At 35.4% G+C, this 72,089-nt stretch overlaps 1 pseudogene; it reads right to left on the reverse strand.

Moving 5' to 3' along the window:
* Window positions 1-27,183: 27,183 nt before the first annotated feature.
* LOC141409760 (small ribosomal subunit protein uS2B-like) lies at window positions 27,184-42,060 on the reverse strand (annotated as a pseudogene).
* Window positions 42,061-72,089: the final 30,029 nt, after the last annotated feature.

Genomic DNA, 72,089 nt, shown 5'->3' on the forward strand with positions numbered 1-72,089 from the left:
AATCCAATATTTTACATGTGAATCCTTTGGGATTTCAAACTGCTTGTATACATTCGCTCAAGTGATACTAATTGCAATATGGTGAAATACTAATCGTTTCATTTTTGGAGAAGAGAAAATAGAATGTTACAGATGCTGACATCCTTGCCACTATCCTACAGCTAGCTATTCAATGATATTACCAGGGCTTGGTTTCTGGTGTTTTTCTTTTTCCCTGGCTTCCAAGAGACTGGCAAATTATTTCTTAATTATGATTGCCTTATCCCAGGAGTCTCCGTAATCAACAGAAGCAGCGACCAAGGTTCTCTACTTGTTAGTATGCATAGCTTTGTATTTTTTTTAATAAAATAAATATATTTTACTGAGTCTTTCCAAAATCTTTGTAATTTTCCTTAATAAATCAGGAAAGAAAACATTGTGCCTTTTTTCCCCCAATATAATCCTGTATTTCCATGAAGTTGGCTTCTCTCAGTTTTTATTTTGTTAAGCACATAGTCTATTCATCTTTTTTAAATAAATGAATATAGGGCTTCTCTCTTTCATAAATAATTTTGTGCATGGTCCCAAACTGACCTGTCAGCATATTTTTATCACCTCGAGCCCCAATATTTTGATAGTGTTTATTGAGTATCCATTTGATTATAGCATCATATTTCCTGCATACATATTTTTATTCAATATTTGATACATTGGGAGAAAAAAGTGAATACATTAAAAGTACCAACTGTTTTATTTCTTCCAATATATCTTTTTCCATACTGATGTAGTTCATAGCCTTATAAATTCTAATAGCTATATTCTATTTCATTCTCTTGATAAACTCTTTTAATTAAACAGTTTGCAATTGTTGAACTTCATAGCTGAATTTTTTTTTTTTTTTTTTTTTTTTTGGAGGTGGAGTCTTACTCTGTCACACAGGCTGGAGTGTAGTGGCATGTGGCATGATCTCGGCTCACTGCAACCTCCGCCTCCCGGGTTCAAGCGATTCTCCTGCCTCAGCCTCCCGAGTAGCTGAGACTACAGGCCCCTGCCACCACGCCTGGCTAATTTTTGTATTTTTAGTAGAGATGCGGTTTCCACATATTGGCCAGGCTGGTCTCAAACTGCTGACCTCAAGTGATCTGCCTTCCTCGGCCTCCCAAAGTGCTGGGATTATAGGTGTGAGCCACCGCGCCCAGCCTCATAGTTGATTTTTTAAAGCTGGGACTCTAAGTTTGCATGTCAACTATGGTAAATGCATGTTACATACCCTTTTTCCATTTTTTTTTCTGATTTTTAGTTTGTTATATGAAACCTGTTATTGATATAACCTCAAAAAAGTTGCATGTGTCTAAAGTATGCTTACATATATTTACAGCAGTGGTACTGTCATTGAAGATTTTAGGACAGCGGACAGTTTGTATCCTTAATATCTCGGTTCTTCCTTTTGTAATTACAAAATGCCTTCTGAAAGTAAAAACATGGGCAATAGGTCTAAAGGCACTTTGATTATTTTTTGGAATATCATTCCTGAATTGAGCTGTGTGCAATATCCAAGAATTGGGCTTTTCATTAGTCAGGGTGTTTGTTCATAATTGTTTCCTTAATGATGTTTCTTGCATTGCTGGAATTCCGTGTTTCTCCTGATATATTTATTAACCAGGAGTTGACTAATTCTATTTTTGGGTATGTTTCTTCTGCAGGAATAAGCTACATAGGTAATTAGGCCATTTTTTTCTAATTTGCCTTTTAAATATACACAATGTGTAACAACCCTTTTTTAATCCTGCCACTTCAATTTTGCCTTTTGAAAATACCAATAATATTTTTCTCAACAATTCCTTAGTTTACTACAGGCTTTCTTTATTGTTTTATATTCTATTTTAGTAGTCATTTATTCTTTTATTTATTTAATCTACTTTTTTCATGATTATTAAAAAAGTAGTTTCTCTAGTATGGATATTTTTGGCAAATTTTGTTTATTTTTGATTATTTTTTGTGTTTGTTTTATTTGGATCTGACATCCCATCTTTGTTCCTCTTTTATTTGTTAATAATTTTGAAGTCTCTCACTGACACTTATTACTTTTTCTTTATTATATAACTATTTTTTTCTTTTTTAACTTTTGTTTTAAGTTTGGGGTGCATGTGCAGGTTCATTGCAGAGGTAAGCTTGTGTAGTGGGCGTTTGTTGTACAGATTATGGCACTACCCAGGTATTAAGCCTACTACCTTGTATAGTCATTTTTCATGTTATTTTCTTGAGTATTAAAAGTGGTGAAATATACTCCATTTATATGAATATTCCATGTCTTTCAACTTTAGTAGAATTTATGCTTATTAATAGCTTTCTTTTCCTATATCACTGGCAATTGAATAAAACCAAACATCTGTTTCTTTGTTGGTATAGCATATTTAGGAATTGACAGAATCATTTGATTGAAAATTCTCTAAATATGATCACAGTACTTTATGGATTTTCATCTTTTTTTAAGAACGTAAATATGGATTACATTTACCTTATACTCATGTGTTTGTGATTCAAGCAGATATACCAGGACTTAAATGGTTCTCAGGAGAGACTCCATTTCTCAGTCTAATACTCTTATAGAGGAAAGGAATTTAAACTATTTTCAGAAAAAAAAGATCATCCATACCGCATGTCATGTTCTTTGCATTTATTCTAGTTTGAAGTTTCTTTAATATTTAACATGGAGATGTTGCTACTTTTCTCACCAGGTTATAATAGAGGATGTTTAGGGTTGGATAAAATAATGTATGTTAAACATTTTACTTTATGGTTTATATACTATTATTAATATACTTATTACATATATTGCCATTATCTTATCATGAAATAACAAAAATGCAGGGAAGTGGGTATCATCTTTGAGTTATGATTTGCTAACTGCATTGTCCTGAATGATTTCTCTAATCATGAAGAGGTACACAGTGGGTGGAATTGCAAACATCAGTTCTTCTGGTAGTGTACACAGGCTTCTGTAAGTTAGGAAAATCTTTCGATAGTTATGGCCTTTAAATTCCCCTTCAAGACAGCTGTGCGATAGGCTATTGCCATATTTCAATTTTCTCCCCATGAACTATTCACATGAGTTTCTCAACCAAAAATGTCTTTTGGTGTGGTCTTATTTTTAATGTGAACTGGCTTACAGGTCAGAGATTAATTGCCAATAATATTCCTGAAAGGGCTAGGAAACTAATTTTAAGTAAAACTTTCCACTTAATTCAGTAGGTCTTTGTTCTTCATGAAACCAAATGTCCTTTTTGAATAATATTTTTCCTACTCAATCAGATATTTTGGTATGTTCTTTAGATACCTCAATTTTAATATGGCCAAAAATACCTCTCTATCATTTCCTCTCTCCAAACCATTTTCCTCTATTATTCTTAATTTTGATTGCTATAGTCATATCTACATACTTTTTTGAAGCTTAAAACCTAAGAATTGCCATTGACAACTTCCTTTTTCCATTCCAACAATAAACTCTTCATTAAATCCTATTGAATCGACTTCCAAATTCTTCTCAAATCCAACCTCTCCTCTCGTCTCCTTGCCTTTTGTCTATACTTTACTTCAGGCAAACTTTATCTATTCTCTGGCCTATAGCTGAACATCCTGACTTGTGTCCCTACTCTCAGTTGTTCCTTAATCTTTCATTCCTGGGCATCTCATTAAATTCTCTACATAGTTCCCAAAGTTACCTACCCATTATATCATCATATCATTTTTATAGGTTTAAAAGGTTTGTGATGCAATATCATTAGCCATTAGAGAAAAGCAAAATAAAGCTACAATAACATGCCACTATATACTTACTAGAATGGGAAAAGTAAAACCATGCCGACAATATCAAGTGCTGGTAAATATGTGGAACAACTGGATCTCTCTTGCTTTGGTGGTGGGAATGTAAATCAATACATTTATTCTAAAAAACAGTTTGGCAGTCTTTTATAAAGTTAACCATATCTTTATCACATGACACAGAAATCACAATCTTGAGTGTTGATCTCAGAGAAATGGAAACTTACATTCACGAAAAACCAGAACACAGAAATGCATAGAAACTTTATTTGTGATAGCCTTAATCTGGAAAAATCCAACTGTCCTTCAGTGAATGAATGAATAAACAAACTGTTTCATCATTACAACAGAATACTACTCAGAAATGAAAAAGAACAAGCTATTAATAGACACAATAACTTGAATATATATTGAGGCCAAGTGGGAAAAAAGCCTATCTCTAAAGGTTACTTACTGTATGATTCTATTTATATAAAAGCCTAAATATGATGAAGTATAGTGATGGAGAACAGATCAGTGGTTATTAAGGATTATGGTATGAGGAAGTGGAAGGTTGTGACTATTAAAAGATAACAAAGAAATTTCTTTATGGTGATATCACGGTACTCTATCCTTATTGTAGTGATACACTAATCTATATTTGTCATGGAATTTATAGAACTATATACTAAGGGAGGAAAAGTTGACTGAAAAGTAGATGGAATCACAATATGATCTGTAGTCTAGTTAATAGTATACCTATATCAATTTTTTTGGTTTGCATGAACTTCTTTGCTTACAGAGGTTCTTTGGGAATCTCTGTACTATTTTAAAAACTTGTTTATCTTAAACTATTTCAAAATAAAATCTTATTCAAGGGAAAAAATAAAGGCTTCTACTGATTCCTCAAGGCCAAGAGAGACAAAAATCAAATTTTTACCAATATATATAATATAAATCCAAATTGTTTTTAAACTCTCTAATCATCACTCTTCTTCATTCTTTCAAGTAGTTCATATCTTAGCCATTGGGAAATCACGAATATGGACAGAATGCCTCCTTTCACCTCTCAATGACAAATTCCCACTTATCTTTCAATACATGGGCTAAACTCTTCTTCTTTGAGGATCTTCTCAAATCTCAAGTGCTGCTCCTACTCTGCTCCTATAACACTTCACCATACTTTTTTTGAGAAATTATCACAATCCATTGTAATTTTTTTTCTGTCTATGCATCAGTTTCTTTCTTTAGACAATGAACTGGACAGATGGTATAGCACTGTTCCAGGTTCCTCTCAGAGGAGACAATATTAGCCTAATAATTTTATAAGCTCAATCTACAACTAATTTTACAACCCAGCCCAAAATATATTAATGTTTTGTATTAATCGAGCTGTTGCACTTAGACTTGGTTAACATAAATATTTTTATTTTCTTCCACCCACAAAGAATGTCTACTTTGCATTGTTGTTTCTGGTCTCCATATTCTGGCCATATTAGCAGAACATCAGTGTTTCAAATATATATTTTAAAGCAAGCTTCATGGATCTAATAAACACTAATACCATCTGTGCTTTTCTATAGCCCAGGGAAATTCTATCTAGAGTTACAGGACATTTTTGAATAGAGTTAGAAATATATACAGTTCCCTTGGAGTCCATAACATTTTATTTCCCAAATATTATGTTTGTGGCATCTAATACTTGCTGTTGTATGCTATTATAGGCACAATTTTAAAAACGTTTGTTTTATATACAAGCTCTTAGGTCATGATCCCAGAAAGTCATTTTAGATTATGTTGGTTTTGTATGATAGAATCACTTTCTAAAAGTGATAATAGTACAGCATGACAGACTGTGGTAACTGGCTATAGAAAACAAAAGCAGAAAAATATATTTTGTATGAAGCAAAGCAAATTATGTATTAAGTTGGATGCCAAAATTGTAATAATATGTTGGCATGCCTACTAATTCTAACCTCTTATTCAACCTAGTTTTTAAGGATTTTTTCATATTCTTTTTATCATCAGTAAGCCAAGGTCTGTTCCTCCTCCTGTAATAGCTTTTTGCTTTACTATGGAAAGCATAGAGTAAATACAATGAGTTTTAATAAATACAATTAACATGATTCACAAAACTTCCAGTGACATCCTTGCCAAATTTCATACCCTATATTACAAAGTTCTGCATGAAAATCTTTGACTGTTTTTCTAATCCCATTGTATATCCTCCTTTTATGTAGTACACCCCAGACTTATTGGCCTTCTTCCTATTCCTCTAACAATCCGGGCTTGCACTGGTTTGGGAACTTTAGCTGTTTTCCCTCTTCAGGGTGTAATTCCTCAAGATTTCACACATGATTTTTTCTGGTTATTCAGATCTTAGTTTAAGTGTCACTTTCCCAGAGAGGCTTTTTCTGAGTATCCAACTTAAAGTAATCTTGTCATAGTGTGTGTGCCAATGCTGTCTTACAACAACTCACTAGGGCTTATGGTATACCTCTTTCCAACTATGTATTGAGTGATGCCATATTAGTAGACTTAAATCAGTCATGTTGGGAATGTTTTCATCACAGAAAATGGCAAACACTGCAACCCAGGGCTGGCTTTGTTCCTTTTAGACAGCTGGTTATCAAACATTTGTCAGCATACCATTGCCTATATTGCCTATTAATATGTGACTCTTTATATTCTCTTTATACTACTTATTACAACATTTAATTTCTCTTCTGAAAACTCTATTCATATGCATCTATTTCTGGCGGAATATAGGTTTTATAAAACCAATTCCCGACTGTCTTCCCAATGCCTAGAATACTACTTTCCACATCACAAATGTACAGTAAATATTTTTTGAATGAGTAAATTACTAGGCTAACCTATCTGTTATTCAGTTATGATGATTTTATTAGTATTTAGCATACATTAGTTGATTTTTAAAATAAAACATCTATTCTTCTATGAATGATTCCCTTAAGTAACGTTGGATATATATGTATGCTATATTATTAGTCTCTTTCAATTAGTCCAATGCCCATTTCAAGACAGCTCGTTAGATTTGCTTTATCCTAACATATAAACTTCACTCAGAAGAGAGAACTTACAAATCCTCAAATCATCTAAGAAATCTCTCCAATTCTTCCATGTCAAGGTTAATAATTAAATGTTTAATACCTCTTTAAGCTATTAAGCTAGCAATAAAAATGCAATATTTTAACCCAATTTACTCGATTAAGGAACAATCTCAGATGTGATTTAACATGAAGAATTGCAGTGATCTGAATTTCATTAAAATCTGAATCCTGGAAAGAGAATTTTAAACATATTATGTAAAGAAGTTCGTTTACCTCTTTTCCATAAAGAAATATTATCTTCATTTTCCTTAAAGCATGTTGATTATCATTAGGTGCTGGGTACACCTAACATGAATTATTGCCTTTTTTCCCTGCAGAGCTGTGTACTGATAGTTATTAAATAGCCCATTATCAACTGAAATTCAGACGCAGATTTTTATTCTCCTTTTTTTCTGACCATATTTTTCTGCTAATGCTTATTTATTTACTTATTTTCATCAAAATGACCATGACCTTAGAGTTAAAATCAGTAATGCATACAGAAAATTCATTTGGAATGCAATAGTTACAATTCAGTTCTGAAAATGTATGTTTGTTAAACTATAAAATTTTTTTGTTATAACTCCTTTAACCTTTCCTAAAGAGATGTGTGAGCATGGTATGCAATGTAGCAGAAGTCCAAATTTCCTTTAAGAATATTACTTAGACCTCACATCATCTTCTAGCCTCACTGTAAACGAATTGAGAACTGCAATCATTTGATGGTTTTAGAACTTAACAAGAAAAGAAAATATTAAAAATCAGATGCCTTACCTTGGGAGTTTTATCTTCTAAAGAACTATTTCATCTTTTATGTTAAGTACCTCCAAAGTATGATGTTGTTACAGTGAACACATATGTGCACAAGTCAGAGCTGCGCTACAGCGCTGAGAAACTGCATGTGGATCCCGAGACCTAGTTTAGCTGAAAAAGTGTATCTGTGAGCAAAAGGCATTGAATTTTATTGTTAAGCATCTGATGAAGTGGTTCACCTTTTGTTTTTAGGCCCACATTTGCTGAAACGTTAACTCTTATCTCATGCACTGGGAGTGATGAACTTCACTAGGAAATCGTTGTTCTTTCTGGTAAGTCACCACAGCACAAAACTGCAACAATTGTTTAGTACTAGACTCTGATAGATGCTGTGGGGAATTTGACTAGATGTAGGAAGATCTTTTACTACATGGCAAAAAAACAAATCAGTCTGTCTTAGAAAGGTTAAAATTTACACGGATAATAAAGAAAGGAAGAAGAAGGTGAGTGATAAATTAGTGAGAAAATAACAGTAAGTGTAATTATAGCAATACGCTGCAAACAGGAATTCCTAAAATGGAAGAGAGAAAAATATGGCAGAAGCATTTATTGATTTGAGATTGTAATTTTTTAAATAAAAAAGCTTAGTCTGGATTCCAACTTGTATATAAAATTAGGAGCGAAGGTATGATTAATATGTTCATAGAATATAATTATCAAGAAACCACAGACATCTGTGTATGGAGGACACAGAAAGGAGAGAACTTGCTAACAGGAATCCCATTAAAGAAGCTTCAGAATTTGAAGATCAGCAAAGAGAAGGAAGAGATGAAAATGAAAGGCTTTACAAAGGAATGAAATGACAATCATCGCATTTAGCGATGTATCTGTATTTAAACATTAAGTATATTTATTTATATTTGAACATAACTGAGTTTTCTAGCAAAATTATTTAATAAGGATTGTGTTACAGGCATACTCAGTTACAGTCTTAGAGGGATTCTGAGAACTCTTTGACAGGTTATTTACTTATAGTTTGGAAGTAGTTTCTAAACATTTTGGATGCACATCTCTATAAGTAATAACATTTGAACAAGTAAACTTCAGTACTATATTTGTTTATTTATAGGTACACAATTTTTCTAATATATAATTTAAAAATACCTACTAAAATTGATGAGATAAGATAAATGTAAACAGATTTTTTTTTATAAATTATTTCTACCACAGCAGATCATTTTTGTATGCATCCCAATTTGGAGACTACACAGTTTGATTTGGCACTACTGAAATCGAGTTTTGTTTATTTATTTCATTGTTACAAAGAATAGGAAATACAACACAGAGGCTCCCCTCCTAGAATCATAACTAAGTTTAGGATATTATCAACAAATGCTTACCTCTGAAAAATACTAATCACTTCTTGTATTAATGAGACTTTATCCAATTTAATTTCGTATATTGAATGAGGTTAGGCATTCATTAGAACAAGTTATGACAGGCTAAAATTTGTATTTATTAATAGTATAGTAGATATTGATCTTTTTTTCTCCTGAACAACAGGCATTCTATTTTCTAACTATTTTTTCCTCATTTCATGTGATTTTGATGAGGCTATAAATCATAGGACACTGCTCTTTCAGCTTAGTATAATATTGGCACAAAGTATGCATTTAATAACTGATAACTATTGTTACTATTATTGTAGTTATTACTATTATTTTAGTTATAGATACTAATTGGGATTTGTTGAGAGTCCCATATTTGCTCTATGGAATAAACCAAAAGTTGATCAACTCTTTCTGTGAAGGATCAGATAGTCTGTTTTAGGCCTTGAGGACATTATGTTCACTGTGATAACTACTTAACTCTGCCATTGTAACACAAAAGCAACCAGACAGTACATCAATGAATGAATGTGGTTTTGTTCCAACAAAACTTTAGCTGTGAAAGTGGAGGTTGGTTTGGTTTAATTTGAGGTTTAATAGTTTGCCAAACTATTAAAAAAGTTCTGGGGTTTGCCAAACCCCAGAAAAAAACGTTTAAAATTTACCGAAGGCCAATCTGTACAAATGCATAGCTAGTGTGCTAATACATAAATATGCATAGTCATTCATTATATAATAATTCAGTTCAATAATGGTCTGCATATACCATGGTGGTCCCATAAGAATGAAATATCATATTATTACTGTACATTTTTATTTTGACATGTTTATATACATAAATACTTACCATTGTGTTACAATTGGCTGCCGTATTTGGAACAATCACAAGCTATACAGGCTTAAAGCCAAGAGCAATAGGCTCTATACCATATAACCTAGGTGTGTGGTAGGCTGTTATCATGCAGGTATACATAGAGCATAAGTACATTCTATGATGTCCACACAACAAATCACCTAAGACTCATTTCTCAGAACATTTTCCTGTCGTTAAGGGATGCGTGACTACAGACATACCTGCAGCTATAAATAAATGTGAAGTATAAATAGAGTGGTTGCTTTCTGGTATTTAAAGTCAATCCTACCTCTTTAGCCTACGCGATAGAAGAAAAAGAAAATGCTGATTTCTTTCAATGTTTCTTCTGCTTTCTTTATGAACTGAATGCTTGAATCCCCCCAACATTTATATGTTAAAGCCTAATTCCCAATGTGATGGTATTTGGAGGTAGGTCCTTTGGAGGTAATTAGGTCATGAGAGTGCAGCACTCATTAATGGTATTAGTGCCCTTATAAGAAGACACAGGATAGAGTTTGCTTCCTCTTTCTCTTTTTCCACCATGTGAGGGAGCCGTGGAAGAAGTTGATCATCAAAACCTAACCATGCTGACACCCTGCTTTCAGAATTTCAGCCTCCAGAACTGTAAGAAATACGTTTCTGTTGTTTAAGCCACCCAGTAATTTGTTATAGCAGCCTGAACCAACTAAGTCAGCTTTCATTAGTTGTTTCTTTATGATTTGCTGATCTTGTTTTGTGCTTCACAAAGATCTACGTAAAACATCTATCCCCCCAGTAGTTCACTTGCAGTTGGTCAGTTTCCTGCAGCAGAGCTAATCAACTCATTGCAGACTCTCCTTGCCTTTCTGTTCTAGTTGGTCTAAGTTTGATCTGTAAAGTACAGTTTCTATGTCAACTTTAATTTTGCTATGCACTTTTTCCATGACTTTAAAACTACATAAACACATGTAATATTTAAACACTGTGGTTTAGTTTCATCTAAGAAAAACCTATTATTCTGATGCATTTTTCAAAATACATTTCTCAATTACAATGATGCTGTAAGTTTTATAAACTTCCTTTTATTAAGCAAGGAAAAAACACCTCTCTTCTAGATAAAGGGCCTCCAAGTTAATTCAACCATTCCTGTGGTTAAATTGATGTACTCACTGCTCCCTCCTTTCTTACTTCTCAGCAGTAAGCCTCCAACAACCTGGATTTTCCTGTGGTCTCTGAAGGATTTTCTGCTAAATAATGTATCCATCACCACTTTTGACTTATAATTTCTACTTTAATAAAAAAAATTGAAAGATTGATTTTTAAAAAATTTTATTTTAATAAAAAATTAAGATTGTTATATGAAAATTTAACAATATATTTTACTATTAAAAATATATTGATTCTATATGATTTTTCTCTATCCTTCCTTTGAATGACACTCAAGGCGTTTATTCCATTATGCATACAGACCTGTGTTATAACACATTCTTTGCCAATCCTTGAAATAAATGCTTAGCAAGGTAATCTTTTAGTTGTATCAGGAGGAAAAGCTATTTGCTTTCTGTCATCACAGACCAATCACAGGTCTTATGTCAACTTCATTTATTAATATTGAGTCAGGTATCTGCTCAGATTCCTTTGTTTACAAAACTGTCTCCACAAATTGATGTTTAATGTCTACAGGAAAAAAAAAAGAGTGGCTATATTTGTAGCTAAAGGTAAACTCATTGATTTTCATCTCTGGAAACAATACAAGGATGATTTATTTCCTTGACAGATAATTTCTTATATGTATAGTAATCAAGGATAGCAACACAAATGAAAATGTAATTATGACTACTGCATGCCATATTGTTTTTTTCCTTCTATTTTTTCTATTTTTGTTAATTGTCAAAGCCAAGAGTATATCAAGCTAAACAAATGTCATTAATGAGGATACCGATTAGTCTGTGGGTAATTAATGACGACAACGATGTCTTTCTCACTTTCTGCATAGAAAGATGGGATTTATTGCTTCTCTCTTTGAACCTGGGTTAGCTCTGTGACTGCTTCACCAGTAAAATGTGGTAGAAATGACATGGTGCCAGCTTAAAGTTTACATTTTTAGAAGAGCCTGCTCCCATTTCCTATGGCTTGAAATGCTTGCTCTGGGGCAAACTAGCTGCCCTGTAAGATGTGTGAATATTTGGAAGTCGACACGTTATAAGGACTCCAAGCTGGACATGTTGCAACATCATTTAAACACTATGCATATTGAATTGAGTAGGTTCTTCACACAGATGCTATCTTTAAAGAAGTAACAAATGTAGTTTAACTATTTATTTATTTATTTTTGTTAATTCTTACAGCAAACATTTGCAGGGTATAGTTAAGGATACAGAGATAAAAGACAGTATTTTTACCCACAAGGAATGCTTATTGTATTCTGGGAAGCAGAAAAGTAAACACACAAAATTTAAAAAGTATTATAGGTAATAAGGCACAAAAAGGTACCATGTACAAGTTGGGATGCTAAGAAAGAAATACTACTTCTATCCGAAGGCATGGTATCTAGTGTACTCTTTGTGTATAATAACAATATATTAGTATATATTTTATATGCATTTTTATTAATAATAGTAATGACAACTCTCCATAATTGAGCACAAATTATGTGCCAAACATTATGCGAGGGATCTACTATTCTGCTTCTACCTGAGAAAGGAGCAAGAAATTGGAAATAACATGTTTCTAAAAATTTCCAATCCAAATTGATCATCTCAAAATAGTATGGCACTTAGGTCAATCAATTTCTTGGGTAAAAAAGCTAACTAGATTATAAAGTGGGATCCCTCCTCAAAAGGCAGCTCGTTCATGACAACTCGCTAACTGGTTGTATGCAAAGATAAAAATAATTAAGTTTTATCCTGGAGCTTTTGATGCTAACATTAAAAGGACGGCATTGTCTTCTCACAAAAATCCCTATTTTTCTTCTTACTGATAGAAATCCACGATGTGTGAGCTTGTCTCATTATGGCAATTCCTATAATAAGAGATAACAACTAGTAACAAATGTCTCTGAGTCAAACCTCTCTTCTGATGAGCCATACTGAATGAGATCATTTGTCATTTCAATTTAAGTGTTTGTTGGATGATGAGGATACTGAAAATGTGACTTTTAAAGCACTTGATGATAATTTGAATCCTTTGGTTTTTGTAGTTTCGGTCCAAATTTGCTTGCTTTATTTCCTCATAGGTAGTGAAAATATAAATCCCTAGTCTAACACTTTTGCAAATTATTTCAAAATGAGAATAAATGAAGTCTAAATTCATTGTGTTTTACTCAAATTGTTTTTACTCATATGGTTGAGTCTCAAATTCACCAGCTGCACAACCTCATGCCAGTCATTTATTTCCCTCACATATGCCTGTGAAGATCAAAGGTGATAGTTGTTGCTTGTGGTTTTCAAAGTCAGTTTTGTTGAGAAAACTGATTCTAAATCAATGCTTAGTCAGAAGCCAAATATATAAAGCAAATAACCTCAGGGTTACTTGAAGGATCTCTAATCAGTGGAGATAGGATACAATGAAATTGGACATGAATGTGTTAGATAGCATATTAGTTGTGGATGTTACACAAAGAAGCAGTCTCCTCAAATAAGTTTGAGACACTGAGTGATAAGGAAGTTACACAGTTCCTTTATTGCAGTACTTCTCCGAGACATAGTTACACTGATGTGAATTGTGATTCTGTGGTGAAGGGTAGTATTTCTCAAAGTTAGGCAACAAATCATTGAACTTTAAAAAAGACAGAAGTGTGTTTCATATATTATTTTATCCTCAATGCCGCCCATAATATCTGACACATAACTGATATCAATTAAATAACATTCGATTGAATTTAAATAACCCATGAGATTTGGTGCCACTCACTACCGACTAGCTTTTTGTTCTGAAGAACATAGTATTTTCTCTCTGTAATTCTTTTTGTAATGTGAGAGATGTCTACAAACACAAGAACAAACTGAGCACAAAACAAATAAACAAAAGCTCTGAATCTATAACTATTGAACCACTGAAAATGTTCATCTAAACTTTCCTTACATACTGACATCCAGAAAATAATTTCTTGCTCAAATAGGCAAGTCATAAAGACAAATATTTTAACTGTCTTGGTGTTTCACCCCATTTGTTTTGTTATCTCTTACTGCCTTTTATGTCAGTTATACTTAGTAGACATTTGTCCACTATTAATGTACTTCTTTCTAGAGGTGGCATTATGTTGAATTTCGTTTTTTAAGGTCATACCAAGTAAGTGAAAAACTTCTGTCTGTTGTGGTCATTACTATTGAAAATAGATGTGGGAAATATTCTGCTATCATTACTGAGAAGATATGTACCAGGTTCTATTCTAAATATAGTACAGTTTTCAAAATCTAACTTCATTTAGTTTTCCTAAAATTGCATGACATGGATATTACTGTCTTCATTTTCTCAGAGAGAAAGAACTTGAGGATCTAAAACACTGAGGAATTTTTCTAAGAACAAATAGCTGTGAAATTACAGAGTTGAGGTGTGGACTCAATTTTACCCTGACTCCAAATCATATACTCTTAAATAATAAATAATAGAAATTTGAAATACAAAAATCAAAGTTTCTCTCTTGTTCTAGTTTCATCATTTTATTCTGAGACATCAAGGGAAAGAAGAAAATATCTTCTATATTAAAACCCCTCACCTCATCATGAATTTGCACACTATTCCAGTTTTATTCCCAAAGTGATTGATGAGTCCAAACAGACAGAGGTGAGGGATTGGAATATTAACATCAAAGATCTCAAACGATTTTCTCTCTCCTATGACAGTATTGAATGAGTTTAAACTAATGTTAGCATCGAGATCTTCAAAACATCATTCATCGTGGGGAAAAGGGAATCAATACTAACATCAGGATCTTCCCTCTTACTTAAAGCTTTAATTCACTTCTATGTTCTACTTATATAACTCAAAACAGCTAATAAATTTTATTTTATAATATTGCCTATGAATTTCACTTATTCGTTTTGTGTTATTTCATTAGTCACTGCATGCATGCCTCTGTTCATTCAACAAAATATTTATTGAGGACCTACTGCATGCCAGCACTGTTGTAGGCTCTGGGATGCATCAGAGAACAAAATAGACAACAATCCATGATTTAATGGAGCTTGCATTTTAATGAGGAAAATAGACTATAAGTAATATGAATAAGTTAAATCTATAGCACATGAGAATATTGTAAGTGGGGGGAAATCACTCAGAGAAGGCAGATAAGGAGTTTTTGGGAAATAGGGGTGAATTTTAAATTGAGCATTCAGAAAAAGACTCACTGAAAAGGTGAAATTTGAGCAAATACATGAAAGAGATGCAGAAGCGAGCTAGCTGGATATCTGAAGGAAGAGCATGCTAGGCAGAGGGAACAGCAAGGTGGCATATATGCTAAACTATACAGTGAGGAACAGAGTATTAGAGAGATGAATTTCAGAGAGCAAATAGGGGAGCAGGATGTGTGTGTGCAAGACTGCAGACCAGGGGTTAGTAAACTTGTCTCCTAAAGAGCCAGATTATAAACAGGTTCAGCTTTGCAGGCCACACTGTCTCTGTCACAAGGACTCACCTTTGGCGTTATAATACAAAGCACATTATTGTATGTAAACCAACAAATGTGACTGTTGTAATCCAACTTGATTTTTAAAAGCAAGCAGTGGTCAGATTTGCTACAATTTCCCATTGCAGACCATTGATAAAATTTTGGCTTTTGCTTTAACTGAGATGAAGAGTAGGGTAGTTTTAAAAAACTGCCATGTATTCTTTAGCATTCTTCCCATTGAGAGGTGTCTCTACATCTTGCCTTCATTTTGGCTGGACTTATGACTTCTTTTACACATGTACTATGGTAGAAATGATGCTACGCGACCTCTAAGGCTAGTTAATAAAAAACATACAACTTCCACTGTTTTCTTTGTTTCCTCCCTCTAGAGAAAACCAACTACCATATAAGTAATATGGCTACCTTGAGGCTGCTGAATTGGAGAAAGCACATTGAAAAATCTCACAAGTAAGACAGGAGATGCCAGATAAATCCCAGCTGTTCCAACTTTCACGTAGTTGTGTCATGCCAGCTCAGGCACCAAACCTGTGATTGTGGAAGACATCAAGATGACTTCAGCCTCGACCTCCATCTGACTACAGTCACATGACAGATCCTGAACCAAAACAATCCAGCTGAGCCTAGTTGATTCCCAGGACCTTGAGAGGGAGTAATACATATTTTTTTAATCCAGTCTGTTTTGGAATTGTGTCTTACACATATCCAGGGAACTGAAATCAGCAGTCTTTTAAGTATTTTGAGAAAAGGAATTATACAACATTAATCTTGTGTTTTAACAGGATTTCTCTGGCTTTGTAGGCAGCAAAAAGGAATCAGGGAGAGTATTTTAATAATCCAGGCAAAAGAGTTTAGTGGGTTGGACTAGAATCATAGCAGGGAGGACCAAGAAAAAAGGGTAGGATTTTGTTTAACTGTACTCTGAAGGTACAGGTAACTGCTTTACCTGATAAATTAGATGTAGAATACAAGACAAAAGGTTGAATGAAGATGTCTCCAAGATTTTTTAGCATGAGGCAGAGTGTAGCTGTCATTTACTGGGTTGGAAAAATATAAGAGATGCTGATTTGAAGGTGAAAAATCAGGACCTGGGTTTTGGTCTTGTTATTTTCTACACGGTTATTCAACATCCAAATAGAGAAGCAAAGAGGCAAATAGGTATGAGTCTAGCTTTTCTAGCAGAGGTCTTATCTGGAGATATATGTGGATGCTGCCAGCCTCTAGAAAATACTGAGTTACTAAAGCACAAAAGGAGAAGAGAAATACCAAGAGCTTGGGGCACTTACATTTTAAGATGACAGGGATATAAAGTAGGATTATCAAGAGTGTTCAAGAGAAAAGGACTAGGGAGGTAGGAGAAAAATTAAGCGAAAGTGATGTCCAAGGAAGCCAAGTGGAAATAGTACTGATGCATGAACCAAGGCAGGCATTTATCATGAAACTGGGCATCCAGAAAACAGGGTGAAGATTCAATACCTGTTTTGTCTTCATTTATAAAATTGTGACGAACAGTGCTCATATCTTGAGTCCATTCTATATGCAAGTATAAGTAAAACTTTAGCAAGTATTCTCAGTTACAACTGCAATTTTAGACATTGATGGGGGATGGGCAAGAATTTGGAACAATTTGCTAGGGATGATACAAAATTGTAATAAATAAAAGGTGATACTGTTTGTCTGTGTCCCCACCCAAACCTCCTCTTGGATTGTGGTACTGGTAATCCCCACGTTTTAATGGAGGAATCTGGTGGGAGATGATTGGATTGTAGAGGGTTTCCCCTATGCTGTTCTCATGGATAGTGAGTGAATTATCATGAGATCTGATGGTTTTAAAAGGCAGTTTTCCCTGCTCTTGCTCATGTTCTCGCACCTGCTACCTTGTAAGATGTGCTTGCTTCTCCTTCTGCCATGATTGTAAGTTTCCTGAGGCCTCCTAGCCATGTGGAACTGTGAGTCAATTAAACCTCTTTTCTTTATAAATTACCCAGTCTTGGGTAGTGCTGTTTAGCAGTGTAAGAATGAACTAAAACAAGAAGAAAGACTGAGACAAGATGCTTTGGCCTCTTCTCTGTTTGTTGAACATCCTGGGGAATTCACCACCATAATCTCTCTTCTGTTTTAAATGAAGACTTTTGTGCAGGACACTGAATTTGCACCAATCCTTAAGTTCATATTTACAACTCAGATGATTAATAGGGATATCATATTTGTTTCATATGTTACAGGTGGTCACAAATTTAGATATGTAAGCTGCAGAAATGAATTGGTTCAACCTGTTTGTAAACTGGGGCTTTATACAAGAACAATTAAAATTTCTTTAGTTGGCTTTTCTCTGCACTATTTCCCCATTTGTTTATCTAAATCAAAACACAGATGCCATAGTCTTGTTATTTTACCCTTAACTGTGGTGATACGAAATATAATGCAAAAGTTCAAAAATGATACACAATAATGGACATGTACAACTGGCTTTGTAAATAAAAGTTTGCAATGAGGTCCCTAAAGACTGGAAACTAAATGTTTCCTTTTCAAATGAACAGCTAATATATCTCACTGTTAGAATGTAAAACCTGGTCATTTAACGACCTAGGGAATTAAACCATCCTTTTCCAATGTTTAAAAGATAAATTTAAATTTTAAATTTCATGTTTTTCTCATTATTAAGGATTGATAATGGACCCAATGCATGGGAAAACTAATCTGACAAAAAATACATTGGAGGTGTCAAGGCAGTGTCTATTAATGGATGACACCTAAAAGAGCGCTAACGGGGCTTAGAAAGAACCTGACAGGCACCATGATTGATCTATTATTGGCCTAGGTGACATTATTGGATTTCAGAAATTTGAATCAAAAATTTCACCTAAAGAAAAAGAATAAGTTTGCGTTCAGGCAGATAATTTAGTATAGTCATTATAAAAAAAACTTGCTGAAGTGAGGCAGTGTCTACACAGTCAAGCAGGTTTTGGTAAATCTTTTAAATATTGTGATTTTTACCTGCAATATATTTGTATACTGCAATGCCTTTGTACACTGCAATTATATTTTAAATATACCACTTTAAGTTATTTTCGTTTGTGTGAATAATGTTGAATACCTGATTTCTTAGTTAACCTGGCTAGATGCTTATCAATTTTATTTGACCTTTCAAAGAATCATCTTCTGGTTTTGTTGAGGTCTCTATTGATTTCCTATTTTTATTTCATTTATTTCTACTCTAATTTTAATTTATTTTCCTCTGCTTATTTTGGATTTGATTTGCTTTTGTTCTAGTTTTCTAAGGTGACTTTTTTCTATTTTAATAAGTTTTTGGGAAACAGGTGGTGTTTGGCTACATGAATTAATTCTTTAATTGTGATTTCTGAGATTTTGGTGCACTCATCACCCAAGAAGTGTACACTGTACCCAATGTCTATGTAGTGTTTTCGTCCTCACCCTCCTTCCACTCTTTCCCCCAAATCCCCAAAGTTTATTATATCATTCTTATGTCTTTGCATCCTCATAGCTTAGCTCCCACTTATGAGTGAGAATATATGATGTTTGGTTTTCCATTCCTGAGTGGCTTCACTTAGAATAATGGTCTCCAATTCCATCCAGGTTGCTCAAAATGTCATTATTTTGTTCCTTTCTATGGCTGAGTAGTATTTCATTTCATATATATATATATATATATACACACACACACACACACACACACATATATACACACACACACACACACACACATATCTATATCACATTTTCTTTATCCACTGTTGATTGATGACATTTGGGCTGGTTCCATATGTTTGCAATTGTGAATTGTGCTGCTATAAACATGTGTGTACAAGTATCTTTTATGAATAATGACTTATTTACCTCTGGGTAGATACCTAGGTGTAGGATTGCTGAATCAAATTATAGATCTACTTTTAATTCTTTAAGGAATCTCCACACAGTTTCCCATAGTGGTTGTACTAGTTTACATTCCCACCAACAGCGTAAAAGCATTCCTTTTTCGTCAGATCCATGCCAATGTATATTTTTTATTTTTTTGATTATGACAATTCTTGCAGAGGTGAGATGGTATCACATTGTGATTTTGATTCGCATTTACCTGATAATCAGTGATGTTGAGCATTTTTCATATGTTTATTGGCCATTTGTATATCATCTTTTGAGAATTATCTATTAATGTCCTTATCCCACTTTTTGATGAAATTGTTTTGGTTTTTTACTTGCTGATTTGCTTGAGTTCCTTGTAGATTCTGAATATTAGTCCTATGACTGATGTACAGGTTGTGAATATTTTCTCTGATCCTATGAGTTGTTTACTCTGCTAATCATTTATTTGGCTGTGCAGAAGCTTTTTAGTTTAATCAAGTCCCATCTATTCATCTTTGTTTTTGTTGTGTTTCCTTTTGGATTCTTGTTCATGAAGTCTTTGCTTAAGCCAATATCTATAAGAGTTTTTCCAATGTTATCTTCTAGAATTTTTATGGTTTCAAGTCTTAGATTTAAGTCTTTGATCCATCTTAATTTTATTTTTGGATAAGGTGAGAGGTGAGGATTCAGTTTCATTCTTCTACATGTGGCTTGTCAACTACCCCAGAACCATTTGTTGAATAGTGTTCCCTTCCCCATTTTATGTTTCTGTTTGCTTTGTCAAAGATCAGTTGACTGTAAGTATTTGGTTTCATTTCTGGGTTCTCTATTCTGTTCCATTGGTCTATATGCCTGTTTTTATACCAGTACCATGCCTTTTTTTTTTTTTTGACTATGGCCTGATAGTATCATCTGAACTTCTGAACTTCTGAACTTAGGTAATGTACTGCCTCCAGATTTTTTCTTTTTCTTTGCTTTGGCCATGTGGGCTTTTTTTTTTTTTTTGGTTCCATATGAATTTTAGGATTGTTTTTTCTAATTCTGTGAAGAATGATGGTGGTATTTTGATGAAAATTGCATTAAATTTGTGGATTGCTTTGGCAGTATGGTCATTTTCACAATATTGATTCTACCCATCCATGAGCATGGTATATGTTTCCATTTGTTTGTGTTGTCAATAATTTCTGTCAGCAGTGTTTTGTAGTTTTCCTTATAGAGGTCTTTCACCTTCTTGGTTAAGTATATTAGTAAGTTTTTTGTTGTTATATTTTTGTGGGGTTTTGCAGTTATTGTTAAAGGGGTTGAGTTCTTGATTTGATTCTCAGCTTGGTTGCTGTTGGTGTATATCAGTGCTACTTATTTGTGTACATTAATTTTGTATCCTGAAACTTTACTGAATTCATTTACCAGTTTTAGAAGCATTTTGGATGAGTCTTTAAGGTTTTCTAAGTATGAGATCATATCATCAGCAAACAGGAATACTTTGACTTCCTTTTTACTAATTTGGATTCCCTTTATTTCTTACTTTTGTCTGACTGCTCTGGCTAGGACTTCCAGTACTATGTTAAATACAAGTTGTGAAAGTGGGCGTCCTTGTCTTATCCCAGTTCTCACAGGGAATGCTTTCAACTTTTCCTCATTAAGTATAATGTTGGCTGTGAGTTTGTTATAGATAAGGTAATCAATTTTAAATTTTTCTTTTCTAATAAATGTATTCAATGCTATGAATTTCTCTCTAAGCACTGTTTTCAACACATCCCACAAACTTTGTAAGTTGTATTTAATTTTCATTTAGTTCAAAATACTTATTTTGTTGTTTTTGGGATTTCTTCTTTAATTCACGTCTACTTTAATAGTGTGTTGTTTAATCATAAAACAGTCAATATATGTCAATTATATCCAGTTAATTGATGGTGTTGTGTTTATTCTTTTTTCTGCCTGCTTGATATGTCCATTTTTGATAGAGGGATGTTGAAGTCAACAACTATGAGAGTGGACTCATGTTTTACTTCTTGCAGTTCTATTAGATGTTGCCTCACGTTTTTTGATGCTCCATTATCAGACATATATACATTAAGGATTGTCATGTCTTTTTAAGGAATTGACCCCTTAATCATTATGAAATGCCCATCTTTAGCCCTGATAACTTTCTTTGCTCTGAAGTCTAGTCTGTTTAAAATTAATATAGCTATTCCCATTTTAAAAATTAGCATCAGCATAGTATATCTTTCTGTATGTGCTTTGGTAGTTAATGCATGTTTCTTGTAAGGCAACATACATTTGGGAAGGTTTTTTTTTTAATCCATTTTGACAATCTTTGTCTTTTAACTGATATATTTAGACTATTGATGTTTGAAGTAACTAATGATTTAGTTGAATTAATGCCTACCACATTTGTTAGTTTCATATTTGTTTCACTTTTTCTTTGTTTTTAGTTTGTCTTCCACTATTTTACTGCCTTTTGTGGCTTTAATTGAGCATTTTGTATGATTCCATCTTTGCTCCTTTATTATTAGCATATCAAGTATGCTTCCTTTTTTACATTTCTCAGTGGTTGCACCAGAGTTTCCAATATACATTTATAACTAATTAAAATCCATAGTCAAACAACATTATACCACTCCACAGGTAGTGTGTGAGTACCTTATAATAATAAAATAATCATAATTCTTCCCTCCTTGTCACTTTTATCATTGCTATCATTCACTAATATGTAAGCATATATAAGTGCTTATATATAAGCACTCATAAAATAACATAATAGTAGCATCAATATACTTTGTTACATAATCATATATGTAATAAAAATTTTATATATCTAATATTATATATGAAATTATATATATTATATATAAAAGCATATGTAATGAAATATATTGTTGCTACTATTTTGAGCACACTTCTATTTGTAGATCGATTAAGAATAAGACAAATATTTTTTCTCTGTGACCCCAAGTGTCCTGGATAAAAGATCTAGGAATATAATTTTCAAGTCAGTGCAAGGGTGTTTTTTCTAACACTGAAATGATATTAGAGTGGACTGAATTCTCTTGGGAAGTATTTAACTCCTACTTCTGGAGCTATTCTAGTGCTTGATAAACCACTCAGTGAAGATACTCTCAAATGAGTTCTTAATATTTTTGTGTTAAACAGAAAATTTTCCAATATTAGGATAATTGGCAGGGATGAAAGGACTCAAAATTGCACTAATTGTATTATTCATAAAGAATAGTGGAGTCACCACCAAAGAATAACAGAGTGTCTGAAAAGCATCCACGGATATCATTGTCTTCATTTGTTGAGTCTTCATCATCAGGTTACTGTTTTTAATAGAGCTATTTACTTCCTTGAGTGCACTCTCTCAGTTATTCTCTAAGATTTGTTATCATAAGTCCAGATAAATAAAATATTTTCAGAATCATCTTGAAATTTCACTATACCTCTTATTTGCAACAAATGTTATTCCAATTTCCATTGGACTCTTTTAGCTTAATGTTCTGTGTAACAGCCATAGCTGTTAATATACATATTTGGAGTAAAAATACAATATCCTTTGTGATATCCCTTGGATTGTAATATCTGACCTTTGACCCCACATGTTTTAATTATACAACTAATTATCATGTAATAATGGAAATACAACTTCAAAATGGCAGCTTTGTATTTTATATTTAAAATCTTAGAAAGTTTTATTATTGATAAATAAAAAGATTCAAAATAATTCTGAAGTAGAATGATGTTAAACACATAATTTAGAACTAGATTAACACAATGTAATACCATTTGCATAGGTAGGGTGTCTGATATGTTTCTAAATTAATTTCATTTGTATATTCTTGAAAACTCCCACAAGTTATTTGCTTGTACTAAATAGATGTTGCTTTTTATTCTGAAAGAATGAGAATGAAGATAAAAAATAGGTCCATACATTGGTCAACATGCAGAAAAAACAATATTGATCACTTTTTACAGTTCATTACATCGTTAACATATTGGGATTTCCCTTTTATTACAGACAATAATATATTTCACTATACATGTTTATCAAAATATGTTTTAAATAGATATGCATAACAAAGTATATATTAGTTCAAGTAGATATTTTAGGGTTATAACTGTCAAGAAATTTGAGCTGCCCAGGCATTAGTAAAATCAGAGTTACTAATTATTGTTTTAATGTTTCTGCATTTCAGTCCTATGTCTGGCAGATTGCAAGTGTACTATTGTTCTGTAGGAGGTAGAAAATGTTCATGATGTTATCTTGGACAAGGCCTCCAGCCTGGAAGATCAGCATAACCCTGAGCTGCTAATTTGGCCAGTTCAGTCTTTGTTTTTATAGAGAAAATCAAAGATATGTCAATTGATGCCAGCTGCAAATCACAGAAATGTTGGGATTAGTATTTTTGAAAGTCTTATACTAACAACACTTCATTAGTTGAAAATTCTTCTCCTAGGCTCTAGTTACTATCTTCCCAGCTTAAATTCAGAAAACAACAGCAACATATTTGCCAGCTACTTCACATTTGGAGAATTGAACGCTGTAGCTCAGCTTGAGGGAAGAAAATAGCATTGGCACTGATTTCACTTTCTGAGTCTTTTGTTGAGGGTATTTACTAGCAATTGGACTACTTCTGACTATAAAATCTATGGGTGAGCATCCTCCTCTGATGCAAGAAAACTGGAGTTTACTGGCTAGCTAGCAAATGCAAAATGGGATAATTTTGCTGGGAGTTAAATATACACGGTTAAGTGTGTTTGACTACTATACGGCTGAAGAAAGTTCCACATGCCAATTTATTTGCTTATGGTGTTTTGGAAAATGGAATCCTTCAGAGAAAGAGAAAGAGAACACACCAACTTTCGACTCCATTGATTTTAATTAAGCTAACTGTAGATTGGCAAGCACTGCAAAATTCACAAACCTGATGAGGCAAAAGAGATTACACAATAGGTACAGGGACTAATGGCTAGTCCTTAATTATCCGAAGCTGACAAGACAATGATCTGTCAAATTAATGGAAATTATCTTCCATAAAGCCTTGATGTAACGGCAGCATAATATTGAACTTTAGAAGAAAAAGAAGCCTGGACTAAAAAGAAGTTCCTTGCCATTAAAAATGACCATACCATGATAGACACAGACATGGGAAGATGCTCATGATGTATTAAGTAGAAAAAAGCATAGAAAATAATATAGTCAGCCTGTTCCCATTTTGGTAAAATTGAAAAACACCAAACCACTTTGACCTGTTCTACCAACGTCGGATGGGTAGCTGGTCAGTCCTCTTTTTTAAAAAAAATATATATTTTTATACATATAACATATATATAATATATTATATATAGATTACATATATATGTAATTATATATATTACATATATAATATAATATTATTATATATATTATTATATATAGATATTATATAGATATATAATATATTATATATCTATAATATATAATATATTACATATATGTAATATATTATATATAGATATAGATTTTTTCCAATTATTCATTGGAACACCCCATTTTCTCTTCTGGGAAACAAATCTAATACTGTCTCTAGGTCCTTCTGCCAAACCCAGTGAGACAGATTTCGGATGCCAGTGCCATTGCTTATTGATATCACATGGTATCACTGTCAGATGTGCATAATGAAAAACTTCATGCCTGTTTGCTGCTACTAGGATACCCTTGCTGGTGGAAGCCTGTGCCAGAGTGGTGCTCATGAGATATCGAGGATATAGCCCATTTTACATCATACTCCCATGTTCCATCCTTATTCCACTAAACAATCATGGAGCTAGTGAGGCTGTGTTTGGATGAGTTACTGCAAGCTAATTTTAGTAGGCCAAATAATGCATACAGTAAACTAGAGAATATTTGCTTAAAAATATTATGGTGACTTATCCTTATTTTAGACTCACTTCCTAAGTAATAACTAAAAAAATAAATGAATGAATGAACGAATAAATGAATGAATGCAAACTGTCTGGACCAGCTTGGTAATAAATATCCTGAAGTTCATTTTACATTTTTAAAAAGTCACCTAACTCATGCTTGATAAATATAAACAAACTTTTTTATGTCATCATTTTAAATGCTTTAGGAAATGCTTTCATTTCCTTTCATTTTGTCCGATGTTCCTATCTTTCATGCTTTGCTTATCTCTTGGAAGTGTCTGTCCAACTAGAGCTCTGCCAAGAAGATATTTGGCAAGGACATCTTCGGCTCCCAGGTATGAAAGTGAGTCAAACACCATTATTATTTTTACCCTTCAGGAAAAACCTTCTGTGAAAATCCTGATTGCATTTCCTTTTATAAGATTCTGTCTCATATTTATTAACTGAAAGGTTTGGGTCAAATCAGCCACATGTACTCTCTGTAGTTTATCAGCAGAAGGATTCTTTGAAAGATTAAATTGCACAGGGCTGACTTCTAAAGTGCAGTAAAAAAATAAAAAAGCCACCTAGTAAAAATGCTAAAACTGTTATTTTCTTGGGAAATGTTGTAGAATTTTAGCAAATTAACATGTTACATTGAAGCCCATTTGTACTTGAGACTGGATTGTTTATAGATGCTTGAAAGAACCATATTTTTTATTTGTGTGTACAGATAAGCAAATTGAAAAACATAATTACTCATAACAGTGTTTTATGTTTTCCAGAATCTTAAAGTAGTCAAAAATATCAGTGAAATCAAGCATGGAGAAATATTGCATTATTAATAGTATACTGAAAAGTAAATAAGATTTTTGAATTTCTTTATAAATCATGTTTAGTTATCACAATCCTTCAAGGATCAATTCACTATGTTTTAAAATGCACATTTATTATCTCTGTATGTGATTTTTCACATCTTTCATTTTTTTCTCTATATTTATGTTTTGAGAAAAACATGGAATATAGAATGCAGACAGGATGTCTCTGAAATAATATAGAATGTAGACATTATGTCTCTGAAATACATGTTTCCTCTCCCAGAGACATAGTCACATTTTATAGTTAAGGTTTGATTTGAAAGTTCTAATTTCTCTTCCATTAGACTTTCTGATTCCAAATGCAGTCTCTGTGGTCAAGAGAGTAATACACCATCTTCCTCCCTCCCCAACAACAGAAAGCTCAGTTTCATCTTCCATTTTCCCCACCTTTTCCACCTCATACCACTCAGAAAGTCCTTGATTTTATTTTCTTTTGAGTTTCTTGAATAGGTTTACCTTTTCTCTATTTCTAATTCCTGAGTCCTTTCATTTGTCTCTTAACACTCGTACCCTCTACCTTACCTCCCCTACTCCAAGCATGGATACTATTATCCAACTTTTAAGTATGAAAAAACTGACGGCTGCTTAGGGCTGAAAGGTTTAAATTAAGGCTATGATTTGGTTCCAGATCTGCCTGTTTCTAGAGCATGAGTTTTTCAACATTACAATAGGCTGTCTCCCTCTTCATTGATATCAGAGTAACCTTTTATAAACCATGATGCTGAACATATTCCATTCCCCTGCATAAGTAGATTGCAACTAGTGTAGGCTTAAGTAGAAATTTCTTAGCATGGTATCAACATTTTTAATTACCTGACCCTCACCTGCATTGCTGGCCTGTTCTATTTTCAATCACTTTCTCACTGACTTCTCATATTGCAGGTTAATCTGAAATATATAATCAGCCTGCCTAGAACATGACTCCGTGTCTTGCCTAAGTTCGACTCTCAGGCTGGAAAACCTTCTACGTAAAACTTGTCTTCTTATCCCACACCCTTAGCTATGAAAAGTTTTCTTACCTCTAGGTAGAACTGGTTCCTCTCTCTTCCAGGCATCTTCACACCTTGTACTAGGCAATGAACTCTTCAACAGGAGGGCCCACTTGTTTTCCACTTTGATATTCTCCAGAATCTATTGTAGAGTCTTGCTCATACTGGGACTAAAAATACAATTTAAAAAATAAAATTAAGCACACTTATTTTCCACAGAAATTCTTAGGTCATTGGCTCCCTGAATAGCCCTACTCCCTTTTTCCATTTTGAAGAAGTATAGTTTTCCAAAATGTTCTTGCTTGACCAATCCAATCAGTTCATTTAGTCAAAGCATTTGCACTGTTTCTAACTTTTCTACCTTAAGAAACATACTTTTGCTCAAGCAGAAAGTTTAGTGCATGTCTCCTTTAATGGATTCCTGCTAAGAGCTAACAACTGGATTATTGAATCTTCTCCTTCAAAACCACTCTTTGACTTATTACAAGATTATTTCTCTCAGTTACATTTGATTCTTTATAGTACTATTTTCTGCCCCTGGCCTTGTTTAAAATTGAATTGTGATGTCTCTTCCCCTGACTTCTCTTTTAAGGCTATTATCATTTACTTCATTTTTCCTTAGGCCTTTACTGGAAAATTTCTGGCTGTAGCACTTTCTTACAATTTCTATTTCTATCCCAGGTTTCTGCTTAAACACAGTGTTGCATTAATAAGGGTCAGGCAAAGTTTCAACAGCATTTAATCTTACACTTTAAATTTTTGTTCACATTTTATGGTCTTGACACATTTACTGTAATAAAGGGAAATCATTAATTCCCTAAGAAACATATGTGTGGAAACTATAGTTTTGCTTTTGATTAACTTCCACATTCATCATTACTTTGCTACTAATTTACCATGTGTTCAAGAGAATGAGGGTGCAAAACATGATTTTTTTTTCTTTGTTTAAAAAGAACTGTCTTAGAAACCAAATGAGGCTAAAAATTTATCTGTGTTTGACTGTCAATGGGGAGATTACTTCTTTTTGAAGTAATCTGTCTCATCCTCATGTTTCCTTTCTACTTAAATACACCATACCATTCTCTACTTTTTTTTGAAGTAAAAGAAAGCTATAACCATACCACTGTCATATTAACTCTGAAAACAGGTTTTTTGTCCGTTATGAAGAGGAAAGAAATTTTAATTTACCTTTGGATTATGGAAGAAAATCGTCTAAAATTTTATAATACCAGCTTCATCTTGAACACTTTGAATACTAGTGTTATGAAACAAAATCATACTTGAACCTAGAGGTCAAATATCTCACCAATATTGGCAGCAAGCAATGGAATCAAGTAAAGATTTTTTGGCTTTGTTTTGCACTTAGATAATTGACACTAAAGTGGTAGTGACTACCAAAGTTAATGGGAAGGTATCGAAATTATAGTTATAAAATGAGACTCCATGTTCAAAACAGATCACCTCCTATGACGCACAAAATTGCAAACCTTTTTTCATAGATCAGTCAATGAAGTCTTCACAAAAACCCAAAGAGGGTTATTTTGGATTTTAGGGGAGGAAAAAACTGAGACTCATAAAGTTAAATAAACTCTCCGCCTTTATTGTATTGTTTTGTTAAATATAGATTTTTATTCTTATTTTTAACAATATAAATATTTGTAGAAAAATTTAGAGAATGCAGAATAAGCTAGAGAAAAATAAACACAATGTATTGCTATCCCCCCAGTTTTCTTAACTATGTATTACATATTTTTGTGTAACCTGCTTTTTTGCTTTAAAATGTCATGACCTTTTCCAGCCATAAGTATTTTTATATGTCAGTTTTAATGGTTATAATATTCTCCTCAGTGTTTTTGAGGGTCTTTGAGAGTGCTCAATAAGTAGCACCTGTCTTTTCTACCCAATTCAATTGAAAAATAGACAGCAAGTGGAGAAACAGATTATTACCCTATTCCTAATTAATGCACAATTGTCAGGCACAGCTTACAATGAGAGAAAAAATGGGCTTGCTCACTGCCTCCCTTGGAAGTTTGTTGAGCTGTGAGAAAAAACCACTTCGGGGAAAGCTTAAAGCCAGGGAGCAGGCAATCCCTGCCCTGCACTGACCCTGGATAGAAGAAGGAAGGAAAGAAGCAACTTCTCCAAGCAGAGGAACTTTGATCATGTCTACGCAATACCTGTAACCCACCGACCACTGTAAACCTGGCTGTCCTCTGCTCTAAGGATGAGGAAGTGGTGGAAAAGGAAGCCAGGCAGACTGTGGAAAATGCTACAAAACAAAGGTGAGGAAGGAGGCATTCCCCTGTGATATGTGAATTTCCTATTACTCATTTAATCAATCCCCTATTGTTGTGCGCTTAGGTTCTTTCAAAGCAACAATGAAATTAAATGCCTTTGTAATTAATTATTGTGTACATTAAATAAATTTTCTTTAAATGAAACTCTATAAGTAAAATTCCTGGGACAATGGTTTTAACATGTTTAAAGCTTTTGATGCATGTTGCCACATTTTATTCAGGAAAGTTTTGTCAATTTACATTACCACTAGCTGTATAGCATACCCTCATTTATTTTTAATAAGTGTATTTGAACCCAGGCAAGTTGACTCTGGAGCCCAAATTATTAATCTCAAAATCCTGCTAGTTACTAAATAAAATAAAAACTGTAAAATTCATGAAATTTATCTGGCTCCATAAACTTTCAGTGGATAATTTCTATATCTGTCCATACTGCCTGGGAGTGGAGAATTATAATGGTCATGAAGGTGGCCTTTGGCCTTGGACTCCTCCTGGCTTTGAATTCCGAATTTGCCCTTAACTAGAGCTGTGGCAAGTTATCATAGATGTTCAAGCAACTCTGCTTCTCTCTAAATGAGGATAACAACATTGAACTGGAAGGATTTGGGGAGAGGATTAATAAGCAGTCATGTATACATAAATAGCTTAGCGCAACACCAGGGAATAATAGGCCCTCAATAAATAACTCAAGGTATCCTTTGCAAATACTCTTAATGGAAAAAGAGAATAAACATATACATTAGAGTTCCAGAAAGCATAAACCCAAACCCAGATCCCAAACAAAACTTTCTGTTTCATTTTACAAATTCATGCAAACTTTGCATACTACTCTATGATATACATTTTTTATGTTGTATCTTTTTATAATTTCCCTTAATGTAAGATTATCTTATAAAACAGGTCACCTAGAAATTTAGGAATCAAGTATGTAGTCTCAGTTCATTATTTTAAAAACTTTTAAAGTACTACATTTGAGTATCTCCAGATCAGTGAGTAATGACTTATGTTAGAACATAAAGATAGTACTTTAAAAATTTTTAGTGTTTTGTCTTTTAAATGGACTCTTTTTAAAAGAGCAGTTTTAGGTTCACTTCAAAATAAAGCAGAGCATATAGAATTTCCATTGTCCCATACGCCACTTTCCTCCACACATGCACAGCCTCCCCGACTATCAACCTCCTGCATCAGAGGAGGTGCAGGTGCATGAACATTTGTTAGTCAGTGAATTTACATTGACACATCATTATCACATAGTTTATATTAGGGTTCACTCTTGGTGTTGTACATCCTATGAGTTTTGGCAAATGTGTATAATGACATGTCTCTCCCATTGCAGTACTATACAGAGTAATTTCACTGCCCAAAAAATCCTCTGTGCTCTGCCTATTCATCTCTCCTTCCCTTTAATCCCTGACCACCACTGATCTTCTACTGTCTCCATAGTTTTGCCTTTTTCAGAATGTCGTATGGTTAGAATCATATAATAATGTAGCCTTTTTCGGATTGGTTACTCTCAGTAATAGGCACTTAAATTTTCTCCATGTGTTTGTAATGGCTTGGTAACTCAGTTCTTTTTGGCACTAAATAATATTCCATTGTCTAGATGTACCACAGTTTAGCCAGTCACCTACTGAAGGACATCTTGTTTACTTACTAGTTTTGGCAATTTTGAGTAAAGCTGTTATAAACATCCACGTGCAGGGTTCTTTTTTTTTGTGGACATAAGTTTGCAATTCATTTGGTTATACGTGAAGGAGTACAATTGCTGGGTTGTATTTTAAGAGTATGTTCAGTTTTGTAGGAAACTGCCAAACAGTCCTCTAAAGTGGCTGAACCAATTCTGCACTCCCATAAACAATGAATGAGAATTCCTATTGCACCACATCCTTGTCAGCATTTGGTGTTGTTCATGTTCTGGATTTTGGCCATCTTGATAGATATGTAGTGGTATCTTATTCTTGTTTAATTTGCATTTCTCTGCTAACATTTGATTATGGAGCATCTTTAAGTTTGTCATCTGTTTATCTTTGGCGAGCTGTCTGTTCACGTCTTCTGCCCATTTTTAATTGGGTTGTTTGTTTTCTTACAGTTTAGTTGTTTTTATTATTATTATACTTTAAGTTCTAGGGTACATGTGCACAACGTGCAGGTTTGTTACAAATGTATACATGTGCCATGTTGGTGTGTTGCACCCATTAACTCGTCATTTATATTAGGTATATCTCTTAATGCTATCCCTCCCCCCACCCCCAACTGCAAGACAGGCCCTGGTGTGTAATGTTCCTCTTCCTGTGTCCAAGTGTTCTCATTGCTCAATTCCCACCTATGAGTGAGAACGTGCGGTGTTTGGTTTTTTGTCCTTGCGATAGGTTGCTGAGAATGATGGTTTTCAGCTATCCCAAATCAACAGAATATACATTCTCCTCAGCACCACATCACACTTATTCCAAAATTGACTCCATAGTTGGAAGTAAAGCACTCCTCAGCAAATTTAAAAGAACAGAAATTATAACGAACTGTCTGCCACATCACAGTGCAATCAAACTAGAACTCAGGATTAAGAAAGTCACTAAAAACAACTCAACTACATGGAAACTGAACAACCTGCTCCTGAATGACTACTGGGTACATAATAAAATGAAGGCCGAAATAAAGATGTTCTTTGAAACCAATGAGAACAAAGACACAACATACCAGAATCTCTGGGAGACATTTAAAGCAGTGTGTAGAGGGAAATTTATAGCACTAAATGCCCACAAGAGAAAGCAGGAAAGATCTAAAAGTAACACCCTAACACCACAGTTAAAAGAACTAGCGAAGGAAGAGCAAACACCTTCAAAAGCTATCGGAAAGCAAGAAATAACTAAGATCAGCGGAGAACTGAAGGAGATAGAGACACAAAAATCCCTCCAAAAAAATCAATGAATCCAGAAGCTATTTTTTTTAAAGATCAATAAAATTGATAGACCGCTAGCAAGACTAATAAAGAAAAAAAGAGAGAAGAATCAAATAGACGCAATAAAAAAGGATAAAGGGGATATCACCACCGATCCCACAGAACTGAAAACTACCATCAGAGAACACTATAAACACCAATATGCAAATAAACTAGAAAATTTAGAAGAAATGGATAAATTCCTGGACACATACACCGTCCCAAGACTAAACCAGGAAGAAGTTGAGTCCCTGAATAGACCAACAACAGGCTCTGAAATTGAGGCAATAATTAATAGTCTACCAACCAAAAAAAGTCCAGGACCAGACAGATTCACAGCCAAATTCTACCAGAGGTACAAGGAGGAGCTGGTACCATTCCTTCTGAAACTATTCAAATTAATAGAAAAAGAGAGAATCCTCCCTAACTCATTTTATGAGGCCAACATCATCCTGATACCAAAGCCTGGCAGAGACACAACAAAAAAAGAGAATTTTAGACCAATATCCCTGATGAACGTTGATGCAAAATTCCTCAATGAAATACTAGCAAGACGAATCCAGCAGCACATCAAAAAGTTTATCCACCATGATCAAGTGGGCTTCATCCCTGGGATGCAAGACTGGTTCAACATACGCAAATCAATAAACGTAATCCAGCATATAAACAGAACCAAAGACAAAAAACACATGATTATCTCAATAGATGCAGAAAAGGCCTTTGACAAAATTCAACAGCCCTTCGTGCTAAAAACTATCAATAAATTCGGTATCGATGGAACGTATCTCAAAAAAAGAGCTATTTATGACAAACCCACAGCCAATATCATACTGAATGGGCAAAAATGGGAAGCATTCCCTTTGAAAACTGGCACAAGACAGGGATGCCCTCCCTCACCACTCCTATTCAACATAGTATTGAAGTTCTGGCCAGGGCAATCAGGCAGGAGAAAGAAATAAAGGGTATTCAATTAGGAAAAGAGGAAATCAAATTGTCACTGTTTGCAGATGACATGACTGTATATTTAGAATACCCCATCGTCTCAGCCCAAAATATCCTTAAGCTGATAAGCAACTTCAGCAAAGTCTCGGGAGACAAAATCAATGTGCAAAAATCACAAGCATTCTTATACACCAGTAACAGACAAACAGAGAGCCAAATCATGAGTGAACTCCCATTCACAATTGCTTCAAAGAGAATAAAATACCTAGGAATCCAACTTACAAGGGAAGTGAAGGACCTCTTCAAGGAGAACTACAAACCACTGCTTAACAAAATAAAAGAGGGCACAAACAAATGGAAGAACATTCCACGCTCATGGATAGGAAGAATAATTATCATGAAAATGGTCATACTGCCCAAGGCAATTTATAGATTCAATGCCATCCCCATCAAGCTACCAATGACTTTCTTCACAGAATTGGAAAAAACTACTTGAAAGTTCATATGGAACCAAAAAAGAGCCCGCATTGCCAAGACAATCCTAAGCTAAAAGAACAAAGCTGGAGGCATCACGCTACCTGACTTAAAACTACACTACAAGGCTACCGTAACCAAAACAGCATGGTACTAGTACCAAAACAGAGATATAGACCAATGGAACAGAACAGAGCCCTCAGAAATAATACCACACATTTACAACAATCTGATCTTTGACAAACCAGACAAAAACAAGAAATGGGGAAAGGATTCCCTATTTAATACATGGTATTGGGAAAACTGGCTAGCCATATGTAGAAAGTTGAAACTGGATCCCTTCCTTACACCTTATACAAAAATTAATTCAAGATGGATTAAACACTTAAATGTTAGACCTAAAGCCATAAAAACCCTAGAAGAAAAGCTAGGTAATACCTTTCAGGACATAGGCATGGGCAAGGACTTCACCTCTAAAAGACCAAAAGCAATGGCAACAAAAGCCATCATTGACAAATGGGATCTAATTAAACTAAAGAGCTTCTGCACAGCAAAAGAAACTACCATCAGAGTGAACAGGCATCCTACAGAATGGGAGAAAAATTTTCAATATACTCATCTGACAAAGGGCTAATATCCAGAATCTACAAAGAACTTGAACAAATTTACAAGAAAAAAACAAACGACCCCATCAAAAAGTAGACGAAGGATATGAACAGACACTTCTCAAAAGAAGACATTTATGCAGCTAACAGACACATGAAAAAATGTTCATCATCACTGGCCATCACAGAAATGCAAATCCAAACCACAACAAGATACCATCTCACACCAGTTAGAATGGTGAACATTAAAAAGTCAGGAAACAACAGGTGCTGGAGAGGATGTGGAGAAATAGGAACACTTTTACACAGTTGGTGGTACTGTAAACTAGTTTGACCATTGTGGCAGACAGTGTGGCGATTCCTCAAGGATCTAGAACTAGAAATACCATTTGACCAAGCCATCCTATTACTGGGTATCTACCCAAAGGGTTATAAATCATGCTACTATAAAGACACATGCACACATATGTTTATTGTGGCACTATTCACAATAGCAAAGACTTGGAACCAACCCAAATGTCCATCAATGATAGACTGGATTGTGAAAATTTGGCACATATCCACCATGGAATACTATGCACCGATAAAAAACGATGAATTCATGTCCTTTGTAGGGACATGTATGAAGCTGGAAACCATCATTCTCAGATATACATTTTTATGTTTAAAAATAATGTTTGAAATTACTTATTAGGATTTTTTTTTAAAGTGTGCTACCTAAATCCTTGGTTAATGGTCCAGATGATGTAGCACTGAATATACATCCGAATAGAAAAACTGGGTTGCAAAATGCAATCTGCATACAGTCATAGAATTTGACTGATTTGCTCATAAATAGGACAAAGAGTGTTAAGGTAGGAAAAATGTTGGTAGCATTTATTAGGCTTTTTCTGTGTAGTGGGCTTAGATGGTGTCATATATCCTTGCCTTTTACTTCTTTAAGTGTTGGATAATAGTAACTCCCAGCAGCTTGGCTGGTAGGGTTTGTACCCCTTCCCTCCACCCCTATAAGACACCCATTCTGGGGGTAGACCATGGCCAATGACTCACCAGCAAGGCTCTGCCTCTAGGTGGTGCTGTGGTGCAGTTCTTCCTGAGCTCCTCCTGTCCCTGTGATTAGACTGAAGCTAGCGTCTCCTGCCCTATCCTGCTTCCTTCGTCCTTACTCTCCTGAAAGAAACTTCTCTTCCCAGCCTACCCCTGAGGGGGAAAAAATTACATGAACCAGAATCCTCCACTCAGACTGTGCTTTTAGGGAACCCTAAATATAGAGATTTATTAAAGCAGAATGTGGTAAACTTCATAGAAAAGAAAAAAAAACTGAGAATTTTAAAATTTGTAATCAGAGTAATTTAAATGCCCAGATTTTTTTTTTAATTGTTAAAGCGTTTTTGAGCATTGTCTAACCCAGCGTTTCAAAATGTAGTAATGAACTTCTGGTGGTGTATGAAATGGTTTTAAATAACAGTTCCCTTTAGTTTCTAAAGTTTTGTGTTTATCTGAATATCAGTTAGACAAAACTGATGTTTGTCTATGTATGTGTATATGTGTATATGTGTCTATATAGACACACACACAGCTGGCACAACAAAGGTGTGATTTCATGTTTATGATCGCTAAAGAGCAAGAAAAGTTGAAAATTATAGTATGTATAATCGATTTAAAAACATTAATTATAGATACCAATTGGATACAGCGAATATATTAACGTTATGTATTGCTGGCTAAAATTTTAGGAAACTGATCCCTTATAAGTACAGATAAGGTTCTACTTATCTGTACTTGTTTAACTCTTAGAAAACTAGAACATATTTCTGAATCCTGAGTGAGCGAAGCACACTGAGGGATGCTCAATTGTATTTAGTTGCCATGTGGCAGCGCTGTTCAGTCATGGTTACAGCCAGCAAATCCTGGCAAACACTAAGCGATGGCCTCCCTGAAATTGCATGGTGTTATGGTCCCTTTCTGATTAGGTCGTTCCCACCATCTAGGCTTCAAAGTGCTCTTGGTGCCTGTTTTCTAAGCTGTTCCTGCTGCCTGATGTCACCTAGTCTAAACACTTCCAACAGATCCCCTCAACTCTGCATAGAAAAGTCATATCTGGTTCCTGCATCTTGAAACCATGAATCCTAGCTGTTGCAATCCAAACTCCTGTTTTTAAAAAGTTTCACTCTGCTCTACTTTAGAAAGTAATACATATTATTTTAATTAGGTTCTGATAAAGCTTTTCCATGTACCATATTAATATTTTTAAAAACCCAAGCTTTTCTAAGTGGATGTGCCGCTAATGCCCGTAATTCTGACATTAGAGGTTTGAGATTTTTGCCTTTGTTTATTAAGTAACAAAATCCATCCTGATTTGTGATAATATGCTGTTAGTAAAATATGTAAAATTTGCAAACAATGTAAAAAAAATAAGAGGTTGGAATTAAATGTGGTTTCAATGTAGAGGCCAGTGTAAAGGATAGAAATCTTGTAAATAGCAAGGCCGGCAAAGGCTTAGTGGCCTGCTTCTGTCATGGGGACTTCCTCTTTTGAGTCGTTTGGAATGAAGTATAACATTCTCTATCTTCCCCAGAAATCAAGTGTGTGCTTTTCCATCCCTTTTTTTCAGACATAATTCACTAGGAAAAAAAAAATCTGTATGTCACTCTGCAGAACCTAGGACACAATATTTACTCATTCTGATTAAGCGCACTAATGAGACCTTCATGTTGTGGTTCAATCCAGTGATTTTCTTTATAGAATTGTTTACACATACACATATGTTTATGTACTTTTGTGAGTCTAAGGATGCCTTGTGGAAAGGCAACTTTAAATGACATTAAGTTCTAAAGATTTTCCTGATCCACAAAAGGTCAAAAACTGCTGGAAAGTATGGAAAATTTATGAAACAGAAGATTGAGAAAAAAAATTGGGAAAATTATATTGTTCCTAGTAAAATGGAGAACCTTAAAAATAAAACAGATTTTAGACTAACAGATTTGTATTGATAATTATTACCTATTTGTTAACTTCTCAAAACTATATCTTAACCAAAACCAGTATCTTACAAGCATCACTATCCTAAACAGAATTTCTGTTCAACATTTTCTAAACCATGATTATTAAAAAATATTGTGGTTATATATATAAAATAAAATTTAGCATTTTCAGAATTTTCACCCAAATGGTTTAGTGGCATTAAATACATTTAACTGTTGTACAACCATCAGCACTAGCCTCATCATCTCACACTGAAACTCTACTCATTAAACAGTAACTTCCCATTTCTTCCCTCTCCCCAGCCCCTGGTTGACCTCTATTCTGCCGCCTGTTTCTGTGATATGGCTACTGAAGACACCTCATATAAGTAGAACCATGTGATATTTGTTTTCTGTGTCTGGCCAAACCACCATTATTTTAATTATATTAAATGGGGTCCAAGACAGCAAGCATTTATCTTACTTGCCATTTGACTTTAGCACCTGGACTACTGCCTGACACATCATGGTTTTCAAAAATGTACATAGAAAAGAGCATCCACATAATCCAGTTCATGCATTTTTAGTACTCTCATGGTGTCTTGTAAATTTTGAAAATTCAAATGACATAGATATTAAGAACACAGTCTTTGGCTTCAAACAGACATGAGTTCCAGTTCCAGCAATGTCACTTACTAGATGTGTGACTTTGGACACATATCTCATTCTCTCTAAGATTCGCCTATCTCATATGAAAATTGAGGAATTCAATGGATCTGACTCAGATATTGCTATTAGGATTAGGTGAAGTAATGACTCCAACAAGTCAATAAATACTTATTAAATGCTTATTATAAGTCAGGCAGTGCTTTAGGTACTTGGTGGGCTATAGTAATTAATGCAGAGAAAGCCCATGCCTTAATTGAGTTTACAGGGCCTGGCACATAGTAAGTGCTCAATAAATGTTAATCATAATGATCCCTGGTTAGCCTTATTTGGCCCTGAGTTTGGGGAAAAAGCAAAAACAAAAAAACTGTTAACCTTATTTCCATGTTGCTTAAGAGTCTTTGGAAGAACAGCTTAAAACTACTCAGTGGTTCTTCCTTCCCATTCAGTGGCCAGAGCAGTGGGAGCTGCAGATCAGGTGTCCATGGCAGGCTGAGTGCTCTGCTCCAGTCCTACGTAGGGACCTGCTAAACAGGCATACAGGGCACCTGCCACCTTCAGACCAGTTTGCAATCCGAGGCTGAGCAGCAGTGCAATTGGAATCTGGAAGAGTCTAATAACCCTGAAATTCCTTCATGGTAACAGCTTTGTCAGCAGCAGCAGCCTGCTCTTCCTTTTCAATCTCTTCAGGTTCTCTAGATGTAGGAATCAGGCATGACTTTCCAAGAGTGTTCCCAGGAGACGGTGCCATGCATGTGCAGAACTTCTCACGCTGCTAATAAAGACATGCCCAAGACTGGGTAATTTATAAAGAAAGAGGTCTAATTAACTAACTGTTTGGCATGGCTGGGGAGGCCTCAGGAAACTTACAGTCATGGCAGAAGGGGAAGCAAGCACATCCTTATTCACATGGCAGCCGCAAGGAGAAGAGCAGAGCAAAAGGGGGAAAAAGCACCACTGACTATCAGGAGAACAGGATGTGAGAAACCTCCCCCCAATTCAATTATCTCCCACTGGGTTCCTCCACGACATGTGGGGATTATGGGAACTACAATTCAACATGACATTTGGGTGGGGACACAGCCATCTCATATCAGCATCCACCACATCAAACCCACTAAGTGAGCTACCTTTTTACTGTGTGGGAGGAAAACATCCACAAAGCACAGAGAAGAATATGTGTTTCACAAAGTAAAGGTAGTCAGGTTAACACAAGATGCTTCTGTGAGAGGCTGGTTGTCAGCCCTGAGAGCAGTAACCAGAAGCCGGGCTCCCAGAAGGCTGCCTGGATCTGGTTAGTGAGGATTTCAGTAGTGAAGTGACCAGCAATAGGAGTAGCTTCAGTGGCAGCAGCGAACTTCAGCACAGCCCACTGGCCAAGATTCCTGGACGATCTGACATTGACATCAGCAGGGTTTTGAAGGGCAACAATGGAATAAGCTGTCAGCAGAAGTTTCTCCCAGGTCCTCTTCAGATTTAGGATGTACATGCCCTCAGTTTTCCTTTTATAGATGTACTGTTCCATTTGGAAGGGTTGGTGCCACCTAAGCAGGTTCCTGCTACAAGAAACTAGAGGACATCCTCCTCCTTCATTTGCAGGACATCAAGGACTCCAGACATTCTGAAAGTTTCCATTTAAGTTACCATGGGAACCCAGAACAACACATGTGGAACCCTGTCTGGATAGTGCAGAAAGCTAAACCTGCTTTATTATATTCACACACATTTTCAAATTTCCAGCATTTTCATCCTACCTTTAAAGATAGTAAAGAAGTCAGAATATTTTTTAAGTATATAAAAGTAAATAATTACCTTATTAATCAGACAAGACTTTACTATAAAATCAAATACTTCAGAGTTGATAATATTGAATATTAACACAGTAAAAAGGCATCAGGATGAGTTCTTTTATGGAGAGGTCCTAAAAATATATAATATTGAAGTGTCTGTGTGACACAGGTAAGTTACATTGCACTCAGAAGTGTTGGAAATTCTTTGAGAGATTGGTTTATATTTGAGAACTTGAATGAGTCTAAGATGGCCCTCATCTTCTTCTAGAAAAGAACAAATGTGAAAGAAGACCTCTATTATTTCTTTAGGTCTTACTGAGATTCCTTTTTTTTTTACAAGAGGATGTGAATTTTCTGTAATAACATCACACTTCACGTTGGATCACTAGGTAGTTATGGGCTAATCTAGGGCTGAGGGAGAGATTTTTATGACATGCTTTATAATAGACTTTCAGTGTTTTTCAGAAAGAAAATCCCACTGAGGATACAAAGTTTATATTTTTCTTTGACTGTAACACATCACAATAAAGATGATACTCTGCTGATATTTGAGATCCATGTTACCTGCAGGAAAACTTAAAGTGTTTTGTTCTATGTGACTGTGACACTATGTCTAAGAATGCTAAGGTGGAGAAAAATGGAGATTTAGGTAATATTTATACAGAGAAGAAAGAAATTTTAAGCTCATAGTCCAGAAGTGAACTGATAATTCTTGTCCAGTACTTTTTTTTTTAATTTTTTAATTTTTTTGATTCCTTGAGTCTCCTCAGTTTTACATGATTTTGACACTGTTTACAATTCTACATTATCTCTCCTCGTCTTTTGATTTGAATTAAAAGTAATTTAGGATAATTTCAGTTTATCTAAAATTAATAAACCTAATTCTTTACCTGCTAAAAAAAATTGTTCTTTGTCTTCCATAACCTGTCCCTCTGTAATTAATAATTTTACATGTTAAGGTCCAGATATTTGGTCAAACACTATTTTGAATTCTGCTGTGAAGGAATTTTAAGATGATATTAACATGTAAATTAGTAGACTTTGAGTGAAGCAGATTAACCTCCATAATCTAGGTGGGCCTCATTTCATCACGGGAAGACCTTAACAGAAAAAAAAAAAAAAAAAGACTGACCTCTCCTAACATCTTTCTCTCCTGAGGAAGAGGGAATCTGGCAGCAGACTGCCTTAGACTTGAGCTGCAACATTCATTCTTCCCTGGGTCTCCGGTTTGCTGGTCTATCCTGCAGATTTTGGACTTACTAGCCTCCGCACTCACATAAACCAATTTCTTAAAATAAATCTATTTATCTTTCTCTCTGCCTCTTTCTCCATCCATTCATCCATCTGTCTACACATTTTTAATTGTTTCTTTTTCTCTGGAGAATCTTGACTGATGCACCATCTGTTTATCAATCACTCTTGAAACAGAAAATTCTACCTAAGTATGCACCTTGACTGGAAAGAGTTTTTGCCAAGTCCGTACTGTACCTAATTCAGGCATATTTAGAAGCATGGCTGTGGCGGGAGGGCGGGGCAGGGAAACAGCAAGATTAAAACACAGAGATATATTATATATCCTAACTCTACAAGGATGTTTCTGGCGTTACTTATGTGTTTATTAAGGTTTTTCTTCTCTTCTTCCACACTATTTTCTTATAGTTGACATATGGTAATATAGTAAGAAAAAATACACATGTATTTCTTCTTGCAATATATATTCGTTGGGATGTTTAACACTGAGTGTCAACCTGATTGGATTGAAGGATGCAACGTATTGATTCTGGATGTGTCTGTGAGGGTGTTGCCAAAGGAGATTAACATTTGAGTCAGCGGACTGAGAAAGGCAGACCTACCCTTAATCTGGGTGGGCACAATCTAATCAGCTGCCAGTGTGGCCAGAATAGCAGGCAGGGAAACGTGAAAAGGCTAGACTGGCTTAGCCTCCCAGCCTACATCTGTCTCCCATGCTGAAAATCGGACTCCAGATTCTTCAGCTTTGGGACTCAGACTGGTTTCCTTGCTCCTCAGCTTGTAGACAGCCTACTGTGGGACCCTGCAATAGTGTGAGTTAATACTACTTAATAAATTCCTTCAAATATATATATATATAATATATATATATATAGCAATATATATGTATATTGCAATGCATACATATATACATATGTATGTCATTACAATTTTATATACTTATGTATGTATATTATAATTTATATATTGTATATACACATATATGTACATATTACACATGCATACATACCTGTACATGCATGTATTGTATACATACCCGTACATGCATGTATTGCAATCAGATGAAAGCACACACTCTTTCAGTCTAATAAAGGCAAATGGTAGCAAAAAATTAACCTCACTGTTAAATTTCCAATTATTTTCTAGATCCTCTAGCTCAGGAGCAGCAAAGGGTTACAAAGAAACAAAATCCTATGTGGGAGACAGAATATGAGGAGACAAGAGAGCTAGCCTCACAAAAGATGTTTTCTCCTGGCCCTTGAGAATAGTAACTTGAAAGGAGAATAGGAATGAACAGAATAAGCTAAATAAACCATACTGGATTTCTTTCATTCTGGAGATGAAGTTTTGTTTGGAATATTAGGATTTAACCTGAAATTAAAAAGTAAAATAAAGGTTATTTCCCTGGATTCCAGTTAGTTGTGATTAACTAATAACAAAGCCATTTGGTTGTAGACAATGTCATTTATCACTTTCATGACAAATGATGACAATTTGGAATCATGCAACTGTAAATGTATGCTTGATATAGAAGATACAGTGGTGAAGAAATCAGTTCTGGCTTTCAAGATCCTTATGAAACTCATGGCGTCCTGCTATTTATTACAATCATTTGCATCCCTCTTATCCCCTATTTTTGGAGTTCTAGCTCATTGCAGTCTAAGGACAGTAAATTATATATATTCATACATCACACAATGTTAAGCAGATACCACACACACACACACACAGAGACACAGCTGTATAATTTTGCTATTGATACAAAAATGCTGCAAAACCAATCCTCTCAAACCGAGTCGCTTAAAGCATGATCAAATGTCATTTTTCATACATCTCTGGATCAGCTGTGGGTGGACTGGTCTGTGGCTGGGCTGGATAGCTCTGCTGATCTATGCTGAGCTTGGCTGGGCAGTTTGATTATGTCTCTTTTACTCCAAGCAGGATAACTTGACGTTTTCTCATCACAGAGACAGAGGTACTAGGAAAACGAGCTCCATCAGTCAGACATTTCAAGCTTCTGCTGTGTCATTCTAACAACTTCACATTGGCCAAGGCAGATCACATGACTGTGTCCAACGTCAAGGAGGTGGAAGGTGTTGCAAAGTCACAGAACAAGGTTTCAATGTCTAATTCCACTGCTTTGCGGGGAGAAGTAAGGGGTTGAAAGAATCTACCACAAATATACTTCAAGAATTTAAAGTGCACACATGTTTCTTCAAACTCTGTGTATGTTTATGGATTCTTTAGAATAACTTTAAAAAGCAAGAATTTTGGCTTTTGTTATTACATTGAGTAGCCAATATTCGAAGACATCAATATAAGAACCACCTAGCTTCATTTAATGAAAATTAAAAAGCAGTATACTCCATGAAAAATGAAACAACTTTTGTAGGAATGCTACAATTCAGAGTGGTGTAGAGGGAAAAATTGTTCTTATGCCCCTCCTAGCATGCATTAGGATTTTCTTTATGTGAGAGTTTTCTTCATAGTGAATGCAGATCAAGAAAGACTATATTCACAGCCTTTAGGGGGATGTACTAGGGAAAATGCACTCTTTATACCTAGTAACTCAATTTTCCACCTTACTTTGTGTACTACACATCTGGCAAGAGCAGACAGTATGACTTAGTCATGTCAAAGGACCTAAAAAAAACCCTTCTGTAACTAAATGTCATCTTAAGAGTTATAACTTTTGATTCCTAAGGGAAAAATATAATTGTTTTTATTTGTAAAATAGATAGCACCTTACATGCATTAAAATTTTTACTAAGGATTTTCACAAACATATCTGGTCAGATATTCCTACAATATCATTAATGTAGCCAGAGATTTGTTCATTTCACAAGTGAAGAAATAAAAGCTCAAGTCAACGAAATAAAGCCTTGATCTTAATATATGTAATAGTGAGGATGTATTTGACAGCAAATAACGAAAAATCTGATTGACGTGGTTTTAAACAATAAAAAGAATTTATTGTTGCATGTGAACTGAAGCCCACAGGTAGATTGGGATAACCCTTGGTTTAATAAGAGCTTGGCTTTTCAGCGATTGTCATAGGTCTTTCTTTTTTCATACTTTGACCACATCCACAAAATGTTGCGCAGAACTGAGATTGTGTGCATGCATCTCTGAATCGGAGTACTGAGCTTCCTGCTCTTGGAATCATTCCTGACCCAGTCTCAAGGGCTGTGGAATTCTAGGTGGTGATTGATTGGTGCCTGGATTACACAAACCAATCCCTGTGTCTGTGAACTCATGGAGCACATTTTACCCAAGGTCTACCCCTTGGTGCTAGAGAAGAAGACCCTCACCCACCTTTGAATGAGCACTACATACAAAATAAAATCTGAGGATTCAACCAGAGAAGACGGGGAAGGGAGAGTTTTAAAGCTCATAAATAACAGGTGTAAGACTAAAATCTGGTCTTTGTACCCCTTCCTCAGTGATCTTTCCTCTCTAAGATAGTGTATCCTATGTTAATTAACACACATTTTGTAAAGGGTTGTTTTATAAATCTTACCTCCTTTCTGCATTATGTGGATAGTAAGATGGAGAATGTTCCTCATTATAATAAAGAGTGATAACTCAGCTAATATTCTTATTTCTTCATCCCTCATTGAGATTTTCTATGAAACATCATTTGGAGAACATTTCTTATTATAATGAAGAGTTATAATTCAGCTAATATTCTAATTCCTTTACCTCTCATTGAGATTTTCCATGAAACATCAGTTAAAGCAAAAGCCTAGCCACTTCTAGGATACTGTATTAAAATACTATCGTATATTCTGACACATTCAGATGTAATTGTTTACTTGTCTTTTTTGCTGACAAAATTCCTGCATCAATGTAAGTGGCCATTTATTTTTGATTCACGTAGACAAATGCTTAGCTCTTTAATGGGAGCTTGATTTGAAAGACACATCAAATTGTACATTATAGAGCCATTTCCCCTGAAGATTGCTCCTCCATGTCAGCAAATGCACATTTGCTTAGGAATAAATCACGAAAATGTTTATGGCTACATATATGTTATATATGAAACATTGTTAATGGCTACCATCTTTGCGCCAACATGGTTTTATGCTGGACAATTTGAGGACAATTTCCAGTCCAAAGATTTTGGTCATTTTTCAGAGGCTCCATTATATTTTCCAGGCTACTTAGAATACCATTTAGTAAATTGCTGCCTCAGGGCACTAGATGATGATTTTATCATTTAAAGAGTTAATATACTTAAATTGCCTGACAACTAAAATGCCTAATTACACACACACACACACACACACACACACACACACACACACAGAGAGAGAGTGAGAGAGAGAGAGAGAGAGAGACAGAGAGACAGAGTGAGAGCCTACCCTAACTTCAGACACTACGTTTCACTGTAGGTCAGACCTAGGGTCCCCAAGCCACAATAGAATGATAATAGTTTAGTTTTCAACACTGAAAGGACTCCAGATACCGTGTTATCAAACTTCTTCATTATAAGGGAAAGAAAAGCAAGTCAAAGGACCTACGTGATTACCAGCTTCTCTAATATTTTGGAGGGATATAGCTATCAGAACTATAAAAATAAGCATAATTTGAGGAGTAATTGTCATTCCTTCTTTTCATAAAATAACATGCTTCCAAATTATGTTTGAAGGCGGAAGACTGGTAATTCATGGACGAGGCGAAGCTGTCTAAAATTGATCATTGTTGTAGAAGACAGCAGCATTTCATACATTTCTCTGTGTTGTTTTTAATCTCATTTAGCTTCCCAAAAGAAGGTGTAGTTATTGCATAGGTTATAGCTCTCAGGTAAAAAAAGATCCAAATGTCTTTTAAAACAATCTATTAAGGGGTGACTACGTCAGGCAGTAATTGGCTGATTGAGTTTTGGTTTAATATTACACCTTGCCCCTAGCATCCACTCCTGCTGTCTCTAGGCACTGTCCTTTTCTTTCACAGATTTGACATTTTCTTTTGACCTTAACTTCTTAATGTTCCTTCATTTTCTAAATGCTTCATTTTTCATGCTTGCAAAAATGGAGTCTCTTATATAAGGACACCTGTCATGCTGTCAGTTCATAGTAAAACCAGCACCGTAACCTAGACATCACGCTTCTCCTCTGGTTACAGTCATTTTATATAATAAGATTTAAAACAATAAAGTTAGTGTCATTACTCTGTCTCAAAATTCAAGTTTTTCAGCTTCTTTTCTTCCAAACATTTCTTTTATTTTAATCTATAAGTCTTATTTCTCTTATCACTAAAAATACATACATCAAAATAAATAAAAGCTTTCTTCTCCAATTACCTACCTAGCTAATTCTCTTTCTGCTTCATTTACGTCCTACATTATTTAAAAATTAATCAACGTTCTCTTCCTTTTTTGCTTATTCATTTATGCCTGACCAACCTCCTCAAACCAGTTCCATTGAGTCACTAATAGTCTTTTATTTCTCAGACCTAATGGATGCTTTTCTATCCTTGAGTTACATTATCTCCTTTGTGAAACATTCTCACTTTTAGAAAGAGTATGTTTTCTTGGTTTCTCTCCTACCTCTTTGACTAAACTTCTTTAGCTTCTGTCTCCCCTACCCCTGCCAAGCATACCCTGTAGATAGTTTTGTATCCTACAATTCTTTGTATGTTTAATCTTCTTTCTTACTTCTCTGCCACCTATATACCTATGACTTCAGAGTCTATGTGCCTTCACCAGTGCTTCTCAAACTGAGTAATTTAGCCCCCAAGGATCTATCTGGAGACATCTTTAGTCGTCACTACTGGAGGATGGGTTGGGGATGTTACTGCCATATGGTATGTAGAGTATGGATGCTCTAAACATCCTGGAGTGTACAGGACAGCCTCCTATAACAAAGGAATACTAAGCTAGAATGACAATAGTGCCACAATAGAAAAACTCTTCTCTAGACCATACTATTCTTCAATTCCCAAATTATATTGACTTGCTTAGTTGATGTCTTTACAACAAACAGAAAGATGTTTCACAGAGGCTTTGAATGAAACATTTCTATAAATAAATCAAACATAATTTGCGACCAAACAATTCATTTTCCCATGTTGTCTTGTCTTAGATAATGAACTTTCCTTTTAACTCCTTCTGAGTATATGACACATCCATCTTCTCCACTGGAAAATTCTTATTTAATATTATAACGGTAATGTCCTCTGATTTCTTCTTTTTGTGATGCCATGTATAATCAATACTATATGACCTTTTATATACTTTGGTCACCTTTTTTGATGAGACAAGGGATGTATTCAGAGGCATGATATGGCTGTCACTCACATACTTACTTATATGTGTAAATAGAGGGTAAATCACCTTGGGAAAATGTTCTCTACTTCATCATGTTACTTTTAATACATCAATTAGGCCTATCATATTTTCCAAAAATCAAACTAATTTTTGCCACTATTTCACAAAGGAAGACTGAAAAGTTGGTAATGAAGCTCAGATCACCACCAACTTTTGCTTTTGAGTGTTGCCTTAGTCTTTTTGGGACTGCTGAAACAGAATACCCAAGACAAGGTGATTTATATAAAATAGACATTTCTTTCCTTTTTAAAACATATTTTGACCTTTATTTTAGATTCAAGAGGTACATATGCAGGTTAGTTACATGGGTATATTGCATGATGCTGCTGTTTGTGTGACTGATCCTGTCACTCAGGTAGTGATCATGGCATCCAATAGGTAGTTTTTTAACCCTTGTCCCACTCTGTCCCTTCCCAATCTAGTAGTCTCCAGTTTATGTTGTTACCATCTTCATGTTCACGTGTACCCAGTTATTAGCTCCCACTTATAAGTGAGAACATGTGGTTTTTGGTTTTTTGTTTCTGCAAAGAACGGATGTTTGTTTCTTATAGTTCTAGATGCTTGGGAGTCCAAAATCAACTGACTCACTTCTGGTGAGGACCTTCTTGATCATCACCTTTCTTTTGGTAGAAAGGCAAAAGAGTACATGCTCAAAAGATCAAGAGACTGAACTCACAGCCCCAAACTCTTTTATAACTGGCATTATTAATCAATTCATGAAGATGTAGCCCACTTCACAAACACCTCCCACTAGGCCCCATTGGATATTAAATCTCCAATATATGCTTTCGGGAACCACATTCAAACCATAGCATTCCAATCTTGGTCCCCCAAATCCATGTCCTTCTCACAAGCAAAATACATTACTTTTATTCCAATACCCTCAAAGTTTTGGTTTGTTCCAGCACCAACTCAAAAGGCCAAGGTCGAGAGTCTCCTCTGAATAGAATGGGGGTGAAAGTCAAGGCATGATTCATTTTGAGGCAAATGCCCTCCAGCTATGAGCCTGTGAAACCAAAGCAAGTTATCTACTTCCAAATTAAAGTTTTGTAACAGGCATAGAATAGACATTCTCATTCAAAACGGGCAAATAGACAAGAAAACAGGAGTAACTAGTCCCAAGTAAGTCCAAAATCCAATAGGGGAAAAGCAGTAAATCTTAAAGCTGGAGAATAACCTTTTTTGATTTCGTGTCTTGCTTTCTCAGCACACTGGAACAAGGACTGGACCTCCAAGGCATCAGGCAGCCCATGCCTATGACTTTAGCAGGCTTAGTTCACCTAGCAGCTCTCATGGGTTGCAGTCTCATACCCATGGCTTTCCCAGACAGGAGCTGCATATTGATGGTTCAGTAGCTCTGAGGTCTTGGGGGCTACTCCACTCTTACGACTCCACTAGGCATTTCCCTAGTCAGGACATTCTGCAGTGGGTCTGCTTCTGTAGCAAGTCTTTGCCATGGTCTCTAGTCTATCTGTAACACACTTTGAAATCTAAGTAGAGGTTGCCATGGTCCCAGAGCTCCTGCCTGCTGTGCACCTGCAGAATTAGTACCATGAGGGTGCTGCCATGATTTACAGTTTGTGCCTTTGGTGGATCAAGCCTCACTTGGGTCCACTTGAGCCAAGACTAGGATGGCCAAGAGACACTGCATTCAGGAAGCAGAGTCCTAATGCAAAGGGGCAGTGAATCCTGACGTCCTGTAGCCACCTCTCTGAAAACTTTGCCTTTAAAGTTCTATCTTACCTTGAAGGTCTGTGAAATGCCTTTAAGGTTGTTCTTCTGTTGCTTACTCAATAGAACCTGGCTTTCTTCTACCCATATTAATCTTATTAGCAAAGAGTCACTCGGCCACACACTTGATATTCTCTGCTGAACACATGTTTTAATTCTTTACATGGCCAGGCTGAGATTTTTCTAAATCTTTCTATCCTGCTTCCCTTTTAATGATAAATTCCATCATTATATTATTCTCTCCTTCTCTTATTTTACTGTAAGCAGGTAATAGAAGTCATACAGCATCTTGAACACTTTGATGCTTAAATATTACTTCTGCCAGATATTCTAGCTCATAGCTCTTAAATTCTACCTTCATGAAGTCCTAGGACATAGACACTATTCTGCCAAGTTTTTGGGTGACTGAATAACAAGGATGGCCTCTACTTTAGTTTCCAATACTTTGTTTGTTATTTCCACCTGAGATGTCATCAAAATGATCTTTACTTTCTGTATTTCTCCCAGTATTCTGATCATGACCACTTAAGTAATCTGTAAGAAGATTTAGGTTCTTCTTACAGCTCTTCTCTTCTTCTGAGCCCTCAGAAGATGCACCCTTAGTACTCCCTGTATAGCAAGCTAGGCTTTCATAGCCTGCCTCTCCAAATTCTTCCAGTCTCTACTCTTTACCCTGTTCCAAAGCCCTTCTCACATCTTCTGGTATTTGTTATAGCAACAGTCCCATTTCCCAGTACCATTTATTTGTCTTAATCTGTTTGGGGTTACATAACAGAATACCTGAGATGGAGTAATTTATAAAGAACAGATACATAGGTCTTAAGGTTCTGGAGACTGGGAAGTCCAGTGTCAAAGATCCTGCATCTGGTGACAGTCTTCTTGCTGCTTCCCATGATGCAAGGACAAAAATGCACATGCATGAGAGAGCAAGAGATAGGACACGCAGGCTCAGGTCTTTCATAAATAGTATTATTCTATTTGTAAGTATGGAGCTCTTCTGACCAAAACACCTCTTGTTAGACCCATTTCCAAAACACTGTTGCATTGGGTATTAAATTTCCAACACATGCATTTTGGGGAACACATTCAATTCATGGCAGGTATAGATGTGTGTGTGTGTGTGTGTGTGTGTGTGTGTGTGTGTATGTAACAAACACAAACATATATCTGTGTGTATGTACATATATGCATACACATTCATATAAATATAAAAATACATATGGATTCCTGGGGATATTGTCTTGGAATCTTGCATTTTTTAATAAGCACAAGATGATTAAATGTGAGCTCATATTCGAGAACCACTTCCTTTGCCAAAGCCCAGACCAGTCACCAAAGAGGCTATTAGCATTTCATTAGTTGGCTTCTCTCTGTTGCGTCTGTTAAAGAGCCTCCATTTCCCATTAATACAGTGGGTTTGTTTTCAGAAGGTGGCAGTATTATTAATAACGTGTACACTTTTAGGCTACCAGTTGGGAGACTGGGCCTCTGTTCTGAATGTTTTCCTGAGACCATATGGAGAATCTTTTGGCACCATCCAGACTCAAACCCTCTGATTGCTTGTAATAATGCTGGTGCTTTCAGTGGTCATAGAACAGATCACAGTCTCAAGGATCAATGTAAGATTTGAAAACAAGGACATCTTTATGTGTAGAGGGACATTTTCTGATCTGGTAAATAACTTATCTATCTGAGGTGATTTTTTTCTCAGTTGTCTCCCTTCCCTTATCAACAAACATCTCTATTTCAATTTTACCGATTCATGTACTTTACTGCTGTTTAAATCCTTTACTGTAGTGCTTGGAGCATCTAGGAACATATGTGCCTCAAAGCATCAGCAAAGTGTGGTAGGTGTCCTTGAAGGTGCCTTTGACTGCAAAGATGGATATGCACTGGTTAATCTCTGATTCTGATATCAAGTAGTGATATCCAGTTTGTGTCTATATTTCCCCATTTTGTTTTTTAAGAAGAAAAGAATTAAAGAATCCTGAGCTTACTAAAAGTGTTTGGCTGGCACGATGGCTCACGCTTGTCATGCCAGCACTTTGGGAGGCTGAGGCAAACGATTGTTTGAGTCCAGGAGTTCAAAACCAGCCTGGGCAACATTACAAAAACCTGTATCTACTAAAAATACAAAAATTAGCCAGGCATGGTGGTGTGCACCTGTGCACCCAGCTATTCAGGAGGCTGAGGTGGGAGAACCGTCTGAGTCCAGGGAGGTGCAGGATGCAGCGAGTCAAAATAGGGCCACTGCACTTTAGCCTGAGCAATCAGAGTGAGACCCTGTCTCAAAAGAGAAAAAAAAAAAAAAGGAAGAAGAATCGGGGGGGCAGAGCGCTTGATGATTCACTAAGCTTTGTGGAAAGATTCCTGCTATGAGCATGGAAAGGTGGAAAGGGACAGGTGGCAATAAGTGTGCCAATTTTTTCCCCATTTCTGTCCTGAAATTTGTGAAACATATAGTTTATGCATACTTTACTACCATATAGAAAATATCACACATCCTTAAAGATGTATAGATAAAATACTACTAGGTATAAAAGGGGTGAGAGAAATAACTAGCATGAATACTATGAGCCTCTTCTAAGTACATTACTTCATTCAGTCTTCAAAACAACCCTACAAAAAATGTATTGTTATTCTTATTTACTAATGAGGAGACCAAAGTTCAAAGACAGTGAATGGTTTTCTTAAAATAGTTCATTGTGATAGTTGGTGAAATGTTTAAATCCAGGTCTGCTTGTTTCAAAGCCTAAATGTTGTCTATTAATATGTATCCATCTGGAAACAATGATTAAGAGAATTTGAGAGTATGAAGGGAATATGTGGTAATAGCCAAGCTGGAAAGATAGATAGGACCAAGCAATGGTAGACCTTGAATATCAGAACAAGGATTTAACTTTTTTAATATTATGCATTTATGTATATATGTGTTTGCATATTTATACCTTATCAATAGTAAAAAAGTATTGATGATAAAAGGTCAATTCATACAAATAAAAATATTTGAAATGAAATATTTCAAATATTGAAAAAACAGGAACACAAGTGCACATGTATGTACATATACATTTATGTTTGCGTATATAAAAAGTTTGAGTGGGGAAGTGACAACACGAGAAGTTTGTTTCAAGAAGTTTGTCCTGGCCACAGCATGTGAGAGATTTTAGTAGATAGATATTTGAGACTGGGAGACTAGTTAAGGGATGCTTAAGCTAGCTCAAAGAAATAATGAGAGTCTAAACCAAGGTAGTAGCCTTGGGAATGGAGAGAAGGAATGGATGGGAGAGATTATGAGCCATAATGCTAGTTGATATAATCAGTTTCTCTGGACAGTTTCCAAATGACACTTACCTTAGTGAAACCACATTCTTACACACTCATAAATTTTCTAAGTAAGGTAACAAACCGGGTTCCTATGTAGGTGCTAAAAGGCTATAATTGAAATCAACCCACTTATTTTAAAAAATACAGGTTAAGGAGTTGACTTAATTGGACCACAGGAGAGCTATCTATTTATGGTGAGAAATTCCTACTCAAAGGACAGCACATCCAAAGGCAGTGCTTGTAAAACATTTGAGAGTTTGGAAATACGAATCTCTGAACTAGGTTATTCTAATTCCACTAATTGGCTGCCACCACCTGCATTAATTGATATACAGCCATCTTTTCCCTGCTAGTCCTAAACGTATGTGGCCACACTGCCCAAAGTGCACAAATTACCCACTAAAGTCAATGAAACTTATGGCTCCTGCCAACGTGGTAGCTGGATTATTATTATTATCGATCCACTTGGTTGCATCTTGTTACTATGTCACAGCTGGCTTGCAGTACTAGGAAAGAACTATTGCCTATGCAGAATCTTGAAAGCTGTGGGGAAAAAAAAGTAGATGGAGAAAATAACAGTATTAATGGCCTCACACACTGCTGTGCTTTGGTTTGGGACAAATGTTGGGGAGAAAGTCAAATCCATAGTTTGGCAGAGAGAGTGTTGGCTGGCATTAATGCAAAAATTGTATTTAAATTTTAATGGACGGTGGATAAGTGTTTTAGATTTTTGTGAACATTCAATTTGTAAGTTAATTTTGGAGTACCTAACCCAGAAATCACATAATCGAAAATCTTTCTAATAAGAGTTTGGCCGTGACTCAATTCACAGTTAAAGGAGAGACGTTACTCCAAATTTAGTCTCATTTTTGGATCATGAAAATTCTTAGATTGGGTCATACACACCATGGTGCCGAGTAGTGCTTAATTAACTTAATAGGCCAAGACTTCATTCTGCATGATCCTATGGGATTTGTGAAAGTATTGGTAGCCGAGATAGAAGCAAAATCAAGAATATACCACCAGGTGGCGCTTAAGGACTTCCTTTCTTCACATGTCACTCAGTCCAGGATTTATTGATGTGCGGAAGTGTAACAGTAGATACTAATTTCCAGAAAGGTGGCATGAAACTTCTTTAAAGATTTTAGAAATGATACACTGTTTCTAATCATAGGATTTGGTCTATTTAGTGAGCCAGACCACTCTGCACACACATAAAGGAAATGAATGTTATCAAATAACAATGATAATATCAAAATTGAGTAGTTACTCCATGTGAGACAACTGTGTTCATTAACTCATTTTTTAATCTCAAAACATACAACATTATTTCATGTTCATCATCTCATTTCTTGCAAGGGCCCTATCAAGTAAGTAGTATTTATTATTGTCATTCTTTTCCTAGAAGAGGAACTAAACACCCTAAGAGATTAATCAACATTCCATGGTTAATAACAGAGATTGTAGTGTAATCCAACCATCTACTCCAAAGCCTGAAATCTTAACCAGTGTGTCCATCTGCCTCTGATATGGCACTGGTTAAAGTGTAGACGATTGTTCTAGTTTTCAACAACTGGTGTTTAAAATTCAAGGGACATTTTAAAGTTTCAGTTGACATTAAAGTTGCACTGAATTTCCTTCCGGGTAAAATGAAGAAGCAAAAGGTGGTGGTCACGTGTATTCAGTAATAGACACAGAAAGACTATAATAGCAAGTATAATACACTTGGGCTGCCTTTGTGAATTAATTTAAAAATGATTGCATGCCTGGAATTGCTTAATATGAACTTCCCAATAGAAGAAGCTTTGAGTTACCCTTTCTTGTTAATAGGATTGTCACTTTTTTCTCTCCAACTCTGAACAACAGATAACACTGTATAATACTTGTGTCAACAGAGGCTCCAAATCAGTAGAGGATAGAAAAACATTCTTATTCAGAGACCCATTTTCTTTGTTTTAGAAAAACCTGTTGGGAAGAAGGTTAATCACAAACAGAGATGTAATTCAGCATGGGAAAGACTTCCTTCCCTATTTTGACAATAGCCTTAATCTTAATTACTTGATTAACTCCAAGGAAGAGTCAGATTAATGTACCTGTTAGAACACCACCTAGTTTCTCTAATTAATGTAAATTGTAAAATGTTCAGGAGGTGCTAGAAAGCAGAATGTAGTTTGTTCCTATAATTTGAAAACATCCTAATCAGGATGTATTCTTGGAGGAAAGAGCTCTTTGTATACTATCTCTAGGAAAAACAGTAAATTTTAAAAGAAAAAACAAAAAGGCTTGAGTCGAAGTCACATTGGGGATGTTTTGTCTTTCCGAGCACAGGCATATAAAATAAAGGAACCCATAGCTGCACAGGGGTTGGTCTGCAGATATGATGAACACCTCTAAGTCATCCAGGGCTTATAAAACAAAGGAAGTGCAATTCAGTTCTCTGAAAATACTAAACTTAATGTTTGATCATTAGCACACAACTGTCTTCATCACCACCCCCACTGCCACAACTATCATCATCATCGAAAGAAATTACAATTGTTTAAGATGCTGTAAAAGTAGAAATGAAACAAACTTTGTCCTTCTCACTTAAGAGTTGAATATTTAGATATAGAAGGTAAAGAGAAGTATTTATTTTAATGCACATTTTGAACACGTAAGTTTTATTATCTTTAATATGATATTGGGTAAAATGATGTATGCAGAAATATTATTAGAGGCAAAATAAACCCTTTTTCTAATAATTTTATTCACTTATTGTCATAGCCCATTTATTGTTACTATAAGGCAATACCTGAGGCTTGGTAGTTTACCAAGAAAATTTGGCTCACAATTCTTCAGGCTGAACAAGAAGCATGGCACTGGCATTCCGCTCTGCTTCTGGTGAGGGTCTCAATTTGCTTCCACTCATGGCAGAAGGTGAAGGGGAGTTGGCAGGTGCAGAGACTACATGGCCAAAGAGGGAGCAAGAAAGAAGGGAGGGAGGTGCCAGGCTCTTTTTAACAACCAGCTCTCATGGGAACTAACAGAGTAAGAGCTCACCCATCCTATAGGAACAGCATTAATCTCTTCATGAGGAACTCACCCGTGATCCAAACACCTCCCATTGGGCCCCACCTCCAACACTGGGATCAAATTTCAACATGAGATTTGATGGAGACAACCCATCTACAAACTATAGCGCTTCTTTTAGGTATATTATTTACATATAATTCATATGTTACATATAATCATATATACACATATATAAGCTATATATAGTTATACACATATGTATATATTATATATGTGTGTATATATAAACTACATAATATAGACATATAAAATATTTATATAATATTCATATAAATATAAACTGTATATGCTGTATATATGTGTCTATATATAGTATGTATATGTATATGCACACATACGCACATATATAAACTATCTGCTATTTACTAAAACACTTTGCTTGGTAGAAGGAATATCAAAGTCAACAAGACATATGAGCTCCAAGAACATTGCATCTAATAAAGAAGATAAGAAATCAGAAAAAAACTACCACCTGTGAAACATGTTATGCTACAGTTAAGTATAGGTAGCTGTAAAAGTATATAAGAGAGTCCTCCAACCTATTTTGTCAAAGCGTTTGTAAGAGATGATCCCAGAAAGAGGTGACTTATAAGTCAAAGAAAGAATAAGCATTAACTGGGCAGGGGGGGAAGTTCCGAGCATTTCAGTCTGCAAAGACCCAGAGATAAGAGTGACGAGCTCACCCAGGAATCCTGAGTAGCTTTCTAAGGTTTGAGTTAAGACAGTGGAAAGAGAGCTGGGGAGAGATGAGACTGGAAAGGTAGGTAAGGGCTTATCGTAAAGGGCCTTCTTTTGCTGTGAAAAGTTTAGGCTTTATCCTGCAAGGTGTGAAGGACACATTGAAGGATTTAAGCAAAACAACGTTTGGTTTGTTCTTTGTGAAGATCACTCACTCCAGATGTTGTGGGGAGGAGGAACAGGTGAGTAAGAGGGGAATAAAGGGTTCCAGGTGGTGATAGCTATTTGAGGCAGAGATATGAGTATGCTGACCGAGGGAACAATAATGGAGGTGAACAAATTTGGGTGGCATCAAAGTTTAGTACAGAAATCATGTTAACTGGATTAATAGCTGAACTCATTGTGATACACGAAATACAGAATAGGATTCTTTTGAGACCTAAGTAAGATGTATAATTTATTCTTAAAATAAACTGGTGGTTTGGCCCTATATTTTGAAGAAAAAATAATTTGTTGCTGCAAAAAGATGGTGATAAGAAAACTGGGAGTTTTAGAAATACTGGAGGTCACTGAAATTGTACCAACGTATTTCTAATTCTCTTATCTGGGAATCATGTCTTCAGCAACTTTCAAAATTGTGAACTCACTTGACCTCCAATAGACAAGCAAACATTAATGCTGGATTTTTTTAATGGAGGAGTTTTGCATCGTATACTTTACTTGGGGAGATTCTCACCTCTACTTGCTTACTAAGTCTATTGGCTTCTCTCTTAGACATGGTCATAACATCATCACTTAGCTGGTTCTCCAGCTTGAAGGGGACTAGAAGTACTGAAAATGAAGAGGAAGGTGGGAAGTAGGTACTCTTGACAGCAGGCACCTGAAGAAATGGTGGGTGATATTTATTATTTGATGACGTCTCCATCATGCACTTTCTAGATGCCTGGTACCAGGTGTATCGCCCATTTGTGGCATCAAAACTTGGGGATTCAGCTGGCAAAGAAAAAAAACACATTCTTTATAATACAGGTGCAAGATCTGAAGAGAACAGACAAATTTGAGTCATGTAACATTATCATAATCTCCTATTTTACTACCCACGTAGTAAACTGGCAATGTGCTTAGTGACAAAACTGTTAAGAATAGAATGAGGTGTACTAGATGCCACTGCTTAGAGAGAAAGGAGTCTCAAATATTTCTAAAGCATCACATCAGAAACGACTGATTGTTAAATTGGTCAAATACGGATTAAAAAAAGCTTTGCATTTCTTAAAGATTTTATTTAGGTGAAGAGGAGTAGCTCTACTGCTCTATGGAAAAATCGTAGTGTTTGTTTTTCTTCATTTTCTTCTTCTCCTTTGTTTAATATTTAAAAGTTTACCTCAACCAGACAAATTCTCAGATGTAAGGAGATTCATTTGTATGGATTCTAGAGATGTTGAGTGGTGCTTTATTAGCTCAGTTTCTTGAGCATTACAAGGGGTGTTTGGGCACCTTTTCTTGACTGGTTTTATGAAAGATGTGGGGCTGTTTCCCACAGAAACTCCACCTGCCTGTAGAACCTCTGGCATAATATGATGGAATTTCCAGAAAAGATTCTAATTTTAAATTTTCCCACTCAATGGCCAAACTCTTAAAAAATGGAGGGGGGCATCAATTTACTGTTCCTATTTGGTCACGTTTCATTCACATCTTACCCTACTGTAACTTGGCCTCACACCCATGCCACCCTTAGAACATCTCTCTTCACATTCCCACTGATTCCTCTTAGGTTACTCCCAGCTTATGTGGCCTGTTGGCAGCATTCGCCTCCCTTTACTATAACTTTTTCTTGAAACAATGGTAGGGCTCTATTTTTTCCATAATATTCATTATAGTGTTAAGGGCATGTCTGTGTGGTAATTTGGTCAGATCTCTCTCCTCCTTTAGACAGGAAGCCTGCTAAGAGAAGGCTCTTGGTCTGTGCTACCTACCATTGCATGACTGGATCCTACTGGTTGCCACATAGAAAGAGCTCAGTAAAGAGTATTGATGGCATGAATATGTGAAAGGCTCACTTTAGGCTAGCTTTACAAACATGGGACTGAAGCAAAGAGAATTCTCTACTTTCTAAAAATTTAGGCCAATCTCCCTATACTAGTTTAATTGCACAAGTTTGGTAAGCCACTAGAAAATGTCTAGTAATAACTTTAAGTTCTTGTATTCCTGTCTAGTTCTACCACAAGAAAGGAAGCACAATAATTTCATTGTCTCAATTATAATGAATGATAATAGTAAAAATATTTAATGAAGGATATAACATGGGCAATGAGAAGTTTAAACCACTATTGGCTGGAAACAATTTGTATGGCTCTACAGCTAGTATCTGCTAAATATTAACTTGCTGTGGACTGAATTATGTCCTTTCTAAATTCATATGTTAAAACTCTAACCCCCAATGTGACTGTATTTGGAATTAAGGTCGTTAGGCATGAATTAAGATAAATTAGGTCATAAAGGTGAGACCCTAATCCTATAGGATTGGTGGCCTCATAAGAAGAAATAGATCTTTCTCTATCTCTCTTCCCCCATCCCTTTCCCTATGTGATCAGACGAAAGACCATGTGAGGACAAAGTGTCCCACCTGCAAGCTGACAAGAGAGCCCTCACCAGAAACTGCACCCTGATAGACTTTGATATTGGACTCTTCAGACTTTACAACGGTGAGAAAATAAATGTCTGTTGTTTAAGCCTCCTAATGTATTATGTATTTTTATGGCATCCCCAGGCCAGTACACAGCTCTAATTAATCATATCAGGTACCTATGTAACAGACAAATTGTCACTGAGCTTATTATTTTTTTAAAAAGTCACAATGTTCCCAGATAGAGATCTTCTACCATTTTTATAACATTTATTTGAAACTTAAATATCCATTGACAGAAATACTCTTCTGATATTACATACCCAGTAATCACAATAGAAAGAAATTACTTTTTCCAGTATGTGTATATTGGAAAAGTCCATGTGGTTTTCTTTCATAAAATAAAGCATAATTTGTTACAGGTATTTGCTTATTTTAGAAATGCTACAGTACACCAGTTGTCACAATGTAGTCCTTGAAGGATAATTCTGCAGGTGCTCCAAAAAGGTAGTCTTGATTAAGCTAGTGTGGGAAACGTTTTCTTAAAACAGTAGTAAATGGGTTTATTTTATTGCTGGACCATTTAGACTCTTTCACAACTAGTGTATTGAACGAATTTATCAATAATGTTTATGGGAATCTCAAGATATATAATGCAGGTTTGTCCAAAGTCATTTGACCAGAAGATCCTTGCTTCACAATACAAATTAAAAACCCATGGAACTGATGTTTTTCAAGATACATAGATTCCACAATAAATCTTAGCGTAAAAATTAAGAATCATTTTGCAAAGGAAATAATCACTGTATCAATAGATTTCAGAGCAGAAAAAACAATCTAGGTATTTCCAGCCACTGAGGAAATCACAATGCCCCTCAGTCCCAAATATGACACCTGTCAAAGGGTCAAAGGACGTGGAGTCTGCTGTGCTCATTGTCATATCTGCAGAGACCAACACATCAGCCTCCACTGCTGGAGAAAGATGGCGCCCTCTCTCTCTTTCTCTCTCTCTCTCTCTCTCTCTCTCTCTCTTCCACAATTTCATGCAAGTGCATCTCATTGGCAGATCGAAATTGAATCCGGAGCCCTAGAGACAGGGTAGTCCTTGAAATATAATACCTAGACCTCCAGCCTCAGAGTTATAGAGTTATGAATTGTACAGTTCTGGAATTCTATTTATTTTGTCAGTGAAACTCACTGTAAATTGTATTCTGAGACTTCTTACATCCTGTTTCCACACTCCTTTTCCTCATTCCCTCAGGGAAAATAGACAACTAATCTCTTTAACACTTTTTTCCCTGCTTGAGGAAATTGTAGACACACAGTAGGGGCTTTGTAAATATTTGTTAAGGGAATAAATACATAAAGGACATACAAGTTGTTACGTGATTCAGTCAAGAGGAAAATACTGTGAAATCAGAAGACAGTTAATAATTGATTGGCATTGACGTGTAGACTTCAGAAAGTGTCACAGTGTTTTCATGAATTGACTTTATTAATTGATGACCTATTTCAGTTACCTTAAGCATACTTGTACAATAAAATTAAATTAAGTTGTATTTAATACCAGGTACTCATGAAAAACAACAAGCATATTGAATATGATACTAAAAAGGATAAGATAAAAAGAGTAACAATCAATCATGAAGCTTCTATAATTTCTTCCTTTCTTTTCTCCTCACCACAGTGGTCAAAGATTCTCAGAGGACCTGACATACTTCTACTCAGCATAGATGTGTCTTACAGATGATGGAGTCTCAATGATTCCTCCTGGAACGTGGCTCAAATATGCAGGCTATCATCTATCCCTCTATGAGAAGCCAGAGGGCTTGAAGTATCAGATAAATAGTATAAATGTAAGGTCAACCCTATCAGCCATCAATCTATGTCAAATTTCAAAACTATTATAATGCCTTTTTAAATGTTTCCTTTCAATGAAGAGTTAAATTTCTACTGGGTTAGCCCACATTATTACCTCAGCATTGTGTGTGTGTGTGTGTGTGTGTGTGTGTGTCTGTGTGTGTGTGTATGTATGTGTGTGTGGGGGGGAAGGGTTTATTTCTCAATGTATTATTTTATTTTAAAATCCAGGCAAAGTAGGGGGGAGTCTATATTACTAACTCAAATACTTTAACTTGCTGAGGTGAACATTCTAAGAAATCAAAGCAATCAAGCATTCTCTTGAGTGTATCTTCTTAATCAGCAAAATATTATATTTGGATTTTATTATTTTGAAGAAAAACAAACTCCCTGTGTAAACTCTGAATGTTAGTATGGCCTTGGTCTCTCTGAGAGAGAGAGAGAGAGAGAGAGAGATAGACAGACAGACCAAGAAGGAGAGAGAGAGAGAGAGAGAAAGAGAGAGAGAGGGAGAGGGTGATTGATCTCTCATACATCAATCACTGTGTCAGAGATACTTTGCTACAGTGAGTATCAATGAATTTCTTACAGTATCCTTCTAAGAAAAGGGAGAGGAGAGTTAGAAAAAGAGAATGTACAGGTAATAACCAAATATTTAGTCATCCTGTAATTGTCTAGATCCTCTTACAAGTTAGTTGGGAACATCTGACTAGTTCTGGCCAATGGGTTATGAATAAAATTCGTATCAACATTCATGGCCTGGGGGTGAATGATTTTCTCTCTGATTTTGCCACCATAATTTCATTCTCTGATTCTATGAACTTGGAGGTCACACATGGACCAGTAGTGGCTAGAAAATGATGTCTGACCTACATCAGATTTGGTGAAGGAGAAAACAAGAATAAAAACAAAACACACACATATACACATACATAAACAAACACATATTGTGTTACCCCTCAAACATTTCAGCATCTGTTTTAGAAAGGAGTATACATTATCCTCACAAATGAGGGGGCAGAAGGTGTCTTCTCAATAAAAATTCCACAGACATCCTAAATTCCATTTCACCTTTTTTGAGCAAACTCCTAGTAAGATAAACAGAAATGGGATTAAAAATATCCATGACTATATCGTGGAAATTGTATACAATACTTCATATATGTGTGCTTTTCATTTCCCTGGGGAGAGGGTAGATAACTTTACATTGGAGCCTCTTAAGGTCCAGAAAAACATCAAGGAAAACAATGTGAAAAATTGCCCTTATTTAGGGAATTTTGAGTATCTGTGGAATTTGAAAATCATGGAGGCAGTTACCAAAAGCCAAGAAGCTTATTTAAATCTAAGATAGACTCTTTGGGCTATTGTATGTCTATGGAGCCTGTGCATTTGGGATATGGGCTGCAAGAAGCAGATGTGTGGCAAGTGATGGGCGCACCAGTGATGAGGATGAATCATTTGAAGCCAAGAGGCCTGTTCAATAATGTAACACAAAGGGGTTAAAAGAAAAGAGGAAAGCAAGCACTGAGCAGTTAGTCTTTGTGGTTGCAAGTCTTTTGCTTCCTTCTAATCTCCTTAAATGTGATTGCTATGATGGTGAAGGCTCTTATATTCAATTGACTCTTGAATTACTTTGGAAATGAGACATATTTTACACTTACGTAAAACACACTTTGTACCAGAACACAGATGCTACAATTGGTACCCCCACATCTTAAGAGAAAACTTGAAAAAGAGTCCCCAAAGATTTCAGAACTGCCTTTACTATAAATGAAAGAATGATTGCAGTAATACTAAACTCCAAGATTAATGCAGCAGAAATGGAAGAACCAAAGATGGGGCTATTTATTACTTTCCCTCTTGGGGAGTATCAGCAAAATATAGATATTTATTTTAATGCAGTTAACCCTGGCAAAGATAACTGATGCAGGTATACAGATTTTTAGTAACCCCTCAAATTGTCAATACATTGCACTCTCTGCTCAGTAAGTGCCCTAAGTTGTGGATTTTGTTAACGAAGAGTTGTCAAGAAGTATTGGCTTCATTTAGAAAGCAATATTCTTTTCAGTAGCCTTAGTCTTATTTTAGGAAATCCACAGGGGGTACATAACTTAAGAGTTCAGATTGGAAGGCATCCTATTATTATTCCCCAAATCTTTGCAAGTGTCCTCCAAAGCAGAAAAGATTAAATTATCACTTTTTAATTTCTCTACTGTTTCAAAGTACAAACCTATTAAAGGGGAACACTAGTACTCTTTTAAAGGGTATAGGGCATAAAACCACCTTTAACTTGTATGAAATGCTTTGAATTTGTATAATTTGCTTCTCAGATCTCAAAACACTTTGTGGTATTTCACTGAATTTGACTCATCCCTTTGGGCAAGAAAGGTTGAAAAAATAAAATATCTTGCACTACTTGCTTTCTCAACCCACTCCAGGATGAAAAGGAGATACTGAATGTCTTTGTGGCTGTATAATTTTTAGCAAGGGCCATTTTCTGTGCATTCTTATTAGAGGAATATGTAGGAGTGGTCTGTTTATACAAAGACAGGATGGATTATATGATATGATTTTGAAAATGAGGAATATACATCTTCTAAACCACCCTTCCAGTCTAAAACAGTGTCTGAAATCTAAGATTCAAAAAGAAGCCACTTTTTTTTATTTTAGGGAATTGTGAGCTTCTACAGAGTTGTCAAAACACGGAGGCAGTTACCAGTGTATTGGAAGCACATTACCCAGGTGCTTTCTGAACCATTAAATAGGGATCATAAAAAGTTATTATTTCATTGAGGACTTTTAAAGATTAAATAAGATGAAACTTGTAAAGAGTTTAACATAGGGCATAGGGCAAACTAATCTCAGTAAATGTTAACAGGCAGTACTAGCAGTGGTGGTAGGTGTCAAAGTCAATAGTTGCACCCAGTAACATTTTTGCACCTGTTACTACAGCTATAGATTTATAAAATCTGAAAGTTAGAGACAATCACCAGGTATGCAGAGTAATTAATTCATTTCTTCCTCACTTCCTTCCTTACTCTTTCCTTCTCATTGTCTCTTCCTTTCTTCCTTCTTTCCTTGCTTGCTCGTGTTCTTTAATTCATCCAACCAACAACATGCAGTGAGCACCTATTTATAGGCATTTTGGATAAAGTAAAGATCAAATTAAGCACAATCACTGCTCATGTGGAATTTACACATGAGAGAATAGAAGCAAACAGTAAACCACGACATTCAGAAATAATTATTGCTGAATGTGACACGCATTATGAGGGAGTTAGCATAGGAGAGACGTTAACGGGCTGAAACCTAGACATCTAACCAGAAGAGGGGTTGGCTCATGTATTTGTTCATTTCAGCGATTGGTACAAAGCTTTAATCTGATTATTTCCTGAGTTTCTTGCTAAGGGCTGGGCAAACAATAGTAGTAAAAACAGACAGGTATTTTTCCTCCTCAAGTTCTCATTTTAGTTTTCAAATTTTGCTCTAAGAAACTCTAAGGTCTCACAAATGCTCTGAAGTGCCACTGGAAGCTCTAAAACCTCTCCGAGGAAGAGGATATGAGCTGAGACTATAAAACCGCAAACTCACTTGAATTGGAGTACAGCCAATCTTTACTAAGCACAGATCACGTTAACACAAATCTGTGTGTTTGGGGGGCGGGGAGCGGGAACCTAGTTCTTACTTTACCCAATCCCCACATGTTCTGATACGCAATACTTTCAGTTAGTAGGGTATCGTGCAATGTGAGGAATACCCGTATGTCTTCTTATATATGCTTGGAAAAAAGTATACTGCTAGAAAAATAATAGTAGCCATTGATTAACTTCCATTCTGTGGCATAATTTTCCAGTTCAAGAATGTTACAAGAATTTATAGCTTCAAAGGACTATCCTATTTCCGCTACACTTCCTGGGCTAAATATCCCATTCTTTTACATTTTTCTTATAAGAATCAGATGAATTGCCCTCATTACCCTGATCACTTCTTTGCATATGTTTTTCAGCGTTAGCCAATGTCCTTCTTAATGCTTGGTACCCAAAACAAAATCATGCACATTTTGCTGTTAGATATTTATCTGTATCACCCTTAAGTTGCTTTATCAGAGTGGGACACAAATCTGTGTAATTTATTACTGTAATCTTAGGACTGCAGTGTAGTACGTAGAATCTAATTAGTACTCAATAGTTATTTCCTTAATACGTACTCCAAATGCGGTGTAACCAAACACAATGTAGATATCTGCTTTTATAACTATGACACTATCACATTAACTTTCATCGAGCCACATGACACAGTTGACTGATTTTATGTTTCTTATCAATTTATCATATCAGCTTCTTCTCATTTGTGAAAGTCCTGAGGGAACTGATACAAGATGGGTAAAGTTTGTTGGGAAGGAATTATGAGAACTAATAGATGTGAATTGGAAAAGTCAGATCTGAGTAAGATTTCAAAGTGGGAAGGAAGCGGATATGAACATCATGACCTCTCTCCCATAAATACTTTGTGCTTGGAGAATGAAAAGAATGAGGAAATCAGAAATACAACTTTCACTTAATTCTGAAAATGCCAAGGCATGATGCAGACATTTTATGAGTTTATATTTTAAAGGTTTTGCATTATCGTATTAATTTGAATAATTTGAAATTTCATACAAAATTTCATTACCTGTTAACTTGATGAAATTCACTGAAGAAAGAAATGTTACAGAAATGGACTACACCATAATGACTTTCATATTCATGTGAGATTGTCAATGCAGACCAATTGGGACTTCAAATGGTGTGGTAGAAAATGCTCTTCAATGCCAAATCTGGGCAAAGCAACTTGTCACATATGGGACCAAGCTTAAAATATTCATGCTCAAATTATAAATTGTACTCCTGAGAATTTATACTACAAAAATAATGAGAGGACATTTAAAGACTTAAGTAAAGATAGTTTATCATAACATTCTTACAATAGTTAGAAAAGAATCCATATTAATTAATATGGGGCAAGTAAAACAAAATCATGGTTAAATCTATGTGATGGACAACCAAATAGACTTTCACAAAGAGGCAGAGCAGTATGTATAGTAAGATACCTTTAAACTTAAAAAATGCCCAGAAAGGTAAAATTAAAACTAATAATAGTGGTTACCTAGAGGAGGAAGAGAGAAAGGAAGAAACTAGAAGAAACAGCATTGATTATTTATTTTCAAATTTGGAAACAAGCAAAAGTTTTTGTTTTGTTTTGTTTTGTTTTGAGATGGAGTCTTGCTGTGTCACCCAGGCTGGAGTGCAGTGGTGTGATCTGGGCTCACTGCAGCCTCTGCCTCCCCAGGTTCAACCGATTCTCCTGCTTCACCTTCCCAAGTAGTTGGGACTCCAGGTGCATGCTACCATACACAGTTAATCTTTGTATTTTTAGTAGAGACAAGGTTTCACCATATTGGCCAAGCTGTCTCGAACTCCTAACCTCAAGTGATCCACCTTCCTCAGACTCCCAGAGTGCTGGGATTTCAGGCATGAGGCACCACTCTGCCCAGACAAACAGGCAAAAGTTTTCTATTAATCTCATAATGTGGGGGGAAAAAAACCCTTAAACTCTAAAGAAAAATGAAACAGAAGAATCTGTGTATAAGTCAGTAGTTTATTGGTACAAAGAATTATTTTAGGATACTTTGAATTTTAGTAATTTGTACAGTTTTGTGAAATATATCTTAATGACAATGAGATATGCCCACAATATTAAAATTTGTATGTTTCAATATTTTTACAATATTGATTTGTTATTTTTGAATTATTATCCACATATTTTTGGATGAAGCAACTGAATACTTTTTATGTCATTAGAGAAGATAGCTAAAAGAAATATAAAGTCAATGAAGTTAAGCAAAAATCTTATAATTCAACATTTGAATAGAAGTGATCAAAATGAACTCATGATTCTTATCTTAACACAGTATTTTCTACATCTGTCCACTGAAATTCTAGAAACGATGACTATCCCAATATTACTGAGTAGCCCCAAGCATACAGATTATGGTCTCTAAATGCCTTTCTGTAGTAAAAAGGAAACCAGACAGCTTAGACAGATGGTTGATTCCAGGTTTGGGAGGAAATTATATCCTATAAAAAGAGCCTGGAATTTCTTTCAAAAACCAAAAGCAGCAAAGCCGCCTGGACATGTGGCTAATAGGTGTAATCCTAACACTTTGGGAGGCCCTGGCGGGTGGATCACCTGAGGTCAGCAGTTTGAGAATAGCCTGGCCAACATAGTAAAATCCCATCTCTATTCAAAACACAAAAATTAGCCAGGTGTGGTGGCCCACCTGTAACCCCAGCTACTCGGGAGGCTGATGCAGGAGAATTGCTTGAACCCTGGAGCCAGAGGTTGCAATGAAAAAAAGCAGCAAAGCCACTATAATGGTGATTAGATCAAAGGAAATTACAGTCATTTTTAAGAGCGTAATCCCATCCCAGAAAAGACAGAAAATGTGAACATTAGAAATAGTAATAAGATTGAAGTTTTGGAAAGCTTTAAAATGGATAGGTCACATTGTCAACACCTTTTAACCTTAGGAATACACATGTGTGCATGCACATGCACACACACACACATACACACACACACCCCCCACACACAGAAATCAGAAAAGACCTACTTACCGATACGTATAATAGGAATCATTAAGCATAACTTACATCTGTAAATTACCCATGCCAAAATATTGAACCTTAATCTGATCAAACCTTAAAATCTACTTATCAGTTTGCAAGACACACAAAGGAGAGAGCAGCATTAAAACAAACAAAGAAACAAAGAAACAAAAAAATCCCCACATTCAATCAGTCAGCAAAATTCAGAATGTGAGAAATTCTTTAGGACAAATGACTGATTTATTTAACAAATTAATGGCAAGAAAAACAATCAAGAGTAAAAGAAGAACCAAGAGATAAAGAGACTTAAGAGATGTCAAGCAAATTATATGTAGTGGATTTTTTTTTTAATAGACATTTGAAAATTCAAAATAGTAAAACACTTCTTAAAAAGAATTAGAGAAAACTGAACATTGACTACATGATATAAAAAACATTTTCTAATGCATTAGGTGTGATTATGGTATTATAGCCAGATTATAAAATAGATCATCATTTTTAGATATGAACTAAATTGTTTATGCATACAATTAAATAATGTCTCAGATTTGACTTAAAGTATCTCAGTTTAGTGGGAGAATAATGGGTGGTGGTGTGGATGAATCAAGATTGGACATATGTTGGCAACTGTCCAAATTGAGTGGCGAGTATAAGGTGTTTTAATATAATATTCTAATATTATATATGCTTGAAAATTTCCATAATAAAAAGTTAAAATAATATTTTTAAATGATAGAAGAGCAATTAGTTCTGAGTTATATAATTTATGAAATTTTTATTTTTATCATTATACTTTACTGCATAATTTTCTTAGTGAGGGTATATTACTTTCATCTTAATAAAGAAAAGATATATAAATTTTAAATGAACTCAAGACTGAATCTGAGCTGATATATCCAGGAGCAAATCCCCTGACATTTGCCAAGAATAACTGTGTTAGTTTTCTAGGGCTGCTGTAACAAAGTGTCACAAACTAGGTGTTTCTTATAACAACAGAAATTTATTCTTACAGTTCTTGAGGCTGTGAGATCCAGAATCAAGGTGACTGAAGGGCTACATTCCCTTTGAAACCTGTAGAGAAGAATCACTCCTTGACTCTTCCTAATTTCTGGTGACTGCTGTCAATCATTGGTGTTCTTGATCTTGCAGTTACATCACTCCAATCTCTGCCTCTGTCATCATGTGGTCTTCTCCATGTGTTTCTTTTTGTGTCTCATTTCCTCTTATAAGGACACCAATCATTGGATTAGCCCACACTACTCCACTGTGACAGCATCTTAACTAATCATATCTGCAAATATCTCATTTCTAAATAAGTTCGCATTCTACCTTACTAGGGTTAGGACTTCAGCATATCTTTTTAAGGAAACACAGATCAACCCATAACAATCACTAAATCCACCCATGCTTCCTGAAATAACTGATGTACTAGGAAAGTATCAGACATACAACTGACCAGGATTTAAATTTTACATAAGCCCTTCATTCCTTGTATAAACTCAGGTTTAATTGTTCGAATCATACTCACCTGGCTGATCATCATCATCATCATCATCATCATCATCACCATCATCATCTTAATTGTCTTAGATCAGATTATCTATAAGAAAGTGTAGGGTAGAGCTTGTGTGCTAAATCTTTGTTGAGAGGTAAAACCAGACACCATGCTAAGGAGAAACATGTTTCATCTGAATTCAAAAGTGGAACAAAGAGGCAAAGTCGTTAGTGGGTAGAGTGGAGATGGATAATGGCAGATAAAATTGAAGATGTGTCCAAATCTAGCCCTTCGTGTTTTAGAAGATGGTTTTAACAGATGTGGCGTATGAGGGCATATCCTAAAATTTTCGTTGGGAAACAACTGAGGTTCAGGAGCAGGTAGACTCACAAAATCTGGAGTAGCACATAAACTGGGTTCAATAAAAACTGGTTAACTTATAGATCAGTTGTGATGAATGTACAAGATAACACATGAATGGATTCTACACTTCTATGCACTGCCTGGTTTAAGTCAGGCACTCTGTAAATGGTTATTGCTGTTTACTTAGAAGGGCCACATCCCAACTTTTAAAGAGCTTATGAAACAAAAAAATTTAAAATTTGTTCAGGAGTTCAGCGTAAGCTGGGAAAAGAGGGACCACACAGTGTTTAATTGAGAATATTTTATTTTAAAGCCATTATGATTTGAACTGTCACTGAACTACTTACAACTAAAAGACAGCTGATTTCACAATTTAATAAGTGCATGGAGAGAAGTGTGCCTTAGATTAACGTTTGTGCCTTTGAAGTTTCATAAACAAGGGTTCACTCATTGATGAGTGACTCATTTTGATTTTTTTTTTCAATGAAGCAAAATTCTTTTCATTTACCATCTCTTCTCCCACTCCTCCCCCTCATCCTCCTTAATTCTTCTCATAGTTAAAAGCGTGGGCTTTGGGGAAAAGGAGATTTAAGAATTCAAATCCCAGCTTTGAAACTCAAAAGCTAAATGCAAATTGTTTAACTTCTTAAGCTTTAGCTTCCTCATTTGTAACTAACAAGTTACAAGGATTAAGTGAAATAACATATATAAAATGCTTAGCATTTGCTATCCATTAACAGTGTCCACTGTTCATCTCCATTTTCAAAATCTTTCATCTTCCTAATCTCCAGAAATGACCACAGCAGCTGCCTAACTTCCACCTCTCTCCCCTACCTTGTAATCTCTCTCTTCACTCTCTCCTTGTATCATAACAAGTGAGAGCTCTCTCAAAGGTAATTATTTCCATTTCATTCCATTCCTTAAATTCACTCAGTGACTTCTCATTAACAAAAGACCAACATCAAGTTTCTGAATTTGGGCCTTACTTCTTTTACTTCATTCCTTATTGTCTGCATAACAGGCACATGAACGCTATCTGCCTTAGGCACTTGGATCTTTCTCCTAGACCTTGATACCTGCAATGTCCTTGTCACCTGCCCTTTATACCTAGCTAATTTCTGCTTGTTATTCAAGCCTTAGTTGATGTTGCTCTTCCAAGCCTTTGAAACTCACTGTGCCATGGCATTTATCACATCATTTTAGTATCTTTCCTCTGTTTTTCTTCTCCACTATATGCTCTACGATATCTTTCACCTCTAGTGTTCCAGATACAGAGATATAGGAGATAACCAATAAATACTTTAGAATGAATGAGTAAATTAGTAAAAGAATGAATGAATGAATAAATGAAGGAACCCACACAACCTATTCTTTGCAGATATAATCCAGAGAGTATCGTCTAATTTGCAAAAGCCTTGGGGTAACATTAACTGAAACTTATAGCAAATAAACGTATTGAAAAAATAAAGTAATAAAATAACTTAATAAGAATTAGGTTTGACATAATCTAGGCTATAGGTTCACCCTGGAAGAACACTCCAGTGGAAGTATTCAGTGCCCGAAAGGCGGCAGGACTTCCTCCAACAGGGGTGACTGTACAGATGTTCTGGGAAACAGAACACTGAAGTTCCCTGCTTTAGGATAAATGGTGAAGGACTCCACCAAAAAATCCACTCATTTCCTACTTATCTCTGAGGCCCTGGAGAAGGAGCATCCTTAGAGGTGGCAAGGGTGTATTGATGTTCTGATGTTTTCTTTAAAGGCATAAAACCCAGGATCTAAATATTTATCAACCTATAGAAGAGAAACATGGAAAATGACCACCATTACATTTTTTACTAATCTTGGAAACTAGACTTTCAGTGTACAATGTGAATTGATGTAGAAAAATAGAAAACTATGACTTCACTTTCATGGTCATTAAGTATCACAGACCATCCATAGTGTTTACACATTTAGTTTTGCATAATTATTCATATCAGAAAGTTTGAAGAAATTCTGCCCGTGTGTTTTCTTATAACTTCATACCAGTGCACAGCAAATTCCGTCATGTTCCTTTAATCTGATTATCTCAGTTTATCTCCATCATATTTCTGAAATACAAGTGCTGGTATTATTGACTTAGTCTTCTTACTTGTCACCAGCCCTTTCCTTTGTTTTTTCTAAATTCCCTTTGTTTATAATTCTCACATAATGTTAAGGAGGAACAAAATAAAAGACGGAAAGGAGATAAAGTTGATTTTTAGCACAGACAATTGAACCAAAGGTAGTCTGTCATTGGGGTAAACTTTTACTTTAAAGTATCCCTGTCAACCCACTCCCTGAAACTAAAAAGCATCTTAAAATATGTTAAGTACTCTAGTAGATTTTTTCATTGGTATGAATTTGTTGATATTAATTTTACCCTTTGGCTTAGGACAAGGGCAAGTTAAGGGAAAATACTCTTCCTTCTTTCACTTTCCATTTGTTCAGCCTGAAATACTATTTTCAGAAATGAAGTTTTTATTATTATAATCCTTCAGCGACAGGGTGAATGTAAAATACACTCAGTGAGCTAGTTTGAGAAGCCATATACCCCTCATAACATAGTGAGAAGCCATATACCCCTCATAACATAGTTTCTAAATGATGCTGCACTGCTCTTCCCCAAACACTGAATTCTCCTAAGTCAGAGGTTGACTGCGAAAGAAACTTCCCCTTACGTAAAATCTACTTCTGAGGCATTAATCTATGGTTTCCAATTTATGTCAGCTAATTTTATGTATTAGAACCATCATCCAGGTATTCTCCAGCCTTTCCTTGAAGTGTCATTTCTGAATAATAATCTTAGAATCCACTTTCTTAAGAATGTTTCTCCTCTCCTTGAATATCTCATAGCAATGGCACCTGAATTCGGTATGTTGCATTTATTTTAATGTTTGTATTTGAAAAACTGT

Source organism: Macaca fascicularis, chromosome 2, assembly GCF_037993035.2.
Source record: "Macaca fascicularis isolate 582-1 chromosome 2, T2T-MFA8v1.1".
Taxonomy (NCBI): domain Eukaryota; kingdom Metazoa; phylum Chordata; class Mammalia; order Primates; family Cercopithecidae; genus Macaca; species Macaca fascicularis.